We start from the raw sequence: 72,089 nt of genomic DNA, 5'->3' as shown, positions 1-72,089 counted from the left end.
AAACTCGCTAACCTCACCAAACCTAACCCAACCCAACCTAACCGTCACCGAAATCAAAAAATTCGACATTGCAAAAATATACACGAAACTCGCTTACCTCACCAAACGTAACCCAACCCAACCTAACCATCACCGAATTCAAAGAATTCGACATTGCAAAAATATACACGAAACTCGCTTACCTCACCAAACGTAACCCAACCTAACCTTACCATCACCGAAATCAAAGAATTCGACATCGCCAAAATATACACAAAACTCGCTAACCTCACCAAACCTAACCCAACCTAACCTAACCATCACGGAAATCAAAGAATTCGACATTGCAAAAATATTCTTGAAACTCGCTTACCGCACCAAACTTAACCCAACCTAACCTCACCGTCACCGAAATCGAAGAATTCGAGATTGTAAGATTTACACAAAACTCGCTTACCTCACCAAACCTAACCCAACCAAGCCTAACTATCACTGAATTAAAAGAATTCGACAATGCAATAATATACACAAAACTCGCTAACCTAGCCGAACCTAACCCAACCTAACCTAACCATCACCGAAATCAATGAATTCGATATTTTAAGATTAACACAAAACTCGCTTACCTCACCAAACCTAACCCAACCCAACCTAACCGTCACCGAAATCAAAGAATTAGACATTGCAAAAATATACACGAAACTCGCTAACCTCACCAAACGTAACCCAACCCAACCTATCCAACACCGAAATCGAAGAATTCGACAATGCAAAAATATACACAAAACTCGCTTACTTCACCAAACTTAACCCAACCTAACCTAACCATCACGGAAATCAAAGAATTCGACATTGCAAAAATATACTTGAAACTCGCTTACCGCACCAAACTTTACCCAACCTACCCTAACCGTCACCGAAATCGAAGAATTCGAGATTGTAAGATTTACACAAAACTCGCTAACCTCACCAAACCTAACCCAACCAAGCCTAACTATCACCAAAATCAAAGAATTCGACAATGCAATAATATACACAAATCTCGCTTACCTCACCAAACCTAACCCAACCAAACCTAACCATCACCGAAATCAAAGAATTCGACAATGCAAAAATATACACGAAACGAGCTTAACAATCCAAACTTAACCCAACCTTACCTAACCGTCACCGAAATCGAAGAATTCGAGATAAAAAGATTTACGCAAAACTCGCTTACATTACCAAACCTATCCCAACCTAGCCTTACTATCACCGAAATCAAAGAATTCGACAAAGCAAAAATATACACAAAACTCGCTAACCTCACCAAACCTAACCCAACCTAGCCTAACTATCACCGAAATCAAAGAATTCGACAATGCAATAATATACACAAAACTCGCTAACCTCACAAAACCTAACCCAACCTAACCTTACCATCACGGAAATCAAAGATTTCGACATTGCAAAAATATACTTGAAACTCGCTAACCTCACCAAACCTTACCCAACCTAACCTTACCATCACGGAAATCAAAGAATTCGACATTGAAAAAATATACTTGAAACTCGCTTACCGCACCAAACTTAACCCAACCTAACCTAACCGTCACCGAATTCGAAGAATTCGAGATTGTAAGATTTACACAAAACTCGCTAACCTCACCAAATCTATCCCAACCAAGCCTAACTATCACCGAAATCAAAGAATTCGACAATGCAATAATATACAGAAAACTCGCTAACCTCACCAAACCTAACCCAACCTAGCCCAACTATCACCGAAATCAAAGAATTCGACAATGCAATAATATACACAAAACTCGCTAACCTCATTAAACCTAACCCAACCTAACCTGAACATCACCGAAATCAAAGAATTAGAGATTATAAGAATTACACAAAACTCGCAAACCTCACCGAACTTAACTTAACCTAACCTATCCAACACTGATATCAAAGAATTAAAAAGTTTTTGATTTTCACAAAACATGCTAACCTCACCAAACCTAAGCCAACCTAGCCTAACTTTCACCGAAATCAAAGAATTCGACATTGCAAAAATATACACGAAACTCGCTTACCTCACCAAACCTAACCCAACCAAACCTAACCATCACCGAAATCAAAGAAATAGAGATTATAAGAATTACACAAAACTCGCAAACCTCATCGAACTTAACTAAACCTAACCTATCCAACACTGATATCAAAGAATTAAAGAGTTTTAGATTTTCACAAAACTTGCTAATCTCACAAAACCTAACCCAACCTAGCCTAACTATCACCGAAATCAAAGAATTCGACATTGCAAAAATATACAAGAAACTTGCTAACCTCACCAAACCTAACCCAACCTAGCCTAACTTTCACCGAAATCAATGAATTCGACATATCAAAAATATACACAAAACTCGCTTACCTCACCAAACCTAACCAAACCTAGCCTTACTATCACGAAATTAAAGAATTCGACATTGCAATAATATACACAAAAATCGCTTACCTCACCAAACCTAACCCAACCCAACCTAACCGTCACCGAAATCAAAGAATTAGACATTGCAAAAATATACACGAAACTCGCTAACCTCACCAAACGTAACCCAACCCAACCTAACCATCACCGAATTCAAAGAATTCGACAATGCAAAAATATACACAAAACTCGCTGACCTCACCAAACCTAACCCAACCTAGCCTAACTATCACCGAAATCAAAGAATTCGACAATGCAATAATATACACAAAACTCGCTAACCTCACCAAACCTAACCCAACCTTACCTGAACATCACCGGAATCAAAGAGTTAGAGATTATAAGATTTACACAAAACTCGCAAACCTCACCGAACTTAACTAAACCTAACCTATCCAACACTGAAATTAAAGAATTTAAGAGTTTTAGATTTTCACAAAACTTGCTTATCTCACAAAACCTAACCCAACCTAGCCTAACTATCACCGAAATCAAAGAATTCGACATTGCAAAAATATACACGAAACTCGCTTATCTCACCAAACCTAACCCAACCAAACCTTACCATCACCGAAATCAAAGAATTCGACATTGCAACAATATACACAAAACTCGCATACCTCACCAAACCTAACCCAACCTAACCTAACCATCACGGAAATCAAAGATTTCGACATTGCAAAAATATACTTGAAACTCGCTAACCTCACCAAACCTTACCAAACCTAACCTTACCATCACGGAAATCAAAGAATTCGACATTGAAAAAATATACTTGAAACTCGCTTACCGCACCAAACTTAACCCAACCTTACCTAACCGTCACCGAATTCGAAGAATTCGAGATTGTAAGATTTACACAAAACTCGCTAACCTCACCAAATCTATCCCAACCAAGCCTAACTATCACCGAAATCAAAGAATTCGACAATGCAATAATATACAGAAAACTCGCTAACCTCACCAAACCTAACCCAACCTAGCCCAACTATCACCGAAATCAAAGAATTCGACAATGCAATAATATACACAAAACTCGCTAACCTCATTAAACCTAACCCAACTTAACCTGAACATCACCGAAATCAAAGAATTAGAGATTATAAGAATTACACAAAACTCGCAAACCTCACCGAACTTAACTTAACCTAACCTATCCAACACTGATATCAAAGAATTAAAAAGTTTTAGATTTTCACAAAACATGCTAACCTCACCAAACCTAAGCCAACCTAGCCTAACTTTCACCGAAATCAAAGAATTCGACATTGCAAAAATATACAAGAAACTTGCTAACCTCACCAAACCTAACCCAACCTAGCCTAACTTTCACCGAAATCAATGAATTCGACATATCAAAAATATACACAAAACTCGCTTACCTCACCAAACCTAACCAAACCTAGCCTAACTATCACGAAATTAAAGAATTCGACATTGCAATAATATACACAAAAATCGCTTACCTCACCAAACCTAACCCAACCCAACCTAACCGTCACCGAAATCAAAGAATTAGACATTGCAAAAATATACACGAAACTCGCTAACCTCACCAAACGTAACCCAACCCAACCTCACCATCACCGAATTCAAAGAATTCGACAATGCAAAAATATACACAAAACTCGCTGACCTCACCAAACCTAACCCAACCTAGCCTAACTATCACCGAAATCAAAGAATTCGACAATGCAATAATATACACAAAACTCGCTAACCTCACCAAACCTAACCCAACCTTACCTGAACATCACCGGAATCAAAGAGTTAGAGATTATAAGATTTACACAAAACTCGCAAACCTCACCGAACTTAACTAAACCTAACCTATCCAACACTGAAATTAAAGAATTTAAGAGTTTTAGATTTTCACAAAACTTGCTAATCTCACAAAACCTAACCCAACCTAGCCTAACTATCACCGAAATCAAAGAATTCGACATTGCAAAAATATACACGAAACTCGCTTATCTCACCAAACCTAACCCAACCAAACCCAACCATCACCGAAATCAAAGAATTCGACATTGCAACAATATACACAAAACTCGCTTACCTCACCAAACCTAACCCAACCTAACCTAACCATCACGGAAATCAAAGAATTCGACATTGCAAAAATATACTTGATACTTGCTTACCGCACCAAATTTAACCCAACTTAACCTAACCGTCACCGATATCGAAGAATTCGAGATTGTAAGATTTACACAAAACTCGCTAACCTCACCAAACCTAACCCAACCCAACCTAACCGTCACCGAAATCAAAAAATTCGACATTGCAAAAATATACACGAAACTCGCTAACCTCAACAAACGTAACCCAACCCAACCTAACCATCACCGAATTCAAAGAATTCGACATTGCAAAAATATACACGAAACTCGCTTACCTCACCAAACGTAACCCAACCTTACCTGAACATCACCGGAATCAAAGAGTTAGAGATTATAAGATTTACACAAAACTCGCAAACCTCACCGAACTTAACTAAACCTAACCTATCCAACACTGAAATTAAAAAATTTCAGAGTTTTAGATTTTCACAAAACTTGCTTATCTCACAAAACCTAACCCAACCTAGCCTTACTATCACCGAAATCAAAGAATTCGACATTGCAAAAATATACACGAAACTCGCTTACCTCACCAAACGTAACCCAACCTAACCTTACCATCACCGAAATCAAAGAATTCGACATCGCAAAAATATACACAAAACTCGCTAACCTCAACAAACCTAACCCAACCTAACCTAACCATCACGGAAATCAAAGAATTCGACATTGCAAAAATATACTTGAAACTCGCTTACCGCACCAAACTTAACCCAACCTAACCTCACCGTCACCGAAATCGAAGAATTCGAGATTGTTAGATTTACACAAAACTCGCTTACCTCACCAAACCTAACCCAACCAAGCCTAACTATCACTGAATTAAAAGAATTCGACAATGCAATAATATACACAAAACTCGCTAACCTAGCCGAACCTAACCCAACCTAACCTAACCATCACCGAAATCAATGAATTCGATATTTTAAGATTAACACAAAACTCGCTTACCTCACCAAACCTAACCCAACCCAACCTAACCGTCACCGAAATCAAAGAATTCGACATTGCAAAAATATACACGAAACTCGCTAACCTCACCAAACGTAACCCAACCCAACCTATCCAACACCGAAATCGAAGAATTCGACAATGCAAAAATATACACAAAACTCGCTTACTTCACCAAACTTAACCCAACCTAACCTAACCATCACGGAAATCAAAGAATTCGACATTGCAAAAATATATTTGAAACTCGCTTACCGCACCAAACTTTACCCAACCTACCCTAACCATCACCGAAATCAAAGAATTCGACATTGCAAAAATATACACAAAACTAGCTTAACAATCCAAACTTAACCCAACCTAACCTAACCGTCACCGAAATCGAAGAATTCGAGATAAAAATATTTACGCAAAACTCGCTTACATTACCAAACCTATCCCAACCTAGCCTAACTATCACCGAAATTAAAGAATTCGACAATGCAAAAATATACACAAAACTCGCTAACCTCACCAAACCTAACCCAACCTAGCCTAACTATCACCGAAATCAAAGAATTCGACACTGCTAAAATATACACGAAACTCGCTAACCTCACCAGACGTAACCCAACCCAACCTCACCATCACCGAATTCAAAGAATTCGACATCGCAAAAATATACACAAAACTCGCTTACCTCACCAAACGTAACCCAACCCAACCTAACCATCACCGAAATCAAAGAATTCGACATTGCAAAAATATACACGAAACTCGCTGACCTCACCAAACCTAACCCAACCCAACCTAACCATCACCGAATTCAAAGAATTCGACATTGCAAAAATATACACGAAACTCGCTGACCTCACCAAACCTAACCCAACCGAACCTATCCAACACCGAAATCAAAGAATTCGAGATTTTTAGATTTTCACAAAACTTGCTTACCTCACCAAACCTAACCCAACCTAACCTAACCATCAAAGAAATCAAAGAATTCGACAATGCAAAAATATACACGAAACGAGCTTAACAATCCAAACTTAACCCAACCTTACCTAACCGTCACCGAAATCGAAGAATTCGAGATAAAAAGATTTACGCAAAACTCGCTTACATAACCAAACCTATCCCAACCTAGCCTTACTATCACCGAAATCAAAGAATTCGACAAAGCAAAAATATACACAAAACTCGCTAACCTCACCAAACCTAACCCAACCTAGCCTAACTATCACCGAAATCAAAGAATTCGACAATGCAATAATATACACAAAACTCGCTAACCTCACAAAACCTAACCCAACCTAACCTTACCATCACGGAAATCAAAGATTTTGACATTGCAAAAATATACTTGAAACTCGCTAACCTCACCAAACCTTACCCAACCTAACCTTACCATCACGGAAATCAAAGAATTCGACATTGAAAAAATATACTTGAAACTCGCTTACCGCACCAAACTTAACCCAACCTAACCTAACCGTCACCGAATTCGAAGAATTCGAGATTGTAAGATTTACACAAAACTCACTAACCTCACCAAACCTATCCCAACCAAGCCTAACTATCACCGAAATCAAAGAATTCGACAATGCAATAATATACAGAAAACTCGCTAACCTCACCAAACCTAACCCAACCTAGCCCAACTATCACCGAAATCAAAGAATTCGACAATGCAATAATATACACAAAACTCGCTAACCTCATTAAACCTAACCCAACCTAACCTGAACATCACCGAAATCAAAGAATTAGAGATTATAAGAATTACACAAAACTCGCAAACCTCACCGAACTTAACTTAACCTAACCTATCCAACACTGATATCAAAGAATTAAAGAGTTTTAGATTTTCACAAAACATGCTAACCTCACCAAACCTAACCCAACCTAGCCTAACTTTCACCGAAATCAAAGAATTCGACATTGCAAAAATATACACGAAACTCGCTTACCTCACCAAACCTAACCCAACCAAACCTAACCATCACCGAAATCAAAGAATTAGAGATTATAAGAATTACACAAAACTCGCAAACCTCACCGAACTTAACTAAACCTAACCTATCCAACACTGATATCAAAGAATTAAAGAGTTTTAGATTTTCACAAAACTTGCTTATCTCACAAAACCTAACCCAACCTAGCCTAACTATCACCGAAATCAAAGAATTCGACATTGCAAAAATATACACGAAACTCGCTTATCTCACCAAACCTAACCCAACCAAACCTTACCATCACCGAAATCAAAGAATTCGACATTGCAACAATATACACAAAACTCGCATACCTCACCAAACCTAACCCAACCTAACCTAACCATCACGGAAATCAAAGAATTCGACATTGCAAAAATATACTTGATACTTGCTTACCGCACCAAATTTTAACCCAACTTAACCTAACCGTCACCGATATCGAAGAATTCGAGATTGTACGATTTACACAAAACTCGCTAACCTCACCAAACCTAACCCAACCCAACCTAACCGTCACCGAAATCAAAAAATTCGACATTGCAAAAATATACACGAAACTCGCTAACCTCACCAAACGTAACCCAACCCAACCTAACCATCACCGAATTCAAAGAATTCGACATTGCAAAAATATACACGAAACTCGCTTACCTCACCAAACGTAACCCAACCTAACCTTACCATCACCGAAATCAAAGAATTCGACATCGCAAAAATATACACAAAACTCGCTAACCTCACCAAACCTAACCCAACCTAACCTAACCATCACGGAAATCAAAGAATTCGACATTGCAAAAATATACTTGAAACTCGCTTACCGCACCAAACTTAACCCAACCTAACCTCACCGTCACCGAAATCGAAGAATTCGAGATTGTAAGATTTACACAAAACTCGCTTACCTCACCAAACCTAACCCAACCAAGCCTAACTATCACTGAATTAAAAGAATTCGACAATGCAATAATATACACAAAACTCGCTAACCTAGCCGAACCTAACCCAACCTAACCTAACCATCACCGAAATCAATGAATTCGATATTTTAAGATTAACACAAAACTCGCTTACCTCACCAAACCTAACCCAACCCAACCTAACCGTCACCGAAATCAAAGAATTCGACATTGCAAAAATATACACGAAACTCGCTAACCTCACCAAACGTAACCCAACCCAACCTATCCAACACCGAAATCGAAGAATTCGACAATGCAAAAATATACACAAAACTCGCTTACTTCACCAAACTTAACCCAACCTAACCTAACCATCACGGAAATCAAAGAATTCGACATTGCAAAAATATACTTGAAACTCGCTTACCGCACCAAACTTTACCCAACCTACCCTAACCGTCACTGAAATCGAAGAATTCGAGATTGTAAGATTTACACAAAACTCGCTAACCTCACCAAACCTAACCCAACCAAGCCTAACTATCACCAAAATCAAAGAATTCGACAATGCAATAATATACACAAATCTCGCTTACCTCACCAAACCTAACCCAACCAAACCTAACCATCACCGAAATCAAAGAATTCGACAATGCAAAAATATACACGAAACGAGCTTAACAATCCAAACTTAACCCAACCTTACCTAACCGTCACCGAAATCGAAGAATTCGAGATAAAAAGATTTACGCAAAACTCGCTTACATTACCAAACCTATCCCAACCTAGCCTTACTATCACCGAAATCAAAGAATTCGACAAAGCAAAAATATACACAAAACTCGCTAACCTCACCAAACCTAACCCAACCTAGCCTAACTATCACCGAAATCAAAGAATTCGACAATGCAATAAAATACACAAAACTCGCTAACCTCACAAAACCTAACCCAACCTAACCTTACCATCACGGAAATCAAAGATTTCGACATTGCAAAAATATACTTGAAACTCGCTAACCTCACCAAACCTTACCCAACCTAACCTTACCATCACGGAAATCAAAGAATTCGACATTGAAAAAATATACTTGAAACTCGCTTACCGCACCAAACTTAACCCAACCTAACCTAACCGTCACCGAATTCGAAGAATTCGAGATTGTAAGATTTACACAAAACTCGCTAACCTCACCAAATCTATCCCAACCAAGCCTAACTATCACCGAAATCAAAGAATTCGACAATGCAATAATATACAGAAAACTCGCTAACCTCACCAAACCTAACCCAACCTAGCCCAACTATCACCGAAATCAAAGAATTCGACAATGCAATAATATACACAAAACTCGCTAACCTCATTAAACCTAACCCAACCTAACCTGAACATCACCGAAATCAAAGAATTAGAGATTATAAGAATTACACAAAACTCGCAAACCTCACCGAACTTAACTTAACCTAACTCATCCAACACTGATATCAAAGAATTAAAAAGTTTTAGATTTTCACAAAACATGCTAACCTCACCAAACCTAACCCAACCTAGCCTAACTTTCACCGAAATCAAAGAATTCGACATTGCAAAAATATACACGAAACTCGCTTACCTCACCAAACCTAACCCAACCAAACCTAACCATCACCGAAATCAAAGAAATAGAGATTATAAGAATTACACAAAACTCGCAAACCTCACCGAACTTAACTAAACCTAACCTATCCAACACTGATATCAAAGAATTAAAGAGTTTTAGATTTTCACAAAACTTGCTAATCTCACAAAACCTAACCCAACCTAGCCTAACTATCACCGAAATCAAAGAATTCGACATTGCAAAAATATACAAGAAACTTGCTAACCTACCAAACCTAACCCAACCTAGCCTAACTTTCACCGAAATCAATGAATTCGACATATCAAAAATATACACAAAACTCGCTTACCTCACCAAACCTAACCAAACCTAGCCTTACTATCACGAAATTAAAGAATTCGACATTGCAATAATATACACAAAAATCGCTTACCTCACCAAACCTAACCCAACCCAACCTAACCGTCACCGAAATCAAAGAATTAGACATTGCAAAAATATACACGAAACTCGCTAACCTCACCAAACGTAACCCAACCCAACCTAACCATCACCGAATTCAAAGAATTCGACAATGCAAAAATATACATAAAACTCGCTGACCTCACCAAACCTAACCCAACCTAGCCTAACTATCACCGAAATCAAAGAATTCGACAATGCAATAATATACACAAAACTCGCTAACCTCACCAAACCTAACCCAACCTTACCTGAACATCACCGGAATCAAAGAGTTAGAGATTATAAGATTTACACAAAACTCGCAAACCTCACCGAACTTAACTAAACCTAACCTATCCAACACTGAAATTAAAGAACTTAAGAGTTTTAGATTTTCACAAAACTTGCTAATCTCACAAAACCTAACCCAACCAAACCTAACCATCACCGAAATCAAAGAATTCGATATTGCAACAATATACACAAAACTCGCTTACCTCACCAAACCTAACCCAACCTAACCTAACCATCACGGAAATCAAAGAATTCGACATTGCAAAAATATACTTGATACTTGCTTACCGCACCAAATTTAACCCAACTTAACCTAACCGTCACCGATATCGAAGAATTCGAGATTGTAAGATTTACACAAAACTCGCTAACCTCACCAAACCTAACCCAACCCAACCTAACCGTCACCGAAATCAAGAAATTCGACATTGCAAAAATATACACGAAACTCGCTAACCTCACCAAACGTAACCCAACCCAACCTAACCATCACCGAATTCAAAGAATTCGACATTGCAAAAATATACACGAAACTCGCTTACCTCACCAAACGTAACCCAACCTTACCTGAACATCACCGGAATCAAAGAGTTAGAGATTATAAGATTTACACAAAACTCGCAAACCTCACCGAACTTAACTAAACCTAACCTATCCAACACTGAAATTAAAAAATTTAAGAGTTTTAGATTTTCACAAAACTTGCTAATCTCACAAAACCTAACCCAACCTAGCCTTACTATCACCGAAATCAAAGAATTCGACATTGCAAAAATATACACGAAACTCGCTTACCTCACCAAACGTAACCCAACCTAACCTTACCATCACCGAAATCAAAGAATTCGACATCGCAAAAATATACACAAAACTCGCTAACCTCAACAAACCTAACCCAACCTAACCTAACCATCACGGAAATCAAAGAATTCGACATTGCAAAAATATACTTGAAACTCGCTTACCGCACCAAACTTAACCCAACCTAACCTCACCGTCACCGAAATCGAAGAATTCGAGATTGTAAGATTTACACAAAACTCGCTTACCTCACCAAACCTAACCCAACCAAGCCTTACTATCACTGAATTAAAAGAATTCGACAATGCAATAATATACACAAAACTCGCTAACCTAGCCGAACCTAACCCAACCTAACCTAACCATCACCGAAATCAATGAATTCGATATTTTAAGTTTAACACAAAACTCGCTTACCTCACCAAACCTAACCCAACCCAACCTAACCGTCACCGAAATCAAAGAATTCGACATTGCAAAAATATACACGAAACTCGCTAACCTCACCAAACGTAACCCAACCCAACCTATCCAACACCGAAATCGAAGAATTCGACAATGCAAAAATATACACAAAACTCGCTTACTTCACCAAACTTAACCCAACCTAACCTAACCATCACGGAAATCAAAGAATTCGACATTGCAAAAATATATTTGAAACTCGCTTACCGCACCAAACTTTACCCAACCTACCCTAACCATCACCGAAATCAAAGAATTCGACATTGCAAAAATATACACAAAACAAGCTTAACAATCGAAACTTAACCCAACCTAACCTAACCGTCACCGAAATCGAAGAATTCGAGATAAAAATATTTACGCAAAACTCGCTTACATTACCAAACCTATCCCAACCTAGCCTAACTATCACCGAAATTAAAGAATTCGACAATGCAAAAATATACACAAAACTCGCTAACCTCACCAAACCTAACCCAACCTAGCCTAACTATCACCGAAATCAAAGAATTCGACACTGCTAAAATATACACGAAACTCGCTAACCTCACCAGACGTAACCCAACCCAACCTCACCATCACCGAATTCAAAGAATTCGACATCGCAAAAATATACACAAAACTCGCTTACCTCACCAAACGTAACCCAACCCAACCTAACCATCACCGAAATCAAAGAATTCGACATTGCAAAAATATACACGAAACTCGCTGACCTCACCAAACCTAACCCAACCCAACCTAACCATCACCGAATTCAAAGAATTCGACATTGCAAAAATATACACGAAACTCGCTGACCTCACCAAACCTAACCCAACCGAACCTATCCAACACCGAAATCAAAGAATTCGAGATTTTTAGATTTTCACAAAACTTGCTTACCTCACCAAACCTAACCCAACCTAACCTAACCATCAAAGAAATCAAAGAATTCGACAATGCAAAAATATACACGAAACGAGCTTAACAATCCAAACTTAACCCAACCTTACCTAACCGTCACCGAAATCGAAGAATTCGAGATAAAAAGATTTACGCAAAACTCGCTTACATTACCAAACCTATCCCAACCTAGCCTTACTATCACCGAAATCAAAGAATTCGACAAAGCAAAAATATACACAAAACTCGCTAACCTCACCAAACCTAACCCAACCTAGCCTAACTATCACCGAAATCAAAGAATTCGACAATGCAATAATATACACAAAACTCGCTAACCTCACAAAACCTAACCCAACCTAACCTTACCATCACGGAAATCAAAGATTTCGACATTGCAAAAATATACTTGAAACTCGCTAACCTCACCAAACCTTACCCAACCTAACCTTACCATCACGGAAATCAAAGAATTCGACATTGAAAAAATATACTTGAAACTCGCTTACCGCACCAAACTTAACCCAACCTAACCCAACCGTCACCGAATTCGAAGAATTCGAGATTGTAAGATTTACACAAAACTCACTAACCTCACCAAACCTATTCCAACCAAGCCTAACTATCACCGAAATCAAAGAATTCGACAATGCAATAATATACAGAAAACTCGCTAACCTCACCAAACCTAACCCAACCTAGCCCAACTATCACCGAAATCAAAGAATTCGACAATGCAATAATATACACAAAACTCGCTAACCTCATTAAACCTAACCCAACCTAACCTGAACATCACCGAAATCAAAGAATTAGAGATTATAAGAATTACACAAAACTCGCAAACCTCACCGAACTTAACTTAACCTAACCTATCCAACACTGATATCAAAGAATTAAAGAGTTTTAGATTTTCACAAAACATGCTAACCTCACCAAACCTAAACCAACCTAGCCTAACTTTCACCGAAATCAAAGAATTCGACATTGCAAAAATATACACGAAACTCGCTTACCTCACCAAACCTAACCCAACCAAACCTAACCATCACCGAAATCAAAGAATTAGAGATTATAAGAATTACACAAAACTCGCAAACCTCACCGAACTTAACTAAACCTAACCTATCCAACACTGATATCAAAGAATTAAAGAGTTTTAGATTTTCACAAAACTTGCTTATCTCACAAAACCTAACCCAACCTAGCCTAACTATCACCGAAATCAAAGAATTCGACATTGCAAAAATATACAAGAAACTTGCTTACCGCACCAAACTTTACCCAACCTACCCTAACCATCACCGAAATCAAAGAATTCGACATTGCAAAAATATACACAAAACTAGCTTAACAATCCAAACTTAACCCAACCTAACCTAACCGTCACCGAAATCGAAGAATTCGAGATAAAAATATTTACGCAAAACTCGCTTACATTACCAAACCTATCCCAACCTAGCCTAACTATCACCGAAATTAAAGAATTCGACAATGCAAAAATATACACAAAACTCGCTAACCTCACCAAACCTAACCCAACCTAGCCTAACTATCACCGAAATCAAAGAATTCGACACTGCTAAAATATACACGAAACTCGCTAACCTCACCAAACGTAACCCAACCCAACCTCACCATCACCGAATTCAAAGAATTCGACATCGCAAAAATATACACAAAACTCGCTTACCTCACCAAACGTAACCCAACCCAACCTAACCATCACCGAAATCAAAGAATTCGACATTGCAAAAATATACACGAAACTCGCTGACCTCACCAAACCTAACCCAACCCAACCTAACCATCACCGAATTCAAAGAATTCGACATTGCAAAAATATACACGAAACTCGCTGACCTCACCAAACCTAACCCAACCGAACCTATCCAACACCGAAATCAAAGAATTCGAGATTTTTAGATTTTCACAAAACTTGCTTACCTCACCAAACCTAACCCAACCTAACCTAACCATCAAAGAAATCAAAGAATTCGACAATGCAAAAATATACACGAAACGAGCTTAACAATCCAAACTTAACCCAACCTTACCTAACCGTCACCGAAATCGAAGAATTCGAGATAAAAAGATTGACGCAAAACTCGCTTACATTACCAAACCTATCCCAACCTAGCCTTACTATCACCGAAATCAAAGAATTCGACAAAGCAAAAATATACACAAAACTCGCTAACCTCACCAAACCTAACCCAACCTAGCCTAACTATCACCGAAATCAAAGAATTCGACAATGCAATAATATACACAAAACTCGCTAACCTCACAAAACCTAACCCAACCTAACCTTACCATCACGGAAATCAAAGATTTCGACATTGCAAAAATATACTTGAAACTCGCTAACCTCACCAAACCTTACCCAACCTAACCTTACCATCACGGAAATCAAAGAATTCGACATTGAAAAAATATACTTGAAACTCGCTTACCGCACCAAACTTAACCCAACCTAACCTAACCGTCACCGAATTCGAAGAATTCGAGATTGTAAGATTTACACAAAACTCACTAACCTCACCAAACTATCCCAACCAAGCCTAACTATCACCGAAATCAAAGAATTCGACAATGCAATAATATACAGAAAACTCGCTAACCTCACCAAACCTAACCCAACCTAGCCCAACTATCACCGAAATCAAAGAATTCGACAATGCAATAATATACACAAAACTCGCTAACCTCATTAAACCTAACCCAACCTAACCTGAACATCACCGAAATCAAAGAATTAGAGATTATAAGAATTACACAAAACTCGCAAACCTCACCGAACTTAACTTAACCTAACCTATCCAACACTGATATCAAAGAATTAAAGAGTTTTAGATTTTCACAAAACATGCTAACCTCACCAAACCTAACCCAACCTAGCCTAACTTTCACCGAAATCAAAGAATTCGACATTGCAAAAATATACACGAAACTCGCTTACCTCACCAAACCTAACCCAACCAAACCTAACCATCACCGAAATCAAAGAATTAGAGATTATAAGAATTACACAAAACTCGCAAACCTCACCGAACTTAACTAAACCTAACCAATCCAACACTGATATCAAAGAATTAAAGAGTTTTAGATTTTCACAAAACTTGCTAATCTCACAAAACCTAACCCAACCTAGCCTAACTATCACCGAAATCAAAGAATTCGACATTGCAAAAATATACAAGAAACTTGCTAACCTCACCAAACCTAACCCAACCTAGCCTAACTTTCACCGAAATCAATGAATTCGAAATATCAAAAATATACACAAAACTCGCTTACCTCACCAAACCTAACCAAACCTAGCCTTACTATCACGAAATTAAAGAATTCGACATTGCAATAATATACACAAAAATCGCTTACCTCACCATACCTAACCCAACCCAACCTAACCGTCACCGAAATCAAAGAATTAGACATTGCAAAAATATACACGAAACTCGCTAACCTCACCAAACGTAAACCAACCCAACCTAACCATCACCGAATTCAAAGAATTCGACAATGCAAAAATATACACAAAACTCGCTAACCTCACCAAACCTAACCCAACCTAGCCTAACTATCACCGAAATCAAAGAATTCGACAATGCAATAATATACACAAAACTCGCTATCCTCACCAAACCTAACCCAACCTTACCTGAACATCACCGGAATCAAAGAGTTAGAGATTATAAGATTTACACAAAACTCGCAAACCTCACCGAACTTAACTAAACCTTACCTATCCAACACTGAAATCAAAGAATTTAAGAGTTTTAGATTTTCACAAAACTTGCTAATCTCACAAAACCTAACCCAACCTAGCCTAACTATCACCGAAATCAAAGAATTCGACATTGCAAAAATATACACGAAACTCGCTTATCTCACCAAACCTAACCCAACCAAACCTAACCATCACCGAAATCAAAGAATTCGACATTGCAACAATATACACAAAACTCGCTTACCTCACCAAACCTTACCCAACCTAACCTAACCATCACGGAAATCAAAGAATTCGACATTGCAAAAATATACTTGATACTTGCTTACCGCACCAAATTGAACCCAACTTAACCTAACCGTCACCGATATCGAAAAATTCGAGATTGTAAGATTTACACAAAACTCGCTAACCTCACCAAACCTAACCCAACCCAACCTTACTGTCACCGAAATCAAAAAATTCGACATTGCAAAAATATACACGAAACTCGCTAACCTCAACAAACGTAACCCAACCCAACCTAACCATCACCGAATTCAAAGATTTCGACATTGCAAAAATATACACGAAACTCGCTTACCTCACCAAACGTAACCCAACCCAACCTTACCATCACCGAAATCAAAGAATTCGACATCGCAAAAATATACTCAAAACTCGCTAACCTCACCAAACCTAGCCCAACCTAACCTAACCATCACGGAAATCAAAGAATTCGACATTGCAAAAATATACTTGAAACTCGCTTACCGCACCAAACTTTACCCAACCTACCCTAACCGTCACCGAAATCGAAGAATTCGAGATTGTAAGATTTACACAAAACTCGCTAACCTCACCAAACCTAACCCAACCAAGCCTAACTATCACCAAAATCAAAGAATTCGACAATGCAATAATATACACAAATTTCGCTTACCTCACCAAACCTAACCCAACCAAACCTAACAATCACCGAAATCAAAGAATTCGACCTTGCAAAAATATACACAAAACTAGCCTAACAATCCAAACTTAACCCAACCTAACCTAACCGTCACCGAAATCGAAGAATTCGAGATAAAAATATTTACGCAAAACTCGCTTACATTACCAAACCTATCCCAACCTAGCCTAACTATCACCGAAATTAAAGAATTCGACAATGCAAAAATAAACACAAAACTCGCTTACCTCACCAAACGTAACCTTACCCAACCTAACCATCACCGAAATCAATGAATTCGATATTTTAAGATTTACACAAAACTCGCTTACCTCACCAAACCTAACCCAACCCAACCTTACTGTCACCGAAATCAAAAAATTCGACATTGCAAAAATATACACGAAACTCGCTAACCTCACCAAACGTAACCCAACCCAACCTAACCATCACCGAAATCAAAGAATTCGACATCGAAAAAATATACACAAAACTCGCTAACCTCACCAAACCTAACCCAACCTAACCTAACCATCACGGAAATCAAAGAATTCGACATTGCAAAAATATACTTGAAACTCGCTTACCGCACCAAACTTAACCCAACCTAACCTAACCGTCACCGAAATCGTAGAATTCGAGATTGTATGATTTACACAAAACTCGCTAACCTCACCAAACCTAACCCAACCAAGCCTAACTATCACTGAAATCAAAGAATTCGACAATGCAATAATATACACAAAACTCGCTAACCCAGCCGAACCTAACCCAACCTAACCTAACTATCACCGAAATCAATGAATTCGATATTTTAAGATTAACACAAAACTCGCTTACCTCACCAAACCTAACCCAACCCAACCTAACCGTCACCGAAATCAAAGAATTCGACATTGCAAAAATATACACGAAACTCGCTAACCTCACCAAACGTAACCCAACCCAACCTATCCAACACCGAAATCGAAGAATTCGACAATGCAAAAATATACACAAAACTCGCTAACCTCACCAAACTTAACCCAACCTAACCTAACCGTCACCGAAATCAAAGAATTCGACATTGCAAAAATATACACAAAATTCGCTAGCCTCACCAAACCTTACCAAACCTAGCCTTACTATCACCGAAATTAAAGAATTCGACATTGCAATAATATACACAAAAATCGCTAACCTCACCGATCCTAACCCAACCTAACCTAACCATCACCGAAATCAATGAATTCGATATTTTAAGATTTACACAAAACTCGCTTACCTCACCAAACCTAACCCAACCCAACCTAACCGTCACCGAAATCAAAAAATTCGACATTGCAAAAATATACACGAAACTCGTTTACCTCACCAAACGTAACCCAACCCAACCTAACCATCGCCGAATTCAAAGAATTCGACATTGCAAAAATTTACAAGAAGCTCGCTAACCTCACCAAACCTAACCCAACCCAAACTTACCGTCACCGAAATCAAAGAATTCGACATTGCAAAAATGTACACGAAACTAGCTTAACAATCCAAACTTAACCCAACCTTACCTAACCGTCACCGAAATCGAAGAATTCGAGATAAAAAGATTTACGCAAAACTCGCTTACATTACCAAACTTTACGCAATCTAGCCTAACTATCACCGAAATCAAAGAATTCGACATTGCAAAAATATACACGAAACTCGCTTACCTCACCAAACGTCACCCAACCCAAACTAACCATCACCGAAATCAAAGAATTCGACATAGAAAAAATATACACAAAACTCGCTAACCTCACCAAACCTAACCCAACCTAACCTAACCATCACGGAAATCAAAGAATTCGACATTGCAAAAATACACTTGAATATCGCTTACCGCACCAAACTTAACCCAACCTAACCTAACCGTCACCGAAATCGAAGAATTCGAGATTGTAAGATTTACACAAAACTCGCTAACCTCACCAAACCTAACCCAACCAAGCCTAGTTATCACCAAAATCAAAGAATTCGACAATGCAATAATATACACAAATCTCGCTTACCTCACCAAACCTAACCCAACCAAACCTAACCATCACCGAAATCAAAGAATTCGACATTGCAAAAATATACACAAAACTAGCTTAACAATCCAAACTTAACCCAACCTAACCTAACCGTCACCGAAATCGAAGAATTCGAGATAAAAATATTTACGCAAAACTCGCTTACATTACCAAACCTAACCCAACCTAGCCTAACTATCACCGAAATCAAAGAATTCGACAATGCAAAAATATACACAAAACTCGATAACCTCACCAAACCTAACCCAACCTAACCTAACCATCACGGAAATCAAAGAATTCGACATTGCAAAAATATACTTGAAACTCGCTTACCGCACCAAACTTAACCCAACCTAACCTAACCGTCACCGAAATCGAAGAATTCGAGATTGTAAGATTTACACAAAACTCGCTAACCTCACCAAACCTAACCCAACCTAACCGAACCATCAAAGAAATTAAAGAATTCGACATTGCAAAAATGTACACGAAACTAGCTTAACAATCTAAACTTAACCCAACCTAACCTAACCGTCACCGAAATCGAAGAATTCGAGATAAAAAGATTTACGCAAAACTCGCTTACATTACCAAACTTTACGCAACCTAGCCTAACTATCACCGAAATCAAAGAATTCGACAATTCAAAAATATACACAAAACTCGCTAACCTCACCAAACCTAACCCAACCTAGCCGAACTATCACCGAAATCAAAGAATTCGACAATGCAATAATATACACAAAACTGGCTAACCTCACCAAACCTAACCCAACCTAACCTGAACATCACCGAAATCAAAGAATTCGACATTGCAAAAATATACACGAAACTCGCTTACCTCACCAAACGTAACCCAACCCAACCTAACCATCACCGAAATCAAAGAATTCGACATCGAAAAAATATACACAAAACTCGCTAACCTCACCAAACCTAACCCAACCAAGCCTAACTATCACTGAAATCAAAGAATTCGACAATGCAATAATATACACAAAACTCGCTAACCTAGCCGAACCTAACCCAACCTAACCTAACCATCACCGAAATCAATGAATTCGATATTTTAAGATTAACACAAAACTCGCTTACCTCACCAAACCAAATCCAACCCAACCTATCCAACACCGAAATCAAAGAATTCGACAATGCAATAATATACACAAATCTCGCTTACCTCACCAAACCTAACCCAACCTAGCCTAACTATCACCGAAATCAAAGAATTCGACAATGCAAAAATATACACAAAACTCGCTAACCTCACCAAACCTAACCCAACCTAGCCTAACTATCACCGAAATCAAAGAATTCGACAATGCAAAAATATACACAAAACTCGCTAACCTCACCAAACCTAACCCAACCTAACCTAACCATCCCGGAAATCAAAGAATTCGACATTGCAAAAATATACTTGAAACTCGCTTACCGCACCAAACTTAACCCAACCTAACCTAACCGTCACCGAAATCGAAGAATTCGAGATAAAAAGATTTACGCAAAACTCGCTTACACTACCAAACCTAACCCAACCAAGCCTAACTATCACCGAAATCAAAAAATTCGACAATGCAATCATATACACAAAACTCGCTTACCTCACCGAACCTAACCCAACCTAACCTAACCATCACCGAAATCAATGAATTCGATATTTTAAGATTTACACAAAACTCGCTTACCTCACCAAACCTAACCCAACCCAACCTTACTGTCACCGAAATCAAAAAATTCGACATTGCAAAAATATACACGAAACTCGCTAACCTCACCAAACGTAACCCAACCCAACCTAACCATCACCGAAATCAAAGAATTCGACATCGAAAAAATATACACAAAACTCGCTAACCTCACCAAACCTAACCCAACCTAACCTAACCATCACGGAAATCAAAGAATTCGACATTGCAAAAATATACTTGAAACTCGCTTACCGCACCAAACTTAACCCAACCTAACCTAACCGTCTCCGAAATCGTAGAATTCGAGATTGTAAGATTTACACAAAACTCGCTAACCTCACCAAACCTAACCCAACCAAGCCTAACTATCACTGAAATCAAAGAATTCGACAATGCAATAATATACACAAAACTCGCTAACCCAGCCGAACCTAACCCAACCTAACCTAACTATCACCGAAATCAATGAATTCGATATTTTAAGATTAACACAAAACTCGCTTACCTCACCAAACCTAACCCAACCCAACCTAACCGTCACCGAAATCAAAGAATTCGACATTGCAAAAATATACACGAAACTCGCTAACCTCACCAAACGTAACCTAACCCAACCTATCCAACACCGAAATCGAAGAATTCGACAATGCAAAAATATACACAAAACTCGCTAACCTCACCAAACTTAACCCAACCTAACCTAACCGTCACCGAAATCAAAGAATTCGACATTGCAAAAATATACACAAAATTCGCTAGCCTAACCAAACCTTACCAAACCTAGCCTTACTATCACCGAAATTAAAGAATTCGACATTGCAATAATATACACAAAAATCGCTAACCTCACCGATCCTAACCCAACCTAACCTAACCATCACCGAAATCAATGAATTCGATATTTTAAGATTTACACAAAACTCGCTTACCTCACCAAACCTAACCCAACCCAACCTAACCGTCACCGAAATCAAAAAATTCGACATTGCAAAAATATACACGAAACTCGTTTACCTCACCAAACGTAACCCAACCCAACCTAACCATCGCCGAATTCAAAGAATTCGACATTGCAAAAATTTACAAGAAGCTCGCTAACCTCACCAAACCTAACCCAACCCAAACTTACCGTCACCGAAATCAAAGAATTCGACATTGCAAAAATGTACACGAAACTAGCTTAACAATCCAAACTTAACCCAACCTTACCTAACCGTCACCGAAATCGAAGAATTCGAGATAAAAAGATTTACGCAAAACTCGCTTACATTACCAAACTTTACGCAACCTAGCCTAACTATCACCGAAATCAAAGAATTCGACATTGCAAAAATATACACGAAACTCGCTTACCTCACCAAACGTCACCCAACCCAAACTAACCATCACCGAAATCAAAGAATTCGACATAGAAAAAATATACACAAAACTCGCTAACCTCACCAAACCTAACCCAACCTAACCTAACCATCACGGAAATCAAAGAATTCGACATTGCAAAAATACACTTGAATATCGCTTACCGCACCAAACTTAACCCAACCTAACCTAACCGTCACCGAAATCGAAGAATTCGAGATAAAAATATTTACGCAAAACTCGCTTACATTACCAAACCTAACCCAACCTAGCCTAACTATCACCGAAATCAAAGAATTCGACAATGCAAAAATATACACAAAACTCGATAACCTCACCAAACCTAACCCAACCTAACCTAACCATCACGGAAATCAAAGAATTCGACATTGCAAAAATATACTTGAAACTCGCTTACCGCACCAAACTTAACCCAACCTAACCTAACCGTCACCGAAATCGAAGAATTCGAGATTGTAAGATTTACACAAAACTCGCTAACCTCACCAAACCTAACCCAACCTAACCGAACCATCAAAGAAATCAAAGAATTCGACATTGCAAAAATGTACACGAAACTAGCTTAACAATCTAAACTTAACCCAACCTAACCTAACCGTCTTCGAAATCGAAGAATTCGAGATAAAAAGATTTACGCAAAACTCGCTTACATTACCAAACTTTACGCAACCTAGCCTAACTATCACCGAAATCAAAGAATTCGACAATTCAAAAATATACACAAAACTCGCTAACCTCACCAAACCTAACCCAACCTAGCCTAACTATCACCGAAATCAAAGAATTCGACAATGCAATAATATACACAAAACTGGCTAACCTCACCAAACCTAACCCAACCTAACCTGAACATCACCGAAATCAAAGAATTCGACATTGCAAAAATATACACGAAACTCGCTTACCTCACCAAACGTAACCCAACCCAACCTAACCATCACCGAAATCAAAGAATTCGACATCGAAAAAATATACACAAAACTCGCTAACCTCACCAAACCTAACCCAACCAAGCCTAACTATCACTGAAATCAAAGAATTCGACAATGCAATAATATACACAAAACTCGCTAACCTAGCCGAACCTAACCCAACCTAACCTAACCATCACCGAAATCAATGAATTCGATATTTTAAGATTAACACAAAACTCGCTTACCTCACCAAACCAAACCCAACCCAACCTATCCAACACCGAAATCAAAGAATTCGACAATGCATTAATATACACAAATCTCGCTTACCTCACCAAACCTAACCCAACCTAGCCTAACTATCACCGAAATCAAAGAATTCGACAATGCAAAAATATACACAAAACTCGCTAACCTCACCAAACCTAACCCAACCTAACCTAACCATCCCGGAAATCAAAGAATTCGACATTGCAAAAATATACTTGAAACTCGCTTACCGCACCAAACTTAACCCAACCTAACCTAACCGTCACCGAAATCGAAGAATTCGAGATAAAAAGATTTACGCAAAACTCGCTTACACTACCAAACCTAACCCAACCAAGCCTAACTATCACCGAAATCAAAAAATTCGACAATGCAATCATATACACAAAACTCGCTTACCTCACCGAACCTAACCCAACCTAACCTAACCATCACCGAAATCAATGAATTCGATATTTTAAGATTTACACAAAACTCGCTTACCTCACCAAACCTAACCCAACCCAACCTAACCGTCACCGAAATCAAAGAATTCGACATTGCAAAAATATACACGAAACTAGCTTAACAATCCAAACTTAACCCAACCTAACCTAACCGTCACCTAAATCGAAGAATTTGAGATAAAAAGATTTACGCAAAACTCGCTTACATTACCAAACCTAGCCTAACTATCACCGAAATCAAAGAATTCGACATTGCAAAAATATACACGAAACTCGCTTACCTCACCAAACGTAACCCAACCCAACCTAACCATCACCGAAATCAAAGAATTCGACATCGCAAAAATATACACAAAACTCGCTTACCTCACCAAACGTTACCCAACCCATCCTAACCATCACCGAAATCAAAGAATTCGACATCGAAAAAATATACACAAAACTCGCTAACCTCACCAAACCTAACCCAACCTAACCTAACCATCACGGAAATCAAAGAATTCGACATTGCAAAAATTTACTTGAAACTCGCTTACCGCACCAAACTTAACCCAACCTAACCTAACCGTCACCGAAATCGAAGAATTCGAGATTGTAAGATTTACACAAAACTCGCTAACCTCACAAAACCTAACCCAACCAAGCCTAACTATCACCAAAATCAAAGAATTCGACAATGCAATAATATACACAAATCTCGCTTACCTCACCAAACCTAACCCAACCAAACCTAACCATCACCGAAATCAAAGAATTCGACATTGCAAAAATATACACAAAACTAGCTTAACAATCCAAACTTAACCCAACCTAACCTAACCGTCACCGAAATCGAGGAATTCGAGATAAAAATATTTACGCAAAACTCGCTTACATTACCAAACCTATCCAAACCTAGCCTAACTATCACCGAAATTAAAGAATTCGACAATGCAAAAATATACACAAAACTCGCTAACCTCACCAAACCTAACCCAACCTAGCCTAACTATCACCGAAATCAAAGAATTCGACAATGCAAAGATATACACAAAACTCGCTCACCTCACCAAACCTAACCCAACCTAACCTAACTATCACCGAAATCAAAGCATTCGACATTGCAAAAATATACACGAAACTTGCTTACCTCACCAAACGTAACCCAACCCAACCTTACCATCACCGAAATCAAAGAATTCGACATCGCAAAAATATACACAAAACTCGCTTACCTCACCAAACGTAACCCAACCCAACCTAACCATCACCGAAATCAAAGAATTCGACATCGAAAAAATATACACAAAACTCGCTAACCTCACCAAACCTAACCCAACCTAACCTAACCATCACGGAAATCAAAGAATTCGACATTGCAAAAATATACTTGAAACTCGTTTACCGCACCAAACTTAACCCAACCTAACCTAACCATCACCGAAATCAGTGAATTCGATATTTTAAGATTAACACAAAACTCGCTTACCTCACCAAACCTAACCCAACCCAACCTAACCGTCACCAAAATCAAAGAATTCGACATTGCAAAAATATACACGAAACTCGCTAACCTCACCAAACGTAACCCAACCCAACCTATCCAACACCGAAATCGAAGAATTTGACAATGCAAAAATATACACAAAACTCGCTAACCTCACCAAACTTAACCCAACCTAACCTAACCGTCACCGAAATCAAAGAATTCGACATTGCAAAAATACACACAAAACTCGCTAGCCTCACCAAACCTTACCAAACCTAGCCTTACTATCACCGAAATTAAAGAATTCGACATTGCAATAATATACACAAAAATCGCTAACCTCACCGATCCTAACCCAACCTAACCTAACTATCACCGAAATCAATGAATTCGATATTTAAAGATTTACACAAAACTCGCTTACCTCACCAAACCTAACCTCACCCAACCTAACCGTCACCGAATTCAAAGAATTCGACATTGCAAAATCATACAAGAAGCTCGCTTACCTCACCAAACCTAACCCAACCCAACCTTACCGTCACCGAAATCAAAGAATTCGACATTGCAAAAATATACAAAAAACTCGTTTACCTCACCAAACCTTACCCAACCTAACCTATCCAACACTGAAATCAAAGAATTCGAGATTTTTAGATTTTCACAAAACTTGCTTACCTCTTCAAACCTAACCCAACCTAACCAAACCATCAAAGAAATCAAAGAATTCGACATTGCAAAAATGTACACGAAACTAGCTTAACAATTCAAACTTAACCCAACCTAACCTAACCGTCACCGAAATCGAAGAATTCGAGATAAAAAGATTTACGCAAAACTCGCTTACATTACCAAACTTTACGCAACCTAGCCTAACTATCACCGAAATCAAAGAATTCGACAATGCAAAAATATACACAAAACTCGCTATCCTCACCAAACCTTAGCTAACCTAGCCTAACTATCACCGAAATCAAAGAATTCGACATTGCAAAAATATACACGAAACTCGCTTACCTCACCAAACGTAACCCAACCCAACCTTACCATCACCGAAATCAAAGAATTCGACATCGCAAAAATATACACAAAACTCGCTTACCTCACCAAACGTAACCCAACCCAACCTAACTGTTCCGACTTTTATAATGACGTATGGCAAACAGTCTTATTAACTGATTGTCGATTGGCATTATTGACGAGTTGGCAGTAGTGTCGACCCAAGCGGAAGAACGCTACGGCCGGAGAGTCAGCGAAAATATGGCGTACGGAGAAGTTGTGTTCTCGTACGCTCCGCTGAACCACCACGTGCAGATTTTACATTTCAATAAACTACATCAAACCACTATCGAAGTCTTTTCCATGATGGTCATTTCGAACCGGACACCAGTAACCTAGGCCACAACACCAAACGGGAAAACCAATAGGAAAAAACGTGGTCGAGAAAAAATGGATGTCAATTAAGAAATCGGTATCGTTCCTTTGTTACTATCCATACCTTTCCAATACTAATAACATGTTTGCTTCTATTTCAGCAATATATTGATTGATGTACAGAGGTACATGACCGCGTGATTGACGCAGAAAATATATAAATAAAAACATAACCTACAAAGACGCATGGGACACAGAGGTAATCCAAAATTATCGGAACGATCACATAAACATCGTAAAGGATATTCAAGTAAGTGAATGTATTCAATCTCAGGCAATCTGTTCAAAAGGCAATCATGTGGGTAGGTCAGTTTTTAAAATATGTTTTATAGTATAACAATTAATTAACGCGATTGTATAAAATAATATCGCGCTACGAAGGAATGTTTCATCGGTCGCATCGAATTTCGTATTAAAAGTGTAAAATCAGATGTAGTGTAAAATTAGCAAAGCACGTGGGGAATTATACTTGTAGCCCCAAAGTGGTTTAAAGCAAGTACATACCGGTATATTCATACATCGGTAGATCTATTTGTTTCTTAATGTGTGTAGAAACATCCTCCCCCCCCCCCCTCCACGATAAATGTGGAATTACACTTGTAGCCCCAAAGTGGCTTAAACCAAGTACGTACCGGTATATTCATACATCGGTAGATCTATTTGTTTCTTAATTTGTGTAGAAACATCCTCCCCCCCCCCTCCACGATAAATGTGGAATTACACTTGTAGCCCCAAAGTGGCTTAAGCCAAGTACGTACCGGTATATTCATACATCGGTAGATCTCTTTGTTTCATAATGTGTGATGAAACAGTGGTGATTTAAAATAAATCACAAGACTTGTAGCCCCAAAGTGGATTAAATCAAGTACATACCGGTATATTCATACATCGGTAGATCTCTTTGTTTCATAATGTGTGATGAAACAGTGGTGATTTAAAATAAATCACAAGACTGGTAGCCCCAAAGTGGTTTAAATCAAGCACCCACCAATTTAGGGTTGTTATTTCTTCCAAAATATGTTGGATAGATTCTGGTGATAATAGTTAAAGTAGAATATTAAGATTCACGGTTAATCATTGAATATTATTACCTTATCTCTACGAATAGTTCAATTGACAGCTATAGTAGAGAATAACTGTATTTATGAGACGAAATAGTGCAACTTTCTGAAACAAATGTCAAGTGCTGAAAACGAGGAAATAGAAGCTTCGACTTCCCAGTCGCATAAAGGTCGAAATCCAACTAGGGACGTAGAACCTATTAGAGACAGGTCAAGCTCTAGAATACATCAGACTCGAAGTCAGACTCAATCGATAGAAATATTAGCGAAGGAAAATAAACTAGAAGTTATAATGACGTCAATAGAATTAAGGTATTCAGGCGCGGTACAAAGACTAAAAGGAAAAATAGATAAATCCTCCGAATTAGATGAAGGACAGTATCAAACCATTAAAGAAGCATACGATTATGTCCGAAAACTCCATTACGAGTATTTAGATAACCTTACAGACATATCGAAAGCGGCCAAAATAGACGAAGAGTACGATGCAATTACAATAACAGTTAAAAATCTTAAAGCAGCATTAGATTGCCAATCCTTTCAAGATAGTAAACTAAAGGTAGAGCAAGCAACAATTAAATTTGCTAGAGATAAGTTACCGACGTTAACCATTCCCACATTTCAGGGAGATCCATCTGAATGGCAATCGTTTCAACAAGCTTTTAAGAATATAATAGGAAACAAAACGGAATATTCGAATGTCACGAAATTGCAATATTTGCATCAATCCTTAATCGGTCCCGCTTTGGCAGCTGTATCAGGTTTAGATATTAGCTCAGACAATTACGAAATAGCTTGGAGTATTTTAGACAAGCAATATAATTTACCAAGACTTAATCTCAAAACTAGGATTAATTCACTTTGTGACTTAAAATTAATCACAAGAGAATCACATATCGAATTGAGAAATCTATTGAATCAGGTAACAGTGTGTATTAAAAACATTGAATCGTTGGGTTACGCGAGAGAAATTTTAGATCCATGGGTAACATGTTTAGTTCTAAGGAAATTACCTTTTAATCTAGTAAGAGACTGGGAAATATCGCTGGTTAGCAGAGAAATGCCACCATATGAAAGTTTAGAGACATTCTTGCAGAATAGATGTAATGTATTACAATCTACTGCATCTGTAACTACGGTGAAGGAATTCCCTCATAGTCGTCAAAGAATCATGAGAACTCATGTCGCGAACAAAAACCCATCAAGTAAGGTAAACGCATGCGCATTCTGTCGAAATAATCATTTCATAGGCAAATGTGATAAATTCAAAGCAAAATCCAGTTTGGAAAGAAATGAATTCGTTAAATCTAATAACATGTGTTTTAAATGTTTAAATTCATCGCATAAGATAACAAATTGCAAGTCTAACTATAATTGCGTAAGGTGCAAACAAAACCATCATACTTTGTTGCATCAGGACGATACATTTAGTTCAAATAATACGGGAAGGAAGTCAATTAATGCTCATTCTACTCATTTCTCTCAAAGGGAGATAATTTTACCCACGGTACAAGTAGACATTATAACGTCCAATGGAACGGTCGTTAAGGGTCGCACATTATTAGATTCCGGCTCACAAGTCAACTATGTTACCACATCTTTCGCTAAGAAGAATAACTTCAAATTAGAGAAAATCTCTCAAAAAATTGTAGGTATCGCTAATCAAGAAAGTAGCATTCGTCACATCACCAAGGTGACCATAAGGTCTTCAACCACTAATTACTCAACCAAAGTGTTGTGTTTGGTATTACCAGAAATTACTGGCGAAATTCCAACTGTGAAACTGGATCAACAGTTAATTTCAATACCAGCGGGAATCAAGTTATCAGATCCCCTTTGGAATAAACCGACGCCAATCGATTTATTGCTCGGCGCCGAGATTTGCGTTCATGCTATGAAAGCAGGAACCATCCAGTTAGGAAAAGGTATGCCTATCTTAAAGGATACCGAATTCGGATGGACAATAGTTGGTCCATATCCCGAAGTAAATAATGCTCCAGGGAAGAGCCACATAGGCTTAAGTCAATTAGACAGTCACATTCAAAACTTTTGGATGATAGACCAGGTTCCTATGGTAAAACATCAATCTCTTGAGGAGAAAAGATGTGAGGAACATTTCCAAGCACACACATCACGAGATAAAAACGGTAGATTTTGTGTAGCTTTACCATATAAAAATTCCCCGGTAGTATTAGGAAGTTCATTGCACATTGCGGAGAAAAGACACAAAACTTTGGAAAGACGTTTTTTAGCCAATAATAATTTAAAAATGGAATACAATAAAGTTTTAGAAGAGTACATAAATTTAGGACATATGTCAGAGTGTGAACCTCCGGAGGCACATGAGGTTCATTGTTATTTACCTCATCACGTCGTGGTTAAGGAGTCTAGCCTTACCACTAAATATCGTGTAGTTTTTGATGCGTCCGCAAAGACAACGTCCAATATCTCACTAAATAATATTTTGATGGTGGGACCTAGTGTCCAATCAGATTTGTTAAGTTTACTACTCAACTTTCGACTCCATAAATACGTGATTACTGCGGATATTAAGCAGATGTACCGACAGATTCAAATAGCAGAGAAAAATAAAAATGTACAACGAATCATTTGGCGAACAGATCCCCAGAGTAAATTCAAGCATTACAAGCTTAATACAGTAACATTCGGAACTGCTTCAGCCCCATTTTTAGCTACTAGATGTCTAAATCAGTTAGCAGAGGAGAATAGAAACAAATATCCCATCGCTAGTAAAGTGATCGAACGTGATTTTTATGTTGATGATTTGCTCACGGGAACTAATACTATTGAAGCTGGTAAATTATTAAAGGTTCAATTGGAAACCATATTATTATCAGCCGGTATGCCCTTAAGCAAATGGACATCGAACAACTCCTGTATAATCACGGATGTTAAAGCTGACGATTGTTCAGATTTTAACTTCTCTAACGAATCACACAAAACTTTAGGTTTATTTTGGAAACCGCGGGAAGACGTTTTTGTATTTAAGGTTCAAACCGAAGTCGAGACTGAAAATATAACAAAAAGAAACTTTTTATCAGTAATTAGTCAGATCTTCGACCCATTAGGACTATTATCTCCATTGTTAATTAATTATAAGATATTAATGCAATCTGTCTGGCAACAAACCATTGGTTGGGATGAATTCATTCCTCAGACAATCTTCAAAAAATGGAAAGATTGCCAATTATCCAATACAGTCATGAAACTTTATAAAATTCCTAGATTGATAATACTAAATAATGCCATTAATATACAGGCACACGGATTTTGTGACGCATCCGAGAAAGCTTATGGTGCTTGTATTTATGTAAAATGTACTGATCAATTGGGAAATTCCAAATGTCATCTTGTGTGTTCTCGTTCGAGAGTCGCTCCGCTCAGTTTTGTAACTATTCCGCGTTTAGAGCTGTGCTCCGCTATGTTATTATCAAAGTTAATGAAGTCAACAATAGACCAATTAACAATTCATATTAATGAAAAATATTATTGGACGGATTCAACCGTCGCATTGCATTGGATTAGGGGAGAGTCATGTAAATGGACTACCTTCGTTGCCAATCGAGTGGCCGAAATCCAATCAATATCTCAACCCATTGAGTGGTACCATGTCTCCTCTACAGACAATCCAGCAGATTTAATTTCTCGAGGGACTCAACCATCAGAATTAAATCATAATTCGTTATGGTGGGACGGCCCTAGTTGGTTGAAATTAGATGAATCACGATGGCCTCGAAGACCTCCTGAGATCACAATAGATCTTCCAGAGAGAAGGGTAGTCACTAACGCTACCCTTGTGAGGGAAAATAATTGGATAGATAAATATTCTCATCTTCCAAGACTCCTTCGAGTTTTATCATATGTTCGTCGGCCACTAAGGAATAAACAATTAAACGTTAAAGAAAATAACGAACCGTCCGCTTTAGAATTAAAAGATGCTTTAAATAATTTGATTAGGTTATCGCAAATGGAATCATTTCCATTGGAATATCATTTGCTGAGCAAGGGACATCCAATTCCCAGTAGCAGTAAATTAGCTAAATTGTCCCCTCTATTCCATGAGAATTTAATTTGTGTTGGAAGTAGACTTCCTCTGGGAACAACTCTATCAACGTCACCCATTATCTTGTCAAATAAGCATAAACTTACACACATGATTGTCCGAGATGCACACTTGAAATATATTCACTTGGGTACTCAAGCCTTACTGTCGTTAGTGCGGCAGACCTATTGGCCATTGGCCGGACATAATACTGTCAAAGGAGTGGTGCGTTCATGTGTCATTTGTTTCAGAAATAAACCACTGTCACACAATAGATTAATGGGATTACTCCCGCTTGAACGTACCACTGCGAATTTTCCTTTCAGTCATGTGGGGATAGATTTCGCAGGACCTTTTCCTGTGAAGAGTGGTTGCAATAAGAATTCTAAGATAATTAAGGGTTACGTTTGTGTCTTTGTGTGTTTTTCCAGTAAGGCAGTTCACTTGGAACTTGTCGGAGACTTAACGAGTTCAAATTTCTTAAATTGTTTAAGAAGATTCGTAGCCAGACGTGGCAGGCCCAATACGATATATTCCGACAATGCTACTAATTTTGTCGGTGCAAGTCGTGAACTCGTTAATTTAGTAAAATTAATTTACGAACGTCCTCATGAGGAGAAGCTACTACGGTATGTAGCCTCCGAAGGGATTCGTTGGAAGTTTAACCCGCCAAGGGCGCCTCACATGGGAGGGCTGTGGGAAGCAGCGGTTAAATCCATGAAAATTCATTTAAACAAGGTGTTAAAGGCCACCACCTTAAATTTCGAATCATTTTGTACGGTATTGACTCAAATAGAAGCTTGCATGAATTCCCGTCCTCTTAGTCCCTTGTCATCGGATCCACTAGACCTTTTACCCCTCACACCTGGACATTTCTTAATTGGCAGATCCTTACTCGCTCTTCCAATGGAGGTTAAATATAACACTAATGTCCATGCCAATCTGCTTCAGATACAATTGACCACAGCAGCATTTTGGAAACGTTGGTCGGCGGAATATTTACATTCTTTGCAGTTACGACACAAATGGAAGAAGGACTCGAGCAACAATCTGAGTGTGGGTCAAATGGTCCTGTTAAAGGAGGAACACATGCTGCCAACCCGATGGGTCTTGGGTCGAGTCACTAAATTGTATCCCGGACCAGATGGCAGAGTTCGAGTCGTCGACGTCTTTACTGCCAGCGGAGAGTTTCGTCGGTCCAGTCATCTAGTGGCGCCATTGCCGATTCTACCACAAGGACCACTTGACAGGAAGGAAGATCAGCAAGATGGAGGAGAAACAGCAGCTTCAATTCCGTCAACTTCGGTAGCTTAGTTTAACCCGAAGACACTACCCCCAACGCATATTACTTATTAGATGTAATCATGAGTTTAAATCATTCAATGTTAATAGTAGTACTCCGTAATTCACTTTAATTGTGTTGTGTGTATAATTTAAGCTATTTTCATTTTAACATTCGGCAGTATATATCTCCGAATTTAATCTAATCATTTTGTCTTTATAATATAAGACTTGTCTCATGTCATCACTCGGAAGGATATCCGAGTTTAAAATAAATTGTTCAAATTTGACAGTTAAAATTATATTCATGATTTGTTAATGTTAGTCTCCAAGCCAAACTTAATGGAGCATCTTAAATTATTTCATGTCTACTTAATTATAACCTGCCGGGAGTCATCCGCAGGTCTTATGTTTCTTGTTATGAAAACATAAGTTAACTCTTACTGTTTATAGTATCTATGTGAATCATAGAATAAGTAAATATTATAACACTGAACATTTCGATGTTTAACGTAGAGACATCTATAATCATAGTTCGCCTTCATTTCCTGCTTGTAGGAATGAATGAATGACTTTCCAATTTACTTTTAATTTAGCAATGTTTGTGTTACTTGTTGATGAAATCAAGTTAACTTAGGAGCATTACACTCACTAATCAAGTTTAGTTGATCGGTAATAGCTGATCTGTATTGACAACTGTAATAGTGTCAACATTGTATTGTCTAAGTTAACCTCAAGATGAGTAATGCTTAAGTTTTAAACTATATACAGTCCACTCTCTCTTTTTTAAAGTAACCTTATCTTGTAATGCTTATTCACAGCTTCAAAGGAGATTTCAAAAATTTTAATGTAAATAGAAACAACATTCACCAGAGGTATACCTATAAGTTGAAATATTACTGAACCAATAAATTAATTTTATCCTCACACTGGATGAGGCAAAGGTTTCATTATTCACCCTCTATTTAATTAATTTAAGAGCTATGAGTTATTGTAAACGACTCGTCAGTAATGCTGTAACTCTGTAGAATAACTGTATTGTTCAACAGTTTTCCTATGTGGGACTATGTTCCGACTTTTATAATGACGTATGGCAAACAGTCTTATTAACTGATTGTCGATTGGCATTATTGACGAGTTGGCAGTAGTGTCGACCCAAGCGGAAGAACGCTACGGTCAGTAAATCAGCGAAAAGACGGCGTACGGAGAAGTTGTGTTCTCGTACGCTCCGCTGAACCACCACGTGCAGATTTTACATTTCAATAAACTACATCAAACCATTATCGAAGTCTTTTCCACTAACCATCACCGAAATCAAAGAATTCGACATCGAAAAAATATACACAAAACTCGCTAACCTCACCAAACCTAACCCAACCAAACCTAACCATCACGGAAATCAAAGAATTCGACATTGCAAAAATATACTTGAAACTCGCTTACCGCACCAAACTTAACCCAACCTAACCTAACCGTCACCGAAATCGAAGAATTCGAGATTGTAAGATTTACACAAAACTCGCTAACCTCACAAAACCTAACCCAACCAAGCCTAACTATCACCAAAATCAAAGAATTCGACAATGCAATAATATACACAAATCTCGCTTACCTCACCAAACCTAACCCAACCAAACCTAACCATCACCGAAATCAAAGAATTCGACATTGCAAAAATATACACAAAACTAGCTTAACAATCCAAACCTAACCCAACCTAACCTAACCGTCACCGAAATCGAGAAATTCGAGATAAAAATATTTACGCAAAACTCGCTTACATTACCAAACCTATCCCAACCTAGCCTAACTATCACCGAAATTAAAGAATTCGACAATGCAAAAATATACACAAAACTCGCTAACCTCACCAAATCTAACCCAACCTAGCCTAACTATCACCGAAATCAAAAAATTCGACAATGCAAAGATATACACAAAACTCGCTCACCTCACCAAACCTAACCCAACCTAACCTAACTATCACCGAAATCAAAGCATTCGACATTGCAAAAATATACACGAAACTTGCTTACCTCACCAAACCTAACCCAACCCAACCTAACCGACACCGAAATCAAAGAATTCGACATTGCAAAAATATACACGAAACTCGCTTACCTCACCAAACGTAACCCAACCCAACCTATCCAACACCGAAATCAAAGAATTCGACATTGCAAAAATATACACAAAACTAGCTTAACAATCCAAACCTAACCCAACCTAACCTAACCGTCACCGAAATCGAGAAATTCGAGATAAAAATATTTACGCAAAACTCGCTTACATTACCAAACCTATCCCAACCTAGCCTAACTATCACCGAAATTAAAGAATTCGACAATGCAAAAATATACACAAAACTCGCTAACCTCACCAAACCTAACCCAACCTAGCCTAACTATCACCGAAATCAAAAAATTCGACAATGCAAAGATATACACAAAACTCGCTCACCTCACCAAACCTAACCCAACCTAACCTAACTATCACCGAAATCAAAGCATTCGACATTGCAAAAATATACACGAAACTTGCTTACCTCACTAAACCTAACCCAACCCAACCTAACCGACACAGAAATCAAAGAATTCGACATTGCAAAAATATACACGAAACTTGCTTACCTCACCAAACGTAACCCAACCCAACCTATCCAACACCGAAATCGAAGAATTCGACAATGCAAAAATATACACAAAACTCGCTAACCTCACCAAACTTAACCCAACCTAACCTAACCGTCACCGAAATCAAAGAATTCGACATTGCAAAAATACACACAAAACTCGCTAGCCTCACCAAACCTTACCAAACCTAGCCTAACTATCACCGAAATCAAAAAATTCGACAATGCAAAGATATACACAAAACTCGCTCACCTCACCAAACCTAACCCAACCTAACCTAACTATCACCGAAATCAAAGCATTCGACATTGCAAAAATATACACGAAACTTGCTTACCTCACCAAACGTAACCCAACCCAACCTTACCATCACCGAAATCAAAGAATTCGACATCGCAAAAATATACACAAAACTCGCTTACCTCACCAAACGTAACCCAACCCAACCTAACCATCACCGAAATCAAAGAATTCGACATCGAAAAAATATACACAAAACTCGCTAACCTCACCAAACCTAACCCAACCTAACCTAACCATCACGGAAATCAAAGAATTCGACATTGCAAAAATATACTTGAAACTCGCTTACCGCACTAAACTTAACCCAACCTAACCTAACCATCACCGAAATCAGTGAATTCGATATTTTAAGATTAACACAAAACTCGCTTACCTCACCAAACCTAACCCAACCCAACCTAACCGTCACCGAAATCAAAGAATTCGACATTGCAAAAATACACACAAAACTCGCTAGCCTCACCAAACCTTACCAAACCTAGCCTTACTATCACCGAAATTAAAGAATTCGACATTGCAATAATATACACAAAAATCGCTAACCTCACCGATCCTAACCCAACCTAACCTAACTATCACCGAAATCAATGAATTCGATATTTAAAGATTTACACAAAACTCGCTTACCTCACCAAACCTAACCTAACCCAACCTAACCGTCACCGAAATCAAAAAATTCGACATTGCAAAAATATACACGAAACTCGCTAACCTCACCAAACGTAACCCAACCCAACCTAACCATCGCCGAATTCAAAGAATTCGACATTGCAAAAATATACAAGAAGCTCGCTAACCTCACCAAACCTAAACCAACCCAACCTTACCGTCACCGAAATCAAAGAATTCGACATTGCAAAAATATACAAAAAACTCGTTTACCTCACCAAACCTTACCCAACCTAATCTATCCAACACTGAAATCAAAGAATTCGAGATTTTTAGATTTTCACAAAACTTGCTTACCTCACCAAACCTAACCCAACCTAACCAAACCATCAAAGAAATCAAAGAATTCGACATTGCAAAAATGTACACGAAACTAGCTTAACAATCCAAACTTAACCCAACCAAACCTAACCGTCACCGAAATCGAAGAATTCGAGATAAAAAGATTTACGCAAAACTCGCTTACATTACCAAACTTTACGCAACCTAGCCTAACTATCACCGAAATCAAAGAATTCGACAATGCAAAAATATACACAAAACTGGCTAACCTCACCAAACCTAACCCAACCTAACCTGAACATCACCGAAATCAAAGAATTCGACATTGCAAAAATATACACGAAACTCGCTTACCTCACCAAACGTAACCCAACCCAAACTAACCATCACCGAAATCAAAGAATTCGACATCGAAAAAATATACACAAAACTCGCTAACCTCACCGAACTTAACTAAACCTAACCTATCCAACACTGAAATCAATGAATTAAAGAATTTTAGATTTTCACAAAACTTGCTAATCTCACAAAACCTAACCCAACCTAGCCTTTCCATCACCGAAATCAAAGAATTCGACATTGCAAAAATATACTCAAAACTCGCTAACCTCACCAAACCTTACCCAACCTAACCTTACCATCACGGAAATCAAAGAATTCGACATTGCAAAAATATACTTGAAACTTACTTACCGCACCAAATTTAACCCAACTTAACCTAACCGTCACCGATATCGAAGAATTCGAGATTGTAAGATTTACACAAAACTCGCTAACCTCACTAAACCTAACCCAACCTAACCTAACCGTCACCGAAATCAAAAAATTCGACATTGCAAAAATATACACGAAACTCGCTTACCTCATTAAACCTAACCCAACCTAACCTGAACATCACCGAAATCAAAGAATTAGAGATTATAAGATTTACACAAAACTCGCAAACCTCACCGAACTTAACTAAACCTAACCTATCCAACACTGGAATCAAAGAATTAAAGAGTTTTAGATTTTCACAAAACTTGCTAATCTCACCAAACCTAACCCAACCTAGCCTAACTATCACCGAAATCAAAGAATTCGACATTGCAAAAATATACACGAAACTCGCTGACCTCACCAAACCTAACCCAACCTAACCTATCCAACACCGAAATCAAAGAATTCGAGATTTTTAGATTTTCACAAAACTTGCTTACCTCACCAAAACTAACCCAACCTAACCTAACCATCAAAGAAATCAAAGAATTCGACATTGCAAAAATAAACACGAAACGAGCTTAACAATCCAAACTTAACCCAACCTTACCTAACCGTCACCAAAATCGAAGAATTCGAGATAAAAAGATTTACGCAAAACTCGCTTACATTACCAAACCTATCCCAACCTAGCCTAACTATCACCGAAATCAAAGAATTCGACAATGCAAAAATATACACAAAACTCGCTAACCTCACCAAACCTAACCCAACCTAGCCTAACTATCACCGAAATCAAAGAATTCGACAATGCAATAATATACACAAAACTCGCTAACCTCACCAAACCTAACCCAACCTAACCTTACCATCACGGAAATCAAAGAATTCGACATTGCAAAAATATACTTGAAACTCGCTAACCTCACCAAACCTTACCCAACCTAACCTTACCATCACGGAAATCAAAGAATTCGACATTGCAAAAATATACTTGAAACTCGCTTACCGCACCAAACTTAACCCAACCTAACCTAACCGTCACCGAAATCGAAGAATTCGAGATTGTAAGATTTACACAAAACTCGCTAACCTCACCAAACCTATCCCAACCTAGCCTTACTATCACCGAAATCAAAGAATTTGACAATGCAATAATATACACAAAACTCGCTAACCTCACCAAACCTAACCCAACCTAGCCTAATTATCACCGAAATCAAAGAATTCGACAATGCAATAATATACACAAAACTCGCTAACCTCATTAAACCTAACCCAACCTAACCTGAACATCACCGAAATCAAAGAATTAGAGATTATAAGATTAACACAAAACTCGCAAACCTCACCGAACTTAACTAAACCTAACCTATCCAACACTGAAATCAAAGAATTAAAGAGTTTTAGATTTTCACAAAACTTGCTTATCTCACAAAACCTAACCCAACCTAGCCTAACTATCACCGAAATCAAAGAATTCGACATTGCAAAAATATACAAGAAACTTGCTAACCTCACCAAACCTAACCCAACCTAGCCTAACTTTCACCGAAATCAAAGAATTCGACAATGCAATAATATACACAAATCTCGCTTACCTCACCAAACCTAACCATCACCAAAATCAAAGAATTCGACATTGAAAAAATATACACAAAACTAGCTTAACAATCCAAACTTAACCCAACCTAACCTAACCGTCACCGAAATCGAAGAATTCGAGATAAAAAGATTTACGCAAAATTTGCTTACACTACCAAACCTAACCCAACCAAGCCTAACTATCACCGAAATCAAAAAATTCGACAATGCAATCATATACACAAAACTCGCTAACCTCACCGAACCTAACCCAACCTAACCTAACCATCACCGAAATCAATGAATTCGATATTTTAAGATTTACACAAAACTCGCTTACCTCACCAAACCTAACCCAACCCAACCTAACCGTCACTGAAATCAAAGAATTCGACATTGCAAAAATATACACGAAACTAGCTTAACAATCCAAACTTAACCCAACCTAACCTAACCGTCACCGAAATCGAAGAATTCAAGATAAAAAGATTTACGCAAAACTCGCTTACATTACCAAACCTAACCCAACCAAGCCTAACTATCACCGAAATCAAAGAATTCGACAATGCAATAATATACACAAAACTCGCTAACCTTTTTTTTTTTTTTTTTTTTTTTTTTTTATCGTCGGAGGTGGGGAATCTTCCAAAGACATCCTCCAGCCCGAACTGGAGGATAGTGTCGGATTTTTACCGACTAAACCCCACCCCCTTGACACCCCTGCTCCCCGGACACATTTTCATGTTTTGCTTCGGGAAAGCAGTTTTGTCTTAGCCATTTATGGCTCTTCCTTCGAGTTCTCGGGTTCTTTCTGCTTCTTCTTTATTTTTCATTATCATCGAAGCAAATGCTTCCCACGCTGACCAGGCAGTTGCGCTATCCAGTATGACGAAGATTATGTTTATCGGCGTCAGGTGTTCTACGCCGATTACAGTTCTGAATGTTCTTCTGTCGTCTTCCCATGCTGGACAATCAAAGGTTGTGTGGGCCGCGTCGTCTTTCTCGTTTTCACAGTGGTGGCACTTCGGAGTTGTTTCCTTTCCTATTTTGTGTAGGTAGGTCCCGAAGCACCCGTGACCTGTGAGTATTTGGGTCGTGTGGTGATTCAGTTCGCCGTGCTTTCTTTGGCACCACGCTTTTAGGTCTCCGATGAGATGGTGTGTCCATCGACCTTTTTCTGAGTTGTTCCATCTGTCTTGCCATTTGATCATCGTTGTCTCTCTGGCTGCACTCTTCTTTTCACCTCTGTAGATCGCTTGTCGTTCTAGAGCGAGTAAGTCGATCGGTGGAATGGCGCACAACACCAGGATGGCATCTTCAGATACTGTACGGTATGCCGCTGCGACTCTTAATGCAGCTCTTCTTTGTACTCTAGCGAGGCTGAGCCTCGTCCTCTCAACCTTTGTTTTTTCCGCCCAAATCGGAGCACCGTACAGGAGGACTGAGTGTACTACTTCACAGTATAGTTTTCTTCTCCTCTGTTTCGGTCCACCGATGTTGGGCATCAGTCTGGCGAGGTCTTCTGCTATTTGGGCCGCCCTAGCTCCCGCTTTTTCCGCATGATTTGCAAAGCGTAGTTTGTCATCTAACTGCACTCCCAAATACCGCAGTGATCTGTTGAACGTCACCTTAAAACCGTTGACTGTTATTTGAGGAGGCAGCAGCTTTCTACGTCTTGTGAAGAATACAGCTTCGGTTTTCTGGACGGCGAGCTCCAAGCCCGCATCCACGAGCCATTTTTTAACCCTTCTTATGGCTTCTTCGCTTCTTAGGCGTAAAGATGTTGTGTTCTTTGCGGTGACAAGCAACGCGACATCGTCAGCAAAGGCGACCAGGCTCGTTTCATCTGGCATTGGGATCTTCAACAAGCCGTCGTACATTACATTCCAAAGCGCCGGGCCCAGGACCGATCCCTGTGGTACGCCCGCAGTGACTGATCGTTCGTATTTTTTGCCCATGCATTCATACAGAAGGATTCTGTCCGAAAAATAGCTCTCGATCATCTTGATAAGTTTTTCCGGAGCATTGATAGTGACTAATGCATCGAGAGTCCTTCCCCAGTTGGCAGTGTTGAATGCATTTTTTATGTCGAGCGCGATCATCACAACATGTTTGCTCGCCTTGACGCTCCCACGCCATGCAAGTCTTACGGTGTTTACGACTTCACTGATCGCGTCAATAGTTGAGCGACCGGGTCGAAATCCAAATTGCTGCGATGACAGTCCTGTGTCGCTGTTTTCTAGCTGTTGTTGTAGTCGCTGTAGGAGAAGTCTCTCTAGTAACTTTCCTACCCCGTCAAGTAGGCAGAGTGGCCTGTATGATGAAGGTCCTGGTGGGCCTCCCTTTCCTTTTGAAATCAGCACGAGTTTTTGTCTTTTCCATGGTTTTGGAAAGGTTCCTTCCGACAGACAAGCATTGAAGGTCGTCAACAGCAACGCAGGATCGCTCAAGGCAATTCTTTTAATAACTGCGTTTGGAATGCAGTCCGGTCCCGGCGCCTTTTCAATATTTATTCGTTTGGCGGCTGCTACGACTTCTTCCTCCGTGAAAATCGGCATCTCATCACCAGTACTGCTCGCCGATCGTCTTTCCATCACTGGGTGTTGCGGAAAGAGGCCATCTATGACCAATTCAAGACTCGCCTTATTTTCAAGATATGGATCGACAGTTCCAATTCGGAGCTTTTTCCTTATGATCTTATATGGGCTCCCCCACGGATTCACATCAATCGATTTGCAGAGCTCTTTCCAGCATCTCTCTTTACTTTCTTTTATAGCTTTTCGTAAAGCTATCCTGGCTTCTTGATATTTCACTCTGTGCTGTTCATTGCTTGACCGTCGTTGTGCTCGGCGTCTGCAGGTTAAGCACTCGCGGCGAAGTATGGCGATGTTTTCGGTCCACCAGAAGACCGGGCGCCTCTTTTTACCTCCGCGTCTCGGCATCGATGCGTCGCAGCTCTCACTCAATAGGTCATTTAATGAGTTGGCAATGTCTTCGGCTCCAACCCCGCTGCTTGCGACGTCAGTCACTTTTGATCTAAGTTCTGCAACGGCTTCGTCCAAAGCTACGATGTCCAGCTTACGAGCTCCCCAGCCAGAACTAGAAGGTAACATTTGTGGCCCGGCGAGGCGATCTTCCAACTCGAAGCCAATGTAGCGATGGTCGCTGTGAGAGTAGCTGTCAAGCACTTGCCATTTTCGGATCCTGCCAATTATTGTTTCACCTGCAAATGTGACATCGATGACCGATCCGGTGCTGCCCCGAACGAACGTGTAAGCACTTCCTACGTTGGCCGCATGCAGATGTAAATGCGATGCCATTTCAGAGAGTGAAATACCTCTGCGATCCGTTTTTTGAGAGCCCCACTCTGGAGCTTTTGAGTTAAAATCTCCGGCAACGACAACAGGTAAGGTCGATGTTCTCACGTCATCTTCAAGGCAGACGAGATCTCTCTTGAACTCCTCTATTGTTGCACTAGGAGAAAAATAGCAGCTATAGAACCTCACTCCCCTCATCTCCACCCACGTCCAGCCTTGGACGCCAATTGAAACAGCATTCGTGATTCGCAGGTGGGCAGTTGGTGTGTAGATTGCAGATCTTGAGCTTGCATCCGAATACCATCGATGAGGAATGTTGCGGTACTGTTCAGACACAATCACGAGGTCCGCTCGCCGCTCCTCTGCTGTCTGTATCATCACATCCTGCGCCGCCTGGCATCCATTCAGATTGATCTGGAGTATGCGGATCATTGTTGTGTTCGTCCTTTCAGAGCAGTCCGGAGGGCTGCACAGCTTCGACTACCGGTCTGATGACCGCTGCTTATTTTTTCTCCTTCACAAATGCTGCAGTGTGGGTCGTTCTTACAAATCACAGCTTTATGGCCTTCCTGGCCGCACTTGTTGCATTCTTTGCTTCTGTCTTGTTTGCTGGCGCATTCTACCGCAATGTGTCCGAATCCCCGACACCTGAAGCATCTTATTATATGGACTCGGGGCCTCAAACGACAATTGACCCATCCGATTCGAATTCTTCCGGCCTTAATCAATTCAGTGGCATCGTCTCTCGGGAGTTTGACCATCGCAATCTGAGTGCCTCCATAAGCCGGTTTGAACGTGATCAATCGCGCATTTCTCACCACATGTGGTGAAGCGCTTGCTAATGCCTCCATCAATTCTGTCTCATCCGTGGCCCCATCGATGTCCCGTATTTCAATGACGACTCCAGGGACGAGCTTCTTCACAGTCGCACCATTGCCCAGAATCGCGGAAATCGCACCCATAAGCTCTTCCGTTTTTGTTGTTCCTTTTTGCATTTTTATAAGAACTTCTCCACCCTTTGTTTGACGAATAGCGGCAACATCTACATTCTCCATTGGAATTTCTTTTCTGATTTTCTTTAAGGTGTCTGCATATGTCACCGTGCCGTCTGACTTTATTGTTATAGCCTCATTTCTGGGGCCTGGTGGAAATCGCGCATATCGATCTTGAAAGCTATTTTCAATGTTTGGCTGACGCCGATCGTTGTTGTTGTTGGTGTTCTTTGTATCATTTGTTCTTTTATTCTTTTTATTCCGCCTTCTTTTTGACCTTACTTCTTTCCAGGAATCCTCTTTTGGTTGATCTAGTGAGGATGCAGAGTCCATGATTGCGGGATTTTCCGGTATTAAAGCATTTGGAGGATTCTTTAAAACATAACCTAACCATCACCGAAAACAATGAATTCGATATTTGAAGATTTACACAAAACTCGCTTACCCCACCAAACCTAACCCAACCCAACCTTACCGTCACCGAAATCAAAGAATTCGACATTGCAAAAATATACACGAAACTAGCTTAAAAATCCAAACTTAACCCAACCTAACCTAATCGTCACCGAAATCGAAGAATTCGAGATTAAAAGATTTACGCAAAAATCGCCTACATTACAAAACCTATCCCAATCTAACTTAACCATCACCAAAATCAAAGAATTCGACATTGCAAAAATATACACGAAACTCGCTTACCTCACCAAATCTAACCCAACCTAGCCTAACTATCACCGAAATCAAAGAATTCGACAATGCAATAATATACACAAAACTCGCTAACCTCACCAAACCTAACCCAACCTAACCTGAACATCACCGAAATCAAAGAATTAGAGATTGTAAGATTTACACAAAACTCGCTTTCCTAACCAAACCTTACCAAACCTAGCCTAACTATCACCGAAATAAAAGAATTCGACATTGCAAAAATATACACAAAACTCGCAAACCTCACTGAACTTAACTAAACCTAACCTATCCAACACTGAAATCAAAGAATTAAATAATTTTAGATTTTCACAAAACTTGCTAATCTCACAAAACCTAACCCAACCTAGCCTAACTATCACCGAAATCAAAGAATTCGACATTGCAAAAATACACACGAAACTAGCTTAACAATCCAAACTTAACCCAACCTAACCTAACCGTCACCGAAATCGAAGAATTCGAGAAAAAAAAATTTACGCAAAACTCGCTTACAGAACCAAACCTATCCCGACCTAGCCTAACTATCACCGAAATCAAAGAATTCGACAATGCAAAAATATACACAAAACTCGCTAACCTCACCAAACGTAACCCAACCCAACCTAACCATCACCGAATTCAAAGAATTCGACAATGCAAAAATATACACAAAACTCGCTAACCTCACCAAACCTAACCCAACCTAGCCTAACTATCACCGAAATCAAAGAATTCGACAATGCAATAATATACACAAAACTCGCTTGGCTCACCGAACCTAACCCAACCTTACCTGAACATCACCGAAATCAAAGAGTTAGAGATTATAAGATTTACACAAAACTCGCAAACCTCACCGAACTTAACTAAACCTAACCTATCCAACACTGAAATCAAAGAATTTAAGAGTTTTAGATTTTCACAAAACTTGCTAATCTCACAAAACCTAACCAAACCTAGCCTAACTATCACCGAAATCAAAGAATTCGACATTGCAAAAATATACACGAAACTCGCTGACCTCACCAAACCTAACCCAACCTAGCCTAACTATCACCGAAATCAAAGAATTCGACAATGCAATAATATACACAAAACTCGCTAACCTCACCAAACCTAACCCAACCTTACCTGAACATCACCGGAATCAAAGAGTTAGAGATTATAAGATTTACACAAAACTCGCAAACCTCACCGAACTTAACTAAACCTAACCTATCCAACACTGAAATTAAAGAATTTAAGAGTTTTAGATTTTCACAAAACTTGCTAATCTCACAAAACCTAACCCAACCTAGCCTAACTATCACCGAAATCAAAGAATTCGACATTGCAAAAATATACACGAAACTCGCTTATCTCACCAAACCTAACCCAACCAAACCTAACCATCACCGAAATCAAAGAATTCGACATTGCAACAATATACACAAAACTCGCTTACCTCACCAAACCTAACCCAACCTAACCTAACCATCACGGAAATCAAAGAATTCGACATTGCAAAAATATACTTGAAACTTACTTACCGCACCAAATTTAACCCAACTTAACCTAACCGTCACCGATATCAAAGAATTCGAGATTGTAAGATTTACACAAAACTCGCTAACCTCACCAAACCTAACCCAACCTAACCTAACCGTCACCGAAATCAAAAAATTCGACATTGCAAAAATATACACGAAACTCGCTAACCTCACCAAACGTAACCCAACCCAACCTAACCATCACCGAATTCAAAAAATTCGACATTGCAAAAATATACACGAAACTCGCTTACCTCACCAAACGTAACCCAACCCAACCTTACCATCACCGAAATCAAAGAATTCGACATCGCAAAAATATACACAAAACTCGCTAACCTCACCAAACCTAACCCAACCTAACCTAACCATCACGGAAATCAAAGAATTCGACATTGCAAAAATATACTTGAAACTCGCTTACCGCACCAAACTTAACCCAACCTAACCTAACCGTCACCGAAATCGAAGAATTCGAGATTGTAAGATTTACACAAAACTCGCTAACCTCACCAAACCTAACCCAACCAAGCCTTACTATCACCGAAATCAAAGAAATCGACAATGCAATAAAATACACAAAAGTCGCTAACCTCACCAAACCTAACCCAACCTAACCTAACCATCACGGAAATCAAAGATTTCGACATTGCAAAAATATACTTGAAACTCGCTTACCGCACCAAACTTAACCCAACCTAACCTAACCGTCACCGAAATCGAAGAATTCGAGATTGTAAGATTTACACAAAACTCGCTAACCTCACCAAACCTAACCCAACCAAGCCTAACTATCACTGAAATCAAAGAATTCGACAATGCAATAATATACACAAAACTCGCTAACCTAGCCGAACCTAACCCAACCTAACCTAACCATCACCGAAATCAATGAATTCGATATTTTAAGATTAACACAAAACTCGCTTACCTCACCAAACCTAACCCAACCCAACCTAACCGCCACCGAAATCAAAGAATTCGACATTGCAAAAATATACACGAAACTCGCTAACCTCACCAAACGTAACCCAACCCAACCTATCCAACACCGAAATCGAAGAAATCGACAATGCAAAAATATACACAAAACTCGCTAACCTCACCAAACTTAACCCAACCTAACCTAACCGTCACCGAAATCGAAGAATTCGAGATTGTAAGATTTACACAAAACTCGCTTACCTCACCAAACCTAACCCAACCAAGCCTAACTATCACCAAAATCAAAGAATTCGACAATGCAATAATATACACAAATCTCGCTTACCTCACCAAACGTAACCCAACCCAACCTTACCATCACCGAAATCAAAGAATTCGACATCGCAAAAATATACACAAAACTCGCTAACCTCACCAAACCTAACCCAACCTAACCTAACCATCACGGAAATCAAAGAATTCGACATTGCAAAAATATACTTGAAACTCGCTTACCGCACCAAACTTAACCCAACCTAACCTAACCGTCACCGAAATCGAAGAATTCGAGATTGTAAGATTTACACAAAACTCGCTAACCTCACCAAACCTAACCCAACCAAGCCTTACTATCACCGAAATCAAAGAAATCGACAATGCAATAAAATACACAAAAGTCGCTTACCTCACCAAACGTAACCCAACCCAACCTAACCATCACCGAAATCAAAGAATTCGACATCGAAAAAATATACACAAAACTCGCTAACCTCACCAAACCTAACCCAACCTAACCTAACCATCACGGAAATCAAAGATTTCGACATTGCAAAAATATACTTGAAACTCGCTTACCGCACCAAACTTAACCCAACCTAACCTAACCGTCACCGAAATCGAAGAATTCGAGATTGTAAGATTTACACAAAACTCGCTAACCTCACCAAACCTAACCCAACCAAGCCTAACTATCACTGAAATCAAAGAATTCGACAATGCAATAATATACACAAAACTCGCTAACCTAGCCGAACCTAACCCAACCTAACCTAACCATCACCGAAATCAATGAATTCGATATTTTAAGATTAACACAAAACTCGCTTACCTCACCAAACCTAACCCAACCCAACCTAACCGTCACCGAAATCAAAGAATTCGACATTGCAAAAATATACACGAAACTCGCTAACCTCACCAAACGTAACCCAACCCAACCTATCCAACACCGAAATCGAAGAATTCGACAATGCAAAAATATACACAAAACTCGCTAACCTCACCAAACTTAACCCAACCTAACCTAACCGTCACCGAAATCGAAGAATTCGAGATTGTAAGATTTACACAAAACTCGCTAACCTCACCAAACCTAACCCAACCAAGCCTAACTATCACCAAAATCAAAGAATTCGACAATGCAATAATATACACAAATGTCGCTTACCTCACCAAACCTAACCCAAACAAACCTAACTATCACCGAAATCAAAAAATTCGACAATGCAATCATATACACAAAACTCGCTTACCTCACCGAACCTAACCCAACCTAACCAAACCATCACCGAAATCAATGAATTCGATATTTTAAGATTTACACAAAACTCGCTTACCTCACCAAACCTAACCCAACCCAACCTAACCGTCACCGAAATCAAAGAATTCGACATTGCAAAAATATACACGAGACTAGCTTAACAATCCAAACTTAACCCAACCTAACCTAACCGTCACCTAAATCGAAGAATTTGAGATAAAAAGATTTACGCAAAACTCGCTTACATTACCAAACCTATCCCAACCTAGCCTAACTATCACCGAAATCAAAGAATTCGACAATGCAAAAATATACACAAAACTCGCTAACCTCACCAAACCTAACCCAACCTAACCTAACTATCGCCGAAATCAAAGAATTCGACATTGCAAAAATATACACGAAACTCGCTTACCTCACCAAACGTAACCCAACCCAACCTAACCATCACCGAATTCAAAGAATTCGACAATGCAAAAATATACACAAAACTCGCTAACCTCACCAAACCTAACCCAACCTAGTCTAACTATCACCGAAATCAAAGAATTCGACAATGCAATAATATACACAAAACTCGCTTACCTCACCAAACCTAACCCAACCTTACCTGAACATCACCGAAATCAAAGAGTAAGAGATTATAAGATTTACACAAAACTCGCAAACCTCACCGAACTTAACTAAACCTAACCTATCCAACACTGAAATCAAAGAATTAAGGAGTTTTAGATTTTCACAAAACTTGCTTATCTCACAAAACCTAACCCAACCTAGCCTAACTATCACCGAAATCAAAGAATTCGACATTGCAAAAATATACACGAAACTCGCTTATCTCACTAAACCTAACCCAACCAAACCTAACCATCACCGAAATCAATGAATTCGACATTGCAACAATATACACAAAACTCGCTTACCTCACCCAACCTAACCCAATCTAACCTAACCATCACCGAAATCAAAGAATTCGACATTGCAAAAATATTCACGAAACTCGCTTACCTCACCAAACGTAACCTAACCCAACCTAACCATCACCGAAATCAAAGAATTAAACATTGCAAAAATATACACGAAACTCGCTAACCTCACCAAACGTAACCCAACCCAACCTAACCATCACCGAATTCAAAGAATTCGACAATGCAAAAATATACACAAAACTCGCTAACCTCACCAAACCTAACCCAACCGAACCTAACGATCACGGAGATCAAAGAATTCGACACTACAAAAATATACTTGAAACTCGCTTACCGCACCAAACTTAACCCAACCTAACTTAACCGTCACCGAAATCGAAGAATTCGAGATAGTAAGATTTACACAAAACTCGCTAACCTCACCAAACCTATCCCAACCTAGCCTAACTGTCACCGAAATCAAAGAATTCGACAATGCAAAAATATACACAAAACTCGCTAACCTCACCAAACCTAACCCAACCAAACCTAACCATCACCGAAATCAAAGAATTCGACATTGCAAAAATATACACAAAACTAGCTTAACAATCCAAACTTAACCCAACCTAACCTAACTGTCACCGAAATCGAAGAATTCGAGATAAAAAGATTTACGCAAAACTCGCTTACATTACCAAACCTAACCCAACCAAGCCTAACTATCACCGAAATCAAAGAATTCGACATTGCAAAAATATACACGAAACTCGCTAACCTCACCAAACGTAACCCAACCCAACCTAACCATCACTGAATTCAAAGAATTCGACATTGCAAAAATATACACGAAACTCGCTGACCTCACCAAACCTAACCCAACCCAACCTTACCGTCACCGAAATCAAAGAATTCGACATTGCAAAAATATACAAAAAACTCCTTTACCTCAGCAAACCTTACCCAACCTAACCTATCCAACACCGAAATCAAAGAATTCGAGATTTTTAGATTTTCACAAAACTTGCTTACCTCACCAAACCTAACCCAACCTAACCTAACCATCAAAGAAATCAAGAAATTTGACATTGCAAAAATATACACGAAACTAGCTTAACAATCCAAACTTAACCCAACCTAACCTAACCGTCACCGAAATTGAAGAATTCGAGATAAAAAGATTTATGCAAAACTCGCTTACATTACCAAACCTATCCTAACCTAGCCTAACTATCACCGAAATCAAAGAATTCGACAATGCAAAAATATACACAAAACTCGCTAACCTCACCAAACCTAACCCAACCTAGCCTAACTATCACCGAAATCAAAGAATTCGACAATGCAATAATATACAAAAAACTCGCTAACCTCACCAAACCTAACCCAACCTAACCTTACCATCACGGAAATCAAAGAATTCGACATTGCAAAAATATACTTGAAACTCGCTAAACTCACCAAACCCTACCCAACCTAACCTTACCATCACGGAAATCAAAGAATTCGACATTGCAAAAATATACTTGAAACTCGCTTACCTCACCAAACCTAACCCAACCAAACCTAACCATCACCGAAATCAAAGAATTCGACTTATCAAAAATATACACAAAACTCGCTAACCTCACCAAACCTAACCAAACCGTGCCTTACTATCACCGAAATTAAAGAATTCGACATTGCAAAAATATACACAAAAATCGCTTACCTCACCAAACCTAACCCAACCCAACCTAACCATCACCGAATTCAAAGAATTCGACAATGCAAAAATATACACAAAACTCGCTCACCTCACCAAACCTAACCCAACCTAGCCTAACTATCACCGAAATCAAAGAATTCGACAATGCAATAATATACACCAAACTCGCTAACCTCACCAAACCTAACCCAACCTAACCTAACCGTCACCGAAATCAAAAAATTCGACATTGCAAAAATATACACGAAACTCGCTAACCTCACCAAACGTAACCCAACCCAACCTAACCATCACCGAATTCAAAAAATTCGACATTGCAAAAATATACACGAAACTCGCTTACCTCACCAAACGTAACCCAACCCAACCTTACCATCACCGAAATTAAAGAATTCGACATCGCAAAAATATACACAAAACTCGCTAACCTCACCAAACCTAACCCAACCTAACCTAACCATCACGGAAATCAAAGAATTCGACATTGCAAAAATATACTTGAAACTCGCTTACCGCACCAAACTTAACCCAACCTAACCTAACCGTCACCGAAATCGAAGAATTCGAGATTGTAAGATTTACACAAAACTCGCTAACATCACCAAATCTAACCCAACCAAGCCTTACTATCACCGAAATCAAAGAATTCGACAATGCAATAAAATACACAAAAGTCGCTTACCTCACCAAACGTAACCCAACCCAACCTAACCATCACCGAAATCAATGAATTCGACATCGAAAAAATATACACAAAACTCGCTAACCTCACCAAACCTAACCCAACCTAACCTAACCATCACGGAAATCAAAGATTTCGACATTGCAAAAATATACTTGAAACTCGCTTACCGCACCAAACTTAACCCAACCTAACCTAACCGTCACCGAAATCGAAGAATTCGAGATTGTAAGATTTACACAAAACTCGCTTACCTCACCAAACCTAACCCAACCAAGCCTTACTATCACTGAAATCAAAGAATTCGACAATGCAATAATATACACAAAACTCGCTAACCTAGCCGAACCTAACCCAACCTAACCTAACCATCACCGAAATCAATGAATTCGATATTTTAAGATTAACACAAAACTCGCTTACCTCACCAAACCTAACCCAACCCAACCTAACCGTCACCGAAATCAAAGAATTCGACATTGCAAAAATATACACGAAACTCGCTAACCTCACCAAACGTAACCCAACCCAACCTATCCAACACCGAAATCGAAGAATTCGACAATGCAAAAATATACACAAAACTCGCTAACCTCACCAAACTTAACCCAACCTAACCTAACCGTCACCGAAATCGAAGAATTCGAGATTGTAAGATTTACACAAAACTCGCTTACCTCACCAAACCTAACCCAACCAAGCCTAACTATCACTGAAATCAAAGAATTCGACAATGCAATAATATACACAAAACTCGCTAACCTAGCCGAACCTAACCCAACCTAACCTAACCATCACCGAAATCAATGAATTCGATATTTTAAGATTTACACAAAACTCGCTTACCTCACCAAACCTAACCCAACCCAACCTAACCGTCACCGAAATCAAAGAATTCGACATTGCAAAAATATACACGAGACTAGCTTAACAATCCAAACTTAACCCAACCTAACCTAACCGTCACCTAAATCGAAGAATTTGAGATAAAAAGATTTACGCAAAACTCGCTTACATTACCAAACCTATCCCAACCTAGCCTAACTATCACCGAAATCAAAGAATTCGACAATGCAAAAATATACACAAAACTCGCTAACCTCACCAAACCTAACCCAACCTAACCTAACTATCGCCGAAATCAAAGAATTCGACATTGCAAAAATATACACGAAACTCGCTTACCTCACCAAACGTAACCCAACCCAACCTAACCATCACCGAATTCAAAGAATTCGACAATGCAAAAATATACACAAAACTCGCTAACCTCACCAAACCTAACCCAACCTAGCCTAACTATCACCGAAATCAAAGAATTCGACAATGCAATAATATACACAAAACTCGCTTACCTCACCAAACCTAACCCAACCTTACCTGAACATCACCGAAATCAAAGAGTTAGAGATTATAAGATTTACACAAAACTCGCAAACCTCACCGAACTTAACTAAATCTAACCTATCCAACACTGAAATCAAAGAATTTAAGAGTTTTAGATTTTCACAAAACTTGCTTATCTCACAAAACCTAACCCAACCTAGCCTAACTATCACCGAAATCAAAGAATTCGACATTGCAAAAATATACACGAAACTCGCTTATCTCACCAAACCTAACCCAACCAAACCTAACCATCACCGAAATCAAAGAATTCGACATTGCAACAATATACACAAAACTCCCTTACCTCACCAAACCTAACCCAACCTAACCTAACCATCACGGAAATCAAAGAATTCGACATTGCAAAAATATACTTGAAACTTACTTACCGCACCAAATTTAACCCATTTTAACCTAACCGTCACCGATATCGAAGAATTCGAGATTGTAAGATTTACACAAAACTCGCTAACCTCACTAAACCTAACCCAACCTAACCTAACCGTCACCGAAATTAAAAAATTCGACATTGCAAAAATATACACGAAACTCGCTAACCTCATTAAACCTAACCCAACCTAACCTGAACATTACCGAAATCAAAGAATTAGAGATTATAAGATTTACACAAAACTCGCAAACCTCACCGAACTTAACTAAACCTAACCTATCCAACACTGGAATCAAAGAATTAAAGAGTTTTAGATTTTCACAAAACTTGCTAATCTCACCAAACCTAACCCAACCTAGCCTAACTATCACCGAAATCAAAGAATTCGACATTGCAAAAATATACACGAAACTCGCTGACCTCACCAAACCTAACCCAACCTAACCTGAACATTACCGAAATCAAAGAATTAGAGATTATAAGATTTACACAAAACTCGCAAACCTCACCGAACTTAACTAAACCTAACCTATCCAACACTGGAATCAAAGAATTAAAGAGTTTTAGATTTTCACAAAACTTGCTAATCTCACCAAACCTAACCCAACCTAGCCTAACTATCACCGAAATCAAAGAATTCGACATTGCAAAAATATACACGAAACTCGCTGACCTCACCAAACCTAACCCAACCTAACCTATCCAACACCGAAATCAAAGAATTCGAGATTTTTAGATTTTCACAAAACTTGCTTACCTCACCAAAACTAACCCAACCTAACCTAACCATCAAACAAATCAAAGAATTCGACATTGCAAAAATATACTTGAAACTCGCTTACCGCACCAAACTTAACCCAACCTAACCTAACCGTCACCGAAATCGAAGAATTCGAGATTGTAAGATTTACACAAAACTCGCTAACCTCACCAAACCTATCCCAACCTAGCCTTACTATCACCGAAATCAAAGAATTTGACAATGCAATAATATACACAAAACTCGCTAACCTCACCAAACCTAATCCAACCTAGCCTAATTATCACCGAAATCAAAGAATTCGACAATGCAATAATATACACAAAACTCGCTAACCTCATTAAACCTAACCCAACCTAACCTGAACATCACCGAAATCAAAGAATTAGAGATTATAAGATTAACACAAAACTCGCAAACCTCACCGAACTTAACTAAACCTAACCTATCCAACACTGAAATCAAAGACTTAAAGAGTTTTAGATTTATCACAAAACTTGCTAATCTCACAAAACCTAACCCAACCTAGCCTAACTATCACCGAAATCAAAGAATTTGACATTGCAAAAATATACAAGAAACTTGCTAACCTCACCAAACCTAACCCAACCTAGCCTAACTTTCACCGAAATCAAAGAATTCGACAATGCAATAATATACACAAATCTCGCTTACCTCACCAAACCTAACCATCACCAAAATCAAAGAATTCGACATTGAAAAAATATACACAAAACTAGCTTAACAATCCAAACTTAACCCAACCTAACCTAACCGTCACCGAAATTGAAGAATTCGAGATAAAAAGATTTACGCAAAATTTGCTTACACTACCAAACCTAACCCAACCAAGCCTAACTATCACCGAAATCAAAAAATTCGACAATGCAATCATATACACAAAACTCGCTAACCTCACCGAACCTAACCCAACCTAACCTAACCATCACCGAAATCAATGAATTCGATATTTTAAGATTTACACAAAACTCGCTTACCTCACCAAACCTAACCCAACCCAACCTAACCGTCACCGAAATCAAAGAATTCGACATTGCAAACATATACACGAAACTAGCTTAACAATCCAAACTTAACCCAACCTAACCTAACCGTCACCGAAATCGAAGAATTCAAGATAAAAAGATTTACGCAAAACTCGCTTACATTACCAAATCTAACCTAACCAAGCCTAACTATCGTACATTACATTCCAAAGCGCCGGGCCCAGGACCGATCCCTGTGGTACGCCCGCAGTGACTGATCGTTCGTATTTTTTGCCCATGCATTCATACAGAAGGATTCTGTCCGAAAAATAGCTCTCGATCATCTTGATAAGTTTTTCCGGAGCATTGATAGTGACTAATGCATCGAGAGTCCTTCCCCAGTTGGCAGTGTTGAATGCATTTTTTATGTCGAGCGCGATCATCACAACATGTTTGCTCGCCTTGACGCTCCCACGCCATGCAAGTCTTACGGTGTTTACGACTTCACTGATCGCGTCAATAGTTGAGCGACCGGGTCGAAATCCAAATTGCTGCGATGACAGTCCTGTGTCGCTGTTTTCTAGCTGTTGTTGTAGTCGCTGTAGGAGAAGTCTCTCTAGTAACTTTCCTACCCCGTCAAGTAGGCAGAGTGGCCTGTATGATGAAGGTCCTGGTGGGCCTCGCTTTCCTTTTGAAATCAGCACGAGTTTTTGTCTTTTCCATGGTTTTGGAAAGGTTCCTTCCGACAGACAAGCATTGAAGGTCGTCAACAGCAACGCAGGATCGCTCAAGGCAATTCTTTTAATAACTGCGTTTGGAATGCAGTCCGGTCCCGGCGCCTTTTCAATATTTATTCGTTTGGCGGCTGCTACGACTTCTTCCTCCGTGAAAATCGGCATCTCATCACCAGTACTGCTCGCCGATCGTCTTTCCATCACTGGGTGTTGCGGAAAGAGGCCATCTATGACCAATTCAAGACTCGCCTTATTTTCAAGATATGGATCGACAGTTCCAATTCGGAGCTTTTTCCTTATGATCTTATATGGGCTCCCCCACGGATTCACATCAATCGATTTGCAGAGCTCTTTCCAGCATCTCTCTTTACTTTCTTTTATAGCTTTTCGTAAAGCTATCCTGGCTTCTTGATATTTCACTCTGTGCTGTTCATTGCTTGACCGTCGTTGTGCTCGGCGTCTGCAGGTTAAGCACTCGCGGCGAAGTATGGCGATGTTTTCGGTCCACCAGAAGACCGGGCGCCTCTTTTTACCTCCGCGTCTCGGCATCGATGCGTCGCAGCTCTCACTCAATAGGTCATTTAATGAGTTGGCAATGTCTTCGGCTCCAACCCCGCTGCTTGCGACGTCAGTCACTTTTGATCTAAGTTCTGCAACGGCTTCGTCCAAAGCTACGATGTCCAGCTTACGAGCTCCCCAGCCAGAACTAGAAGGTAACATTTGTGGCCCGGCGAGGCGATCTTCCAACTCGAAGCCAATGTAGCGATGGTCGCTGTGAGAGTAGCTGTCAAGCACTTGCCATTTTCGGATCCTGCCAATTATTGTTTCACCTGCAAATGTGACATCGATGACCGATCCGGTGCTGCCCCGAACGAACGTGTAAGCACTTCCTACGTTGGCCGCATGCAGATGTAAATGCGATGCCATTTCAGAGAGTGAAATACCTCTGCGATCCGTTTTTTGAGAGCCCCACTCTGGAGCTTTTGAGTTAAAATCTCCGGCAACGACAACAGGTAAGGTCGATGTTCTCACGTCATCTTCAAGGCAGACGAGATCTCTCTTGAACTCCTCTATTGTTGCACTAGGAGAAAAATAGCAGCTATAGAACCTCACTCCCCTCATCTCCACCCACGTCCAGCCTTGGACGCCAATTGAAACAGCATTCGTGATTCGCAGGTGGGCAGTTGGTGTGTAGATTGCAGATCTTGAGCTTGCATCCGAATACCATCGATGAGGAATGTTGCGGTACTGTTCAGACACAATCACGAGGTCCGCTCGCCGCTCCTCTGCTGTCTGTATCATCACATCCTGCGCCGCCTGGCATCCATTCAGATTGATCTGGAGTATGCGGATCATTGTTGTGTTCGTCCTTTCAGAGCAGTCCGGAGGGCTGCACAGCTTCGACTACCGGTCTGATGACCGCTGCTTATTTTTTCTCCTTCACAAATGCTGCAGTGTGGGTCGTTCTTACAAATCACAGCTTTATGGCCTTCCTGGCCGCACTTGTTGCATTCTTTGCTTCTGTCTTGTTTGCTGGCGCATTCTACCGCAATGTGTCCGAATCCCCGACACCTGAAGCATCTTATTATATGGACTCGGGGCCTCAAACGACAATTGACCCATCCGATTCGAATTCTTCCGGCCTTAATCAATTCAGTGGCATCGTCTCTCGGGAGTTTGACCATCGCAATCTGAGTGCCTCCATAAGCCGGTTTGAACGTGATCAATCGCGCATTTCTCACCACATGTGGTGAAGCGCTTGCTAATGCCTCCATCAATTCTGTCTCATCCGTGGCCCCATCGATGTCCCGTATTTCAATGACGACTCCAGGGACGAGCTTCTTCACAGTCGCACCATTGCCCAGAATCGCGGAAATCGCACCCATAAGCTCTTCCGTTTTTGTTGTTCCTTTTTGCATTTTTATAAGAACTTCTCCACCCTTTGTTTGACGAATAGCGGCAACATCTACATTCTCCATTGGAATTTCTTTTCTGATTTTCTTTAAGGTGTCTGCATATGTCACCGTGCCGTCTGACTTTATTGTTATAGCCTCATTTCTGGGGCCTGGTGGAAATCGCGCATATCGATCTTGAAAGCTATTTTCAATGTTTGGCTGACGCCGATCGTTGTTGTTGTTGGTGTTCTTTGTATCATTTGTTCTTTTATTCTTTTTATTCCGCCTTCTTTTTGACCTTACTTCTTTCCAGGAATCCTCTTTTGGTTGATCTAGTGAGGATGCAGAGTCCATGATTGCGGGATTTTCCGGTATTAAAGCATTTGGAGGATTCTTTAAAACATAACCTAACCATCACCGAAAACAATGAATTCGATATTTGAAGATTTACACAAAACTCGCTTACCCCACCAAACCTAACCCAACCCAACCTTACCGTCACCGAAATCAAAGAATTCGACATTGCAAAAATATACACGAAACTAGCTTAAAAATCCAAACTTAACCCAACCTAACCTAATCGTCACCGAAATCGAAGAATTCGAGATTAAAAGATTTACGCAAAAATCGCCTACATTACAAAACCTATCCCAATCTAACTTAACCATCACCAAAATCAAAGAATTCGACATTGCAAAAATATACACGAAACTCGCTTACCTCACCAAATCTAACCCAACCTAGCCTAACTATCACCGAAATCAAAGAATTCGACAATGCAATAATATACACAAAACTCGCTAACCTCACCAAACCTAACCCAACCTAACCTGAACATCACCGAAATCAAAGAATTAGAGATTGTAAGATTTACACAAAACTCGCTTTCCTAACCAAACCTTACCAAACCTAGCCTAACTATCACCGAAATAAAAGAATTCGACATTGCAAAAATATACACAAAACTCGCAAACCTCACTGAACTTAACTAAACCTAACCTATCCAACACTGAAATCAAAGAATTAAATAATTTTAGATTTTCACAAAACTTGCTAATCTCACAAAACCTAACCCAACCTAGCCTAACTATCACCGAAATCAAAGAATTCGACATTGCAAAAATACACACGAAACTAGCTTAACAATCCAAACTTAACCCAACCTAACCTAACCGTCACCGAAATCGAAGAATTCGAGAAAAAAAAATTTACGCAAAACTCGCTTACAGAACCAAACCTATCCCGACCTAGCCTAACTATCACCGAAATCAAAGAATTCGACAATGCAAAAATATACACAAAACTCGCTAACCTCACCAAACGTAACCCAACCCAACCTAACCATCACCGAATTCAAAGAATTCGACAATGCAAAAATATACACAAAACTCGCTAACCTCACCAAACCTAACCCAACCTAGCCTAACTATCACCGAAATCAAAGAATTCGACAATGCAATAATATACACAAAACTCGCTTGGCTCACCGAACCTAACCCAACCTTACCTGAACATCACCGAAATCAAAGAGTTAGAGATTATAAGATTTACACAAAACTCGCAAACCTCACCGAACTTAACTAAACCTAACCTATCCAACACTAGAATCAAAGAATTTAAGAGTTTTAGATTTTCACAAAACTTGCTAATCTCACAAAACCTAACCCAACCTAGCCTAACTATCACCGAAATCAAAGAATTCGACATTGCAAAAATATACACGAAACTCGCTTATCTCACCAAACCTAACCCAACCAAACCTAACCATCACCGAAATCAAAGAATTCGACATTGCAACAATATACACAAAACTCGCTTACCTCACCAAACCTAACCCAACCTAACCTAACCATCACGGAAATCAAAGAATTCGACATTGCAAAAATATACTTGAAACTTACTTACCGCACCAAATTTAACCCAACTTAACCTAACCGTCACCGATATCAAAGAATTCGAGATTGTAAGATTTACACAAAACTCGCTAACCTCACCAAACCTAACCCAACCTAACCTAACCGTCACCGAAATCAAAAAATTCGACATTGCAAAAATATACACGAAACTCGCTAACCTCACCAAACGTAACCCAACCCAACCTAACCATCACCGAATTCAAAAAAGTGGACATTGCAAAAATATACACGAAACTCGCTTAAGTCACCAAACGTAACCCAACCCAACCTTACCATCACCGAAATCAAAGAATTCGACATCGCAAAAATATACACAAAACTCGCTAACCTCACCAAACCTAACCCAACCTAACCTAACCATCACGGAAATCAAAGAATTCGACATTGCAAAAATAAACTTGAAACTCGCTTACCGCACCAAACTTAACCCAACCTAACCTAACCGTCACCGAAATCGAAGAATTCGAGATTGTAAGATTTACACAAAACTCGCTAACCTCACCAAACCTAACCCAACCAAGCCTTACTATCACCGAAATCAAAGAAATCGACAATGCAATAAAATACACAAAAGTCGCTTACCTCACCAAACGTAACCCAACCCAACCTAACCATCACCGAAATCAAAGAATTCGACATCGAAAAAATATACACAAAACTCGCTAACCTCACCAAACCTAACCCAACCTAACCTAACCATCACGGAAATCAAAGATTTCGACATTGCAAAAATATACTTGAAACTCGCTTACCGCACCAAACTTAACCCAACCTAACCTAACCGTCACCGAAATCGAAGAATTCGAGATTGTAAGATTTACACAAAACTCGCTAACCTCACCAAACCTAACCCAACCAAGCCTAACTATCACTGAAATCAAAGAATTCGACAATGCAATAATATACACAAAACTCGCTAACCTAGCCGAACCTAACCCAACCTAACCTAACCATCACCGAAATCAATGAATTCGATATTTTAAGATTAACACAAAACTCGCTTACCTCACCAAACCTAACCCAACCCAACCTAACCGTCACCGAAATCAAAGAATTCGACATTGCAAAAATATACACGAAACTCGCTAACCTCACCAAACGTAACCCAACCCAACCTATCCAACACCGAAATCGAAGAATTCGACAATGCAAAAATATACACAAAACTCGCTAACCTCACCAAACTTAACCCAACCTAACCTAACCGTCACCGAAATCGAAGAATTCGAGATTGTAAGATTTACACAAAACTCGCTAACCTCACCAAACCTAACCCAACCAAGCCTAACTATCACCAAAATCAAAGAATTCGACAATGCAAAAATATACACAAAACTCGCTTACCTCACCAAACCTAACCCAACCTAACCTGAACATCACCGAAATCAAAGAATTAGAGATTGTAAGATTTACACAAAACTCGCAAACCTCACCGAACTTAACTAAACCTAACCTATCCAACACTGAATTCAAAGAATTAAAGAGTTTTATATTTTCACAAAACTTGCTAATCTCACAAAACCTAACCCAACCTAGCCTAACTATCACCGAAATCAAAGAATTTGACATTGCAAAAATTGACACGAAACTCGCTTACCTCACCAAACCTAACCCAACCAAACCTAACCATCACCGAAATCAAAGAATTTGACATTGCAAAAATATACACGAAACTCGCTAACCTCACCAAACCTAACCAAACCTAGCCTTACTATCACCGAAATTAAAGAATTCGACATTGCAATAATATACACAAAAATCGCTTACCTCACCAAACCTAACCCAACCCAACCTAACCGTCACCGAAATCAAAGAATTAGACATTGCAAAAATATACACGAAACTCGCTAACCTCACCAAACGTAACCCAACCCAACCTAACCATCACCGAATTCAAAGAATTCGACAATGCAAAAATATACACAAAACTCGCTAACCTCACCAAACCTAACCCAACCTAGCCTAATTATCACCGAAATCAAAGAATTCGACAATGCAATAATATACACAAAACTCGCTTGGCTCACCGAACCTAACCCAACCTTACCTGAACATCACCGAAATCAAAGAGTTAGAGATTATAAGATTTACACAAAACTCGCAAACCTCACCGAACTTAACTAAACCTAACCTATCCAACACTGAAATCAAAGAATTTAAGAGTTTTAGATTTTCACAAAACTTGCTAATCTCACAAAACCTAACCCAACCTAGCCTAACTATCACCGAAATCAAAGAATTCGACATTGCAAAAATATACACGAAACTCGCTTATCTCACCAAACCTAACCCAACCAAACCTAACCATCACCGAAATCAAAGAATTCGACATTGCAACAATATACACAAAACTCGCTTACCTCACCAAACCTAACCCAACCTAACCTAACCATCACGGAAATCAAAGAATTCGACATTGCAAAAATATACTTGAAACTTACTTACCGCACCAAATTTAACCCAACTTAACCTAACCGTCACCGATATCAAAGAATTCGAGATTGTAAGATTTACACAAAACTGGCTAACCTCACCAAACCTAACCCAACCTAACCTAACCGTCACCGAAATCAAAAAATTCGACATTGCAAAAATATACACGAAACTCGCTAACCTCACCAAACGTAACCCAACCCAACCTAACCATCACCGAATTCAAAAAATTCGACATTGCAAAAATATACACGAAACTCGCTTACCTCACCAAACGTAACCCAACCCAACCTTACCATCACCGAAATCAAAGAATTCGACATCGCAAAAATATACACAAAACTCGCTAACCTCACCAAACCTAACCCAACCTAACCTAACCATCCCGGAAATCAAAGAATTCGACATTGCAAAAATATACTTGAAACTCGCTTACCGCACCAAACTTAACCCAACCTAACCTAACCGTCACCGAAATCGAAGAATTCGAGATTGTAAGATTTACACAAAACTCGCTAACCTCACCAAACCTAACCCAACCAAGCCTTACTATCACCGAAATCAAAGAAATCGACAATGCAATAAAATACACAAAAGTCGCTTACCTAACCAAACGTAACCCAACCCAACCTAACCATCACCGAAATCAAAGAATTCGACATCGAAAAAATATACACAAAACTCGCTAACCTCACCAAACCTAACCCAACCTAACCTAACCATCACGGAAATCAAAGATTTCGACATTGCAAAAATATACTTGAAACTCGCTTACCGCACCAAACTTAACCCAACCTAACCTAACCGTCACCGAAATCGAAGAATTCGAGATTGTAAGATATACACAAAACTCGCTAACCTCACCAAACCTAACCCAACCAAGCCTAACTATCACTGAAATCAAAGAATTCGACAATGCATTAATATACACAAAACTCGCTAACCTAGCCGAACCTAACCCAACCTAACCTAACCATCACCGAAATCAATGAATTCGATATTTTAAGATTAACACAAAACTCGCTTACCTCACCAAACCTAACCCAACCCAACCTAACCGTCACCGAAATCAAAGAATTCGACATTGCAAAAATATACACGAAACTCGCTAACCTCACCAAACGTAACCCAACCCAACCTATCCAACACCGAAATCGAAGAATTCGACAATGCAAAAATATACACAAAACTCGCTAACCTCACCAAACTTAACCCAACCTAACCTAACCGTCACCGAAATCGAAGAATTCGAGATTGTAAGATTTACACAAAACTCGCTAACCTCACCAAACCTAACCCAACCAAGCCTAACTATCACCAAAATCAAAGAATTCGACAATGCAAAAATATACACAAAACTCGCTTACCTCACCAAACCTAACCCAACCTAACCTGAACATCACCGAAATCAAAGAATTAGAGATTGTAAGATTTACACAAAACTCGCAAACCTCACCGAACTTAACTAAACCTAACCTATCCAACACTGAATTCAAAGAATTAAAGAGTTTTATATTTTCACAAAACTTGCTAATCTCACAAAACCTAACCCAACCTAGCCTAACTATCACCAAAATCAAAGAATTTGACATTGCAAAAATTGACACGAAACTCGCTTACCTCACCAAACTTAACCCAACCAAACCTAACCATCACCGAAATCAAAGAATTTGACATTGCAAAAATATACACGAAACTCGCTAACCTCACCAAACCTAACCAAACCTAGCCTTACTATCACCGAAATTAAAGAATTCGACATTGCAATAATATACACAAAAATCGCTTACCTCACCAAACCTAACCCAACCCAACCTAACCGTCACCGAAATCAAAGAATTGGACATTGCGAAAATATACACGAAACTCGCTAACCTCACCAAACGTAACCCAACCCAACCTAACCATCACCGAATTCAAAGAATTCGACAATGCAAAAATATACACAAAACTCGCTAACCTCACCAAACCTAACCCAACCTAGCCTAACTATCACCGAAATCAAAGAATTCGACAATGCAATAATATACACAAAACTCGCTTGGCTCACCGAACCTAACCCAACCTTACCTGAACATCACCGAAATCAAAGAGTTAGAGATTATAAGATTTACACAAAACTCGCAAACCTCACCGAACTTAACTAAACCTAACCTATCCAACACTGAAATCAAAGAATTTAAGAGTTTTAGATTTTCACAAAACTTGCTTATCTCACAAAACCTAACCCAACCTAGCCTAACTATTACCGAAATCAAAGAATTCGACATTGCAAAAATATACACGAAACTCGCTTATCTCACCAAACCTAACCCAACCAAACCTAACCATCACGGAAATCAAAGAATTCGACATTGCAAAAATATACTTGAAACTTACTTGCCGCACCAAATTTAACCCAACTTAAACTAACCGTCACCGATATCAAAGAATTCGAGATTGTAAGATTTACACAAAACTCGCTAACCTCACCAAACCTAACCCAACCTAACCTAACCGTCACCGAAATCAAAAAATTCGACATTGCAAAAATATACACGAAACTCGCTAACCTCACCAAACGTAACCCAACCCAACCTAACCATCACCGAATTCAAAAAATTCGACATTGCAAAAATATACACGAAACTCGCTTACCTCACCAAACGTAACCCAACCCAACCTTACCATCACCGAAATCAAAGAATTCGACATCGCAAAAATATACACAAAACTCGCAAACCTCACCAAACCTAACCCAACCTAACCTAACCATCACGGAAATCAAAGAATTCGACATTGCAAAAATATACTTGAAACTCGCTTACCGCACCAAACTTAACCCAACCTAACCTAACCGTCACCGAAATCGAAGAATTCGAGATTGTAAGATTTACACAAAACTCGCTAACCTCACCAAACCTAACCCAACCAAGCCTTACTATCACCGAAATCAAAGAAATCGACAATGCAATAAAATACACAAAAGTCGCTTACCTCACCAAACGTAACCCAACCCAACCTAACCATCACCGAAATCAAAGAATTCGACATCGAAAAAATATACACAAAACTCGCTAACCTCACCAAACCTAACCCAACCTAACCTAACCATCACGGAAATCAAAGATTTCGACATTGCAAAAATATACTTGAAACTCGCTTACCGCACCAAACTTAACCCAACCTAACCTAACCGTCACCGAAATCGAAGAATTCGAGATTGTAAGATTTACACAAAACTCGCTAACCTCACCAAACCTAACCCAACCAAGCCTAACTATCACTGAAATCAAAGAATTCGACAATGCAATAATATACACAAAACTCGCTAACCTAGCCGAACCTAACCCAACCTAACCTAACCATCACCGAAATCAATGAATTCGATATTTTAAGATTAACACAAAACTCGCTTACCTCACCAAACCTAACCCAACCCAACCTAACCGTCACCGAAATCAAAGAATTCGACATTGCAAAAATATACACGAAACTCGCTAACCTCACCAAACGTAACCCAACCCAACCTATCCAACACCGAAATCGAAGAATTCGACAATGCAAAAATATACACAAAACTCGCTAACCTCACCAAACTTAACCCAACCTAACCTAACCGTCACCGAAATCGAAGAATTCGAGATTGTAAGATTTACACAAAACTCGCTAACCTCACCAAACCTAACCCAACCAAGCCTAACTATCACCAAAATCAAAGAATTCGACAATGCAATAATATACACAAATCTCGGTTACCTCACCAAACGTAACCCAACCCAACCTTACCATCACCGAAATCAAAGAATTCGACATCGAAAAAATAGACACAAAACTCGCTAACCTCACCAAACCTAACCCAACCTAACCTAACCATCACGGAAATCAAAGATTTCGACATTGCAAAAATATACTTGAAACTCGCTTACCGCACCAAACTTAACCCAACCTAACCTAACCGTCACCGAAATCGAAGAATTCGAGATTGTAAGATTTACACAAAACTCGCTAACCTCACCAAACCTAACCCAACCAAGCCTAACTATCACTGAAATCAAAGAATTCGACAATGCAATAATATACACAAAACTCGCTAACCTAGCCGAACCTAACCCAACCTAACCTAACCATCACGGAAATCAAAGATTTCGACATTGCAAAAATATACTTGAAACTCGCTTACCGCACCAAACTTAACCCAACCTAACCTAACCGTCACCGAAATCGAAGAATTCGAGATTGTAAGATTTACACAAAACTCGCTAACCTCACCTAACCTAACCCAACCCAACCTAACCGTCACCGAAATCAAAGAATTCGACATTGCAAAAATATACACGAAACTCGCTAACCTCACCAAACGTAACCCAACCCAACCTATCCAACACCGAAATCGAAGAATTCGAAAATGCAAAAATATACACAAAACTCGCTAACCTCACCAAACTTAACCCAACCTAACCTAACCGTCACCGAAATCGAAGAATTCGAGATTGTAAGATTTACACAAAACTCGCTAACCTCACCAAACCTAACCCAACCAAGCCTAACTATCACCAAAATCAAAGAATTCGACAATGCAATAATATACACAAATCTCGCTTACCTCACCAAACCTAACCCAAACAAACCTAACTATCACCGAAATCAAAAAATTCGACAATGCAATCATATACACAAAACTCGCTTACCTCACCGAACCTAACCCAACCTAACCTAACCATCACCGAAATCAATGAATTCGATATTTTAAGATTTACACAAAACTCGCTTACCTCACCAAACCTAACCCAACCCAACCTAACCGTCACCGAAATCAAAGAATTCGACATTGCAAAAATATACACGAGACTAGCTTAACAATCCAAACTTAACCCAACCTAACCTAACCGTCACCTAAATCGAAGAATTTGAGATAAAAAGATTTACGCAAAACTCGCTTACATTACCAAACCTATCCCAACCTAGCCTAACTATCACCGAAATCAAAGAATTCGACAATGCAAAAATATACACAAAACTCGCTAACCTCACCAAACCTAACCCAACCTAACCTAACTATCGCCGAAATCAAAGAATTCGACATTGCAAAAATATACACGAAACTCGCTTACCTCACCAAACGTAACCCAACCCAACCTAACCGTCACCGAATTCAAAGAATTCGACAATGCAAAAATATACACAAAACTCGCTAACCTCACCAAACCTAACCCAACCTAGCCTAACTATCACCGAAATCAAAGAATTCGACAATGCAATAATATACACAAAACTCGCTTACCTCACCAAACCTAACCCAACCTTACCTGAACATCACCGAAATCAAAGAGTAAGAGATTATAAGATTTACACAAAACTCGCAAACCTCACCGAACTTAACTAAATCTAACCTATCCAACACTGAAATCAAAGAATTTAAGAGTTTTAGATTTTCACAAAACTTGCTTATCTCACAAAACCTAACCCAACCTAGCCTAACTATCACCGAAATCAAAGAATTCGACATTGCAAAAATATACACGAAACTCGCTTATCTCACCAAACCTAACCCAACCAAACCTAACCATCACCGAAATCAAAGAATTCGACATTGCAACAATATACACAAAACTCGCTTACCTCACCAAACCTAACCCAACCTAACCTAACCATCACGGAAATCAAAGAATTCGACATTGCAAAAATATACTTGAAACTTACTTACCGCACCAAATTTAACCCAACTTAACCTAACCGTCACCGATATCGAAGAATTCGAGATTGTAAGATTTACACAAAACTCGCTAACCTCACTAAACCTAACCCAACCTAACCTAACCGTCACCGAAATCAAAAAATTCGACATTGCAAAAATATACACGAAACTCGCTAACCTCATTAAACCTAACCCAACCTAACCTGAACATTACCGAAATCAAAGAATTAGAGATTATAAGATTTACACAAAACTCGCAAACCTCACCAAACTTAACTAAACCTAACCTATCCAACACTGGAATCAAAGAATTAAAGAGTTTTAGATTTTCACAAAACTTGCTAATCTCACCAAACCTAACCCAACCTAGCCTAACTATCACCGAAATCAAAGAATTCGACATTGCAAAAATATACACGAAACTCGCTGACCTCACCAAACCTAACCCAACCTAACCTATCCAACACCGAAATCAAAGAATTCGAGATTTTTAGATTTTCACAAAACTTGCTTACCTCACCAAAACTAACCCAACCTAACCTAACCATCAAAGAAATCAAAGAATTCGACATTGCAAAAATAAACACGAAACGAGCTAAACAATCCAAACTTAACCCAACCTTACCTAACCGTCACCAAAATCGAAGAATTCGAGATAAAAAGATTTACGCAAAACTCGCTTACATTACCAAACCTATCCCAACCTAGCCTAACTATCACCGAAATCAAAGAATTCGACAATGCAAAAATATACACAAAACTCGCTAACCTCACCAAACCTAACCCAACCTAACCTAACTATCGCCGAAATCAAAGAATTCGACATTGCAAAAATATACACGAAACTCGCTTACCTCACCAAACGTAACCCAACCCAACCTAACCATCACCGAATTCAAAGAATTCGACAATGCAAAAATATACACAAAACTCGCTAACCTCACCAAACCTAACCCAACCTAGCCTAACTATCACCGAAATCAAAGAATTCGACAATGCAATAATATACACAAATCTCGCTTACCTCACCAAACCTAACCCAAACAAACCTAACTATCACCGAAATCAAAAAATTCGACAATGCAATCATATACACAAAACTCGCTTACCTCACCGAACCTAACCCAACCTAACCTAACCATCACCGAAATCAATGAATTCGATATTTTAAGATTTACACAAAACTCGCTTACCTCACCAAACCTAACCCAACCCAACCTAACCGTCACCGAAATCAAAGAATTCGACATTGCAAAAATATACACGAGACTAGCTTAACAATCCAAACTTAACCCAACCTTACCTAACCGTCACCTAAATCGAAGAATTTGAGATAAAAAGATTTACGCAAAACTCGCTTACATTACCAAACCTATCCCAACCTAGCCTTACTATCACCGAAATCAAAGAATTCGACAATGCAAAAATATACACAAAACTCGCTAACCTCACCAAACCTAACCCAACCTAACCTAACTATCGCCGAAATCAAAGAATTCGACATTGCAAAAATATACACGAAACTCGCTTACCTCACCAAACGTAACCCAACCCAACCTAACCATCACCGAATTCAAAGAATTCGACAATGCAAAAATATACACAAAACTCGCTAACCTCACCAAACCTAACCCAACCTAGCCTAACTATCACCGAAATCAAAGAATTCGACAATGCAATAATATACACAAAACTCGCTTACCTCACCAAACCTAACCCAACCTTACCTGAACATCACCGAAATCAAAGAGTAAGAGATTATAAGATTTACACAAAACTCGCAAACCTCACCGAACTTAACTAAATCTAACCTATCCAACACTGAAATCAAAGAATTTAAGAGTTTTAGATTTTCACAAAACTTGCTTATCTCACAAAACCTAACCCAACCTAGCCTAACTATCACCGAAATCAAAGAATTCGACATTGCAAAAATAAACACGAAACGAGCTAAACAATCCAAACTTAACCCAACCTTACCTAACCGTCACCAAAATCGAAGAATTCGAGATAAAAAGATTTACGCAAAACTCGCTTACATTACCAAACCTATCCCAACCTAGCCTAACTATCACCGAAATCAAAGAATTCGACAATGCAAAAATATACACAAAACTCGCTAACCTCACCAAACCTAACCCAACCTAACCTAACTATCGCCGAAATCAAAGAATTCGACATTGCAAAAATATACACGAAACTCGCTTACCTCACCAAACGTAACCCAACCCAACCTAACCATCACCGAATTCAAAGAATTCGACAATGCAAAAATATACACAAAACTCGCTAACCTCACCAAACCTAACCCAACCTAGCCTAACTATCACCGAAATCAAAGAATTCGACAATGCAATAATATACACAAATCTCGCTTACCTCACCAAACCTAACCCAAACAAACCTAACTATCACCGAAATCAAAAAATTCGACAATGCAATCATATACACAAAACTCGCTTACCTCACCGAACCTAACCCAACCTAACCTAACCATCACCGAAATCAATGAATTCGATATTTTAAGATTTACACAAAACTCGCTTACCTCACCAAACCTAACCCAACCCAACCTAACCGTCACCGAAATCAAAGAATTCGACATTGCAAAAATATACACGAGACTAGCTTAACAATCCAAACTTAACCCAACCTTACCTAACCGTCACCTAAATCGAAGAATTTGAGATAAAAAGATTTACGCAAAACTCGCTTACATTACCAAACCTATCCCAACCTAGCCTAACCATCACCGAATTCAAAGAATTCGACAATGCAAAAATATACACAAAACTCGCTAACCTCACCAAACCTAACCCAACCTAACCTAACTATCGCCGAAATCAAAGAATTCGACATTGCAAAAATATACACGAAACTCGCTTACCTCACCAAACGTAACCCAACCCAACCTAACCATCACCGAATTCAAAGAATTCGACAATGCAAAAATATACACAAAACTCGCTAACCTCACCAAACCTAACCCAACCTAGCCTAACTATCACCGAAATCAAAGAATTCGACAATGCAATAATATACACAAAACTCGCTTACCTCACCAAACCTAACCCAACCTTACCTGAACATCACCGAAATCAAAGAGTAAGAGATTATAAGATTTACACAAAACTCGCAAACCTCACCGAACTTAACTAAATCTAACCTATCCAACACTGAAATCAAAGAATTTAAGAGTTTTAGATTTTCACAAAACTTGCTTATCTCACAAAACCTAACCCAACCTAGCCTAACTATCACCGAAATCAAAGAATTCGACATTGCAAAAATATACACGAAACTCGCTTATCTCACCAAACCTAACCCAACCAAACCTAACCATCACCGAAATCAAAGAATTCGACATTGCAACAATATACACAAAACTCGCTTACCTCACCAAACCTAACCCAACCTAACCTAACCATCACGGAAATCAAAGAATTCGACATTGCAAAAATATACTTGAAACTTACTTACCGCACCAAATTTAACCCAACTTAACCTAACCGTCACCGATATCGAAGAATTCGAGATTGTAAGATTTACACAAAACTCGCTAACCTCACTAAACCTAACCCAACCTAACCTAACCGTCACCGAAATCAAAAAATTCGACATTGCAAAAATATACACGAAACTCGCTAACCTCATTAAACCTAACCCAACCTAACCTGAACATTACCGAAATCAAAGAATTAGAGATTATAAGATTTACACAAAACTCGCAAACCTCACCAAACTTAACTAAACCTAACCTTTCCAACACTGGAATCAAAGAATTAAAGAGTTTTAGATTTTCACAAAACTTGCTAATCTCACCAAACCTAACCCAACCTAGCCTAACTATCACCGAAATCAA

General features: G+C 39.1%; 1 protein-coding gene across 1 annotated transcript; it reads right to left on the bottom strand.

Moving 5' to 3' along the window:
* Window positions 1-34,718: 34,718 nt before the first annotated feature.
* Window positions 34,719-43,502, bottom strand: LOC143921881 (uncharacterized; the record flags this gene model as incomplete). The annotated part of the gene is made up of 2 exons (XM_077445199.1): window positions 42,783-43,502; window positions 34,719-34,814 (listed from the first exon to the last, which is right to left on the bottom strand). Coding segments are annotated over exons 1-2 (816 nt in total), but the record flags the coding sequence as incomplete, so codon positions are not given.
* Between the last annotated feature and the right edge of the window lie 28,587 nt (window positions 43,503-72,089).

This window comes from Arctopsyche grandis, unplaced genomic scaffold (assembly GCF_051622035.1).
Source record: "Arctopsyche grandis isolate Sample6627 unplaced genomic scaffold, ASM5162203v2 HiC_scaffold_25, whole genome shotgun sequence".
NCBI lineage: Eukaryota > Metazoa > Arthropoda > Insecta > Trichoptera > Hydropsychidae > Arctopsyche > Arctopsyche grandis.
The sequence above is the reverse complement of the archived record's forward strand: the minus strand, read 5'-3'. Positions and strand labels throughout refer to the sequence as shown.